The sequence below is a fragment of the Spinacia oleracea genome, chromosome 5 (genome assembly GCF_020520425.1).
Source record: "Spinacia oleracea cultivar Varoflay chromosome 5, BTI_SOV_V1, whole genome shotgun sequence".
Classification (NCBI taxonomy): Eukaryota; Viridiplantae; Streptophyta; class Magnoliopsida; order Caryophyllales; family Amaranthaceae; genus Spinacia; species Spinacia oleracea.
Window position 1 is genome coordinate 51,524,402 of NC_079491.1, and position 72,089 is coordinate 51,596,490.

General features: G+C 40.2%; 1 protein-coding gene across 1 annotated transcript; it reads right to left on the bottom strand.

Moving 5' to 3' along the window:
• Positions 1-29,890: 29,890 nt before the first annotated feature.
• LOC110799009 (DNA-directed RNA polymerases II, IV and V subunit 12) lies at positions 29,891-32,919 on the bottom strand. The gene is made up of 4 exons (XM_022004213.2): positions 32,816-32,919; positions 32,598-32,653; positions 32,292-32,384; positions 29,891-30,140 (listed from the first exon to the last, which is right to left on the bottom strand). The coding sequence occupies exons 2-4, from the start codon at positions 32,635-32,637 to the stop codon at positions 30,118-30,120; spliced, it is 156 nt and encodes a 51-aa protein (XP_021859905.1). The 5' UTR covers positions 32,638-32,653; positions 32,816-32,919; the 3' UTR covers positions 29,891-30,117.
• Positions 32,920-72,089: the final 39,170 nt, after the last annotated feature.

Below are 72,089 nucleotides of genomic sequence, written 5' to 3' on the forward strand. Positions count from 1 at the left end.
TTGGCAAGATCGCGTCACGAACCACGCGAGTTCCCAAATCGAAAAAAAGAATTCAGGGACGTCCATCCTCAGCGGACAGGGCTCGCCCACCCTCAGCGGGCGGGATCTGCGTCACTAGCCGGGCAGGTCCTCAGTTTTCGAAAAAAGAATCTTCAAAAAAAACAAAATGAAACAGGCTCGCCATCTTCAGCCGGCGGGGTCTACGTCACAAACCACGTAGGTCCTTATTTTCAAAAGGCACAAACAAATTTCAAAATAGATTCGTCCACTTCTATCGGACGGGGTGTCCACCCTTAGCGGACAGGTTCGCCATCTTTAGCCGGCGGGGTCTACGTCACAAACCGTGTAGGTCCTTATTTTCAAATTTCAAAAACAGATTTGTCCACTTCTATCGGACGGGGTGTCCACCCTTAGCAGACAGGCTCGCCATCTTTAGCCGGCGGGGTCTGCGTCACTAACCGCGCAGGTCCTTAGTCGCTGCAGCGATAACTTTTTCTGGTTTTCCGTTTTTCCAAAAAAGAACGATGTGAGTAGTTTTCCTTTTTTTAAAAAAAAAAACAGGATTGGTTTTCTGTTTTTCCAAAAAAGAACGATGTGCTGGATTTTCCTTCGTTTTACGTCCCATAAAAACAAGGGGGTTTTCTCGTTTAGCTAACCCTGAAAATGAGAATCTTTAAAAATATTTTTACCTCGTGATTGGGCTTGGCCAGGCCCAATTACACTTTATAGCTTTGATTTCGAAAACATTTGTAGCTACTCCCAATGTCAAAATGAGGGAGTTTCTACGCCTCTTTAGATACTTCCAATGACAAAGTGAGGGAGTTTCTATACTATCCGTTGACAAATCCCAATGACACGTGAAGGATATGTCGACACTTCAAGTGATGACCCTTAAGTCAAATGTTATCACTCGGGGGCTCGTGAGACCCTCGCAAAAATAGGTCACCATGACTTGTGTGACGCACTCCGTCTAGTACTTTGACCATCGTCTTACTCCAAGACTCAGTCAAAGTGGGGGCTAACTGTAGACACCTACTTTTGTCCCCATTCCCGAAAGGGAAGGTTCGATGATGAGAAAATAAATCTCCACTTGGCAACGCATCTCCTATAAAATAACGAATCTTAATCCCCCTTTTCATTTCACCCAAAACCTGCTATTTATAGAAACCTGCTATTTATGGAAACCTGCTAAAAATAGTAACAGCCGTAATGGGTAGTTGTTAAAAGTGGCAAGTCATAAAAAATAGAAACCTGCCGGAATTAGGTGTTGCACTCCAACATAAATCCTAAATGAGATAGAAATTGCGAAAGAATCCTATTCCTAATACGATTCGAAAATAAGAGTTACGTATTAATTAAAATCCTAACGAGCCTAGAGTTCGTAACGGGCCCAGACGCATTCCGTCATAAAATTAATACGCACTAAAAGACTCGATTAAGTCTCATACACTCCGGATTCTAAGAGTCCGAATCTGACAAAGAAACGGCCCAGAACCTATTTTCAACGCCTGGCTCTGGGCGCCGAAATCTTCGGCGCCCAGTCCTGGGCGCTGAAATTACCTGGGACGTGTTCTTTCGTAATTCCTCGTGGATTAGAGTTCTACAATTCTATCTTTCCACGAACTCTTTTCTATAAATATAGCCCCAAGTTCGACGTGAAAGAGACACACACACAATTATTATTCTGAGTATTGACTCCAACCCCTAAGCCTAAGCCTCACACTGCGAAATTGATTACGCGTTCTGTCGCAATTGATCCAAAAATCGAACAGAACGTATCCTGTCCCGTATCTTGAGATTCGTTAAATAAAAGGAGAAATAGAAAAGTCAAAGGGGTTAGTTTTCTGAGACCGTGACGCACCTCTCAAGGGTGCGTCGTAATGTGTCCCTTTTCATGATTTAATTGCTTTCCTCGCCCTTTTATGAACTGTTAAACTAATTAAATCTGATTGTTCTATCACGCCTAATAAAGATAATATTTTGGGAAATTGGATTATCATGCTAGGTCCCTTAAAACAATCTAAATCAGATAATCGCGATCGATCTAGTATTATGTGTTGCATATTGTTAAAATCAACTCAGAATATTTTAATAGTTAACGCATGTCCCTTCAATTATTTATTCTGAGCTAGTAAGGATATCCTGCCTCTGGAGTTATCCACGAGCGAGTACTCCTGTCGGTAGTTACAGTCCCCCGAACCCTCAATCTCTACCTTGCGGGTGTATGTTGAGAGATCCCCACACCAGGGATCACAAGAGAACCTATGGTCGTCGTGGTCAAACATAATTGCACTCCCTTTATGTCACGATAACCGGGTTTTGTCAGTTTTTCTCATTGTCGTAAAAAACTGAATGGCGACTCCTATATTACTAGTCAATTGGGTGTAAACTCATAGGAAATCCAATTACACTTGATTTGACAAAAAGAAGCGTCACACCCACGAGGGACGAGGTCACGCATTAGCCTCGTGCTTTTTCGACCCCCTCACATGAAGCAACACTGGAAAATAGCGAGGCCGGTCCTAATAAAAAAACACGCAAATCTAAAATATCTTTGGTTGCATGTACCAGAGGTGTCATTCGATCTTATCTTATTCACGCGGATTATAATATTTAAAAAATTCTGATAGCAACCTATATTATAATAACAAGACTAGTTGTTTACATTACATTTCATATTTTCTAATAGCCAAACCATCGCCTGGTAAAAATAACAAATCCGCTAGCAACTAATCTGGTAACAACGCAATTTATTCGTGAATTAAAGTGAACCAACACAAGTTTTTGGTAATTATATTCCCGATAATAAACTATATACATTTTAAAAAATAGTTTGATTATCGTTAATTAGAGATGTCTGTTGATCTCATCCTATCCATTTATTCGCTATTTTCCTGATAGTAACCTATATTATAATAACAAGACTAGTTGTTAACATTAAATTTCATATTTGCTAATAGCCAAACCATCGCCTTGTAAGAATAACAACTCCGCTAACAACTAATTTGGTAACAACGCAATTTATCCGTGAACTAAAGTGAACCAACACAAGTTTTTGGTAATTATATTCCCGATAATAAACTATATATATATTCGAAAAAATAGTTTGTTATAATATTTAAACATTTTTAATAAAAAAACTTGTCGTTTACATTGCATTTCGTATGTTGCTAATAGCCAAACCATTATTCAGTAAGATTCACAACTCCGGTCGCAACTAATTTGGCCATAAAGTCTCTTATTTATGCAAGCAGACATAGTTGGGAGCTCGTGTATCAATAAAACCTGGTGGTTGATGCATATAAATTGTCTCCTAAATATCACAATATAACAAAGCATTTTTAACACGAAGTTGGTGAATAGACCAACGTCTTGCCATAGCAAGTCCCAAAATGGTGCGAATAGTCGCCAGTTTGACAACTAGGCTAAAAGTTTCATCACAATCAACTCCCTTTTCCTGTGACCTGCCATCACAAACAAGTCTAGCTTTGTTTCGTAGAAGGTCACCTTTATCATTTTTTTATGAGAAAAAATCCACATGCAATTAACTTAATTCAACCTAGTAGGCTTAGGCACCAAATCTCATGTCCCAGTATTAATTAAAGCACCATATTCATCTTGCATCGCCACATTCCAATGACGGCCAGTCAAGGCTAGTTTATGATTTTAGGAATGGGTAAGTGAGTTAGGGTGGGTCCTACGGGTTGAATGGTGAGGCCGTATTTGATATTTGGTTTAAAAATACCATGTTGGCTACGAGTTATGCAAGGTGAAGGAGGGACGGGTCGGGTTGGTCGAATGGGTTGAATGTCGCGGAGGGGAGGCGGGTTATATCTCAGCTGGGCCGAGGAAGGAGAGTAATGATTAATATTAAAAGGAATTGGGGCAGGGGTATTTTTCCCGGCCAAGTGAGAAGGAGGGGATTGGGTGTGAGCCTGAATTGCAGGTTGGGTGGCAGCAGGACCAAAAATTGGTTGGGGGCAAGTTTGTGTTCCAGAATTTTGAAGAGGTTGCGGCTGATTGGGTCGTTGACTGCTTTGAGAAGTAGTGTTTGGGCCTCCCATATGTACTGGGCCAAAAGGTGCATATGACAGCCGGAAAGAAGAGAAAAGTGGGCTGAGGTCTGTAGACTCAAGAAAGTAATAATCAATCTCCTTAAATTCACCCAAAGTTAATCTTTTTACATTTATAGGAACACACATAATATTAACATAACTAGTTGTATACATTAAATCTGATATGTTGCTAATATTAACAAAACTAGTTGTGTACATTAAATCTGATATATTAACAAAACTAGGGTACCTTTTTAGGGGATTGGCACAGAAGTTATAGTTTATGTTTTTTTTATGTTTGAAAATAATTGGATTCCTTAAAATAAACCCTATATATAAGAGATCGTTTGTCGGCGTGCAACTTAATACGAAGTAACACTGGAAAATAGCGTGGCCGGTCTTGATCAAGAATACGCAAAAAATATCCTTGGTTTCACGTACCGGAGGTGTCATTTAATCTTATCCTATTTACGCGGATTATAATATTTAGATATTCCTAATGAAAACGTATATTATAATAACAAGAGTAGTCGTTTACATTACATTTCATATTTGGTAATTGCCAAACCATCTTCTGGTAAGAATCATAACTCCGCTAGCAACTAATTTGGTAACAACGTAATTTATTTATGAACTACAGTGAACCAACGCTATTTTGGGTAATTGGATTCCTGCAATATACAAGAAATAGTTTGTCAGCGTCCTTCTTAATATATTTAAAAGATTGGAAAATAGTGTAGCCGGTCGAACCTAAAATTCCTTGTGTTAAAGAACACGTAATCTAAAAAACATATTAAGGGAATAACCAAGAAAAGGTATGGTCATACTCTTACTGTTTTATTACCTTCTGGCAATGCTCTGAATTAGTAAGGTGGCTTCTTTACAAAAATAGCTTCTAAAAACATTTAGGTAATAGCGAAACACAAGTTTAGTAATGTATAAGATCATATCCATAATGGTTGTCGAACCTAAAAGTCCTTGTGATCGAGAACACGCGCTCAAATCGAAAATATCCTTGGTTGCGTGTACCGGATATTTCATTTGATCTTCTCCTATTTAGTGTGGACGGTCTAACCTAATAGTCCTTAGTTGTGACCAAGAACACACAAATCTAAAATATCGTTCATTGGAGGTGGAAGTTAATCTTTTACATTTATAGGAACACGCATAATGTTAAGAAAATTAGTTGTGTGAATGAAATCTTATATGTTGCTAACATCCAAACCAACGTTTGGCAAGAACCACAAATCCACTAGTCACTAATTTTTTAACAACGTAATTTTATGAACCAACGCATTTTTGGGTAATAGGGTTCCTAGAAATAAACCGTATATACAAGAAATATTTTTTCGGCGTGCAACTTAATATGAAGTAACACCGAAAATTGTGTGGCCGATCGTGACCGAGAACACGCAAATCTAAAATATCCTTGGTTGCATGTACCGGAGGTATCATTTGATCTTATCCTATTTACGCAGATTATAATATTTAAACAATCATGATAAAAACCTATATTATAATAACAAGACTACTCGTTTACATTACATTTCATATTTTCTAATAGCCAAACCATCGTCTGGTAAGAATCACAACTCCACTAGCAACTAATTTGGTAACAACGCAATTTATTTACGAACTACAGTGAACTAACGCAAGTTTTTTGAAAAAAGTGTAGCCGGCCGAACCTAAAATTCCTGACACGGATCTAGGGAATAACCAAGAAATTTTTTTGTCATACTCTTACTATTTTATTACCTTTTGGTAATGCTCGGAATTTGTAAGCTGGTTTCATAATAAATAGCTTCTAAAAGGATTTTTCTCTCGAGAGGTTTCGAAGAGGTGACTTGTCCTCCCTCCTTCGACGCCATGGCCAGACCTTGGAAGCAGCAAAATCAAGGAAAAGGACAATGGAATAAGATGCAGACGAGTAAGGTGGTTATACGGTTTGCTTCGAAAAACACAATCTCGCCGGAAAAAGAGGCGGTGGTGGCCATTGCTACGCAGGAAACACCAACAAACCCAGATGAAAATTTCGTTTTAGAAGGACATATTCTCACCCCGAAATCATCACTGCGTGATTTACAACATCAATCTCAAGTGCGAACCAGCTTCAATGCGTGGATTAATGGATGGACACAAGGGAAAGATGTTCGAACCCATTTTCAATCAAACCAGAGTATTGGCGAGAATGGGTCATTTTGTTTTCCACCTTTAAATTCTAGTATTCTAGATCACATTTCAATTTCTATAGATGATAATCATGTTGATAATATGATTTCCCCCAATATTAATGTTGGAATTGTACAAATTGATGTTGAGGATATTGAGGATGAAATCGCATTCTGGAATTCTGCTATAATCTGTTATGTGCTAGGAGCTAACCCAACACAAAATGTTTTGGAGGGTTTTGTGGGGAGGGTTTGGGGAAAACATGGAGTTGATAAGGTTACGATGGTGGGGAAAGGGATCTACATGGTTCGATTCAAGACCATGGAAAATTATTCAATTGTCCTTAAGGGGGATGTTCTATTTTCTGATTCCAAACCTGTGATCATCACACCATGGGCCCTTGATGTTAATATTGCCAAAGAACCTGTCAAGAAAATCCCAATTTGGATCAAACTTCCTAGGCTTGATGTCAAGTACTGGGGTGAAAGGAGCGTGCTCAAGATTGCCGGACAGGTTGGTAAAGTATTGAAGGTGGATCAAGACACTTTGCATAGGGACAAACTTATGTTTTCCAAAGTACTGGTTGAGGTTGATTTGATCAACAATTCCCATCCTGCATTCAGTTCATGAATGAGAAGGGTGTACTAATGAAGCAGCAGGTGGAGTATGAATGGATTTCACTCACTTGTTCCATATACAAGGGGTATGGTCATTGTAACATCCTAATAGTTCCTTGCTTTTTATAAAACATTTTCCGACTTAAAACACAGGAATTACCAAGATATTACCGCCACCGTGATAACGGTTAAGGCTATTTACCAGAATTACGCAGCGGAATTAACTAACTTTCAAAGCACATTAAATAAATAGTTAATGGTCATTAAAACAAGTTGGAACCATTGAGGCCCAAATCCAAAGTATTAAACCATTTGAAATCCATTAACTGAAAATAGTAGTCATGACTTTAAATAAAAATATAGAGTTTATAAAGTACGGAAGAATAAACTCTCAACACGAATCCCATGATAACTTCTCCCGCAAGTTATCTCTACAAACCTGCTTTATTAAAAATCTACTCCCCAACAACGCAAATGCAATTGATGGATCATCATAGGGTCATTAAGGCAAAGGCCATGACCAGAAGACATGAAGCACGAAGTCAGCAAAAGCTGAGTATGAACAAGCTAGAATAACATTCTATCCTAACATGCTTCACTCGACGAATTAAATAATCCACATGCAAAAGCCATATAATAAACAATTAAACATGGAGACAAGACTCGACACTTGACACGACTCTTGACTCACAGATTAATAAAAAGTAGCTTTGAACGGGTAAAGTAAAGTATCCTCAAAAGGAAAGACAGGGTGATAGGAGCCAACCATACACCAAAATAAGTCGGGCTACTACCGACAGTTGGGCCATACCGACAGGAATTCCAATGCACAACGGCATAAAAGAGAATGAAACAACATCTTGTATCATTCTAGGAGTACAAGTTTTCCGGCAAGACTTCCCCCATTGTTCATACTCAAGGTATATACGTTCCAAGAGTTTTGAAGCTCTTTGGGTTACACTTTACGTTTATTAGTATATTATGTTCAAGGCGACTCAGGACTCTACTCAAGACACAACATATAAACAATTAAACAATTCAACAATAACTCTTCATTATTTTACTTCTTTAGGACTTGTGATCAAACAAGACTCAAGTGCAATTACTCCCATTGTTCCTTCTCAAAAACACTGTTTGAGATAACCCGACATTGCCTATTAACAAGCGGGGTATGCCCTTAGCACGAATTGTCCTTAATTCAATTCACGATATTCTACCCCTTTGGTAGAATATATATTGCTCACTGGCAATATTCGACTGGCTCAATAATTATGCTAGACATCCTGTACTATAGCATAACAATAATAACAACTTGCATGCGCACTAGTCATACATGCAAACCAACTGAACAACATGCTTGACATAATTCAACGATTATAAAGTCCATAACATGATAGTTCAATAGAATTCATAAAGCATAATTCAATTCATAACGTGCTCGTTCACATAGATTCAACAATAATAATAACATGCTCGTTCTCAATATCAAACATGAATTCACAATAGCATATTCATTCCCAAACATGAAACATGAATTTCCAACATATAAGTTCACATAATTCGCATTCAATACACTTCACAAAGTCCTCAAGGGATGGGTGGTCACCGTAATCTTGTGCGTACCTGGAATACCTAAGTACGGGGGCCACTGTGCGAATCACGACTCACTAGAAATCAACTCCTATAAACAAAACAAGAGAACTAAATTATTATCCATGTTTACTAAATTTCCAGCAACTATTTAAGGTTCTAAAACTCTTAGTTTAATTAGAAATCAATCATTAATTTAATAGTCTCAAATAGTCAACTCAAGTCCTAACATAAAAACATTGACTTTTTAGCTTTAAAACCCTTAAAACCCAACTTTTTAAAGCTTATAAATAATCTGAAAATTTAATTTGATTCCCATAATTTAAATTGTCATTAAATTATGTGAATCAATCGCTTAATCAATTTGAAACCAAAACCCTAACAATAGTTTAATCCGAAAACATGTTTTGACTCCAAAAATCAACACTTTATAACCTTATTAAATCTGAAAATTATAAACTCAATCATCAAAACCAATCTCTTTAATTAAAACACAATAATAACCCAATACGGTGTTCATAACCGTTTTAATTAATTTAAACAATCCAAATATTTAAACTAATCACAATAATTAAATCAATTTAAAACTGAAAAGTAATATTTTTGAAAACAAAATCTGATTATCCCAATCAACAACACACGCACACACAATAATTAATTGTGTTGTGTGTGTGTGCGTCGAACAAACAACGCAACAACAACAACACACGCACCGCAGCACGCAAGCAGCGCGGCAGCGCGCAACAAGGGCATGAGGGACAGGGCGCTGGCGCGGGGCACTCGACACACGAGCAGCAGCGAGCACGAGGCTCAGCGCTGCGGGGAGGGGCGAGGGCACGCGACACACAGCAGCAGCGATGGTGCTGCGCTGCGGGGCGAGGCACGAAGAGAGAGGGGCAGCGAGGGGCTTACGCGCACGGGATGGGCACCACACACACGGCACACTCGTGCCTTGTGCTGCAAGAAAAGTCGGACGATAGGGGAGAGGAGAGGGTGCCGCAAGGAGAGAGAAAAAGAGGAGAGAGAGAGAGTGCTGAAAATTTTGTGAGGGTTTAATGAGAGGGTCTATTTATAGTTTTTCTCTCTCATGTGGGCTAGGTTATGGTAATTTGAGTTGGGCTTATTTCCGGGCTCAATTCATTAAACTTCCTTGCAAGCTTTGTTGGGTTTGATCATGGAAAAATCAACTGGGCTTTAATTAAATTAAGTCCATTTTCGAAATACGACCCAACAAATCCCAATTAAATAAAATCGTTGAATCTACTTAATAAAATCCGATTTTCGTAATAATTAATATTTAAATTAATTAAAAATAAAAAAGCATTTAATTCTCATTAAACGAAATTAATTTATAAAAATACTTTATAAATACGACGAAATACTTTATAAATATAATAAAATATATTTATAATTATAGAAAAAATACGAGGTATTACAGTCATACTCAGGCTAACTGTCACAACAAGAAACAGATCAAAACAAAGAGGGTGTGGGTGAAAAAAACTGGCCCTCCTCCCACAACTGTTACAACTGTCCATAGGGAGGATGGGGGTACTGCCATATTGGAGGCCACAAATGTGGATAGCACTTATGGTTTTACACAAGCTCATGGATTTAGTAAGCATATGTGTCAACAGCTGTAACCTATTGTTACTAGGAATCAGTTTCAAACCCTTCCTATTGAGGATGAGTTGGAGAGTGAACTAGAGGATAATGCCTCACCTGTAGTGGAGATGCAACCATTGGATAGGGGATTGAACTACCCTGCATCCAATGGATAGTGTTTTATGTTGGAATATCAGGGGACTAAATAGGCAAGCAAAACAGACTGAGGTGAGGAGAATGATTCTTACTCATCAGATCAAACTACTTAGTCTCCTAGAAACAAGGGTAAAGGCTGCTAATATGGGGGCCTTGTATCTTAATGTGTGTCCCAACTGGTGTTTTACTACTAATGTTAGCACTCACAGGAATGGAAGGATTGTTGTGGCCTGGGACCCAGTGTGCTTTGATATTGATATTTTGGCTGTTAGCAGTCAAATGATTCATTGTACTATCACTCGCAAGAGTTCTGGGATGGTATTTTGCACGTGCTTCTTTCATCTATGGTTTTAATGAGAAGAAAGAGAGGGTTTCCCCATGGGATCACTTGATGGATATTGCTAATAACATGGCCAACCCATGGCTAATTATGGGAGACTTCAATGCTGTAATACCTCGTATTTTTATAATATTTATAAATATATTTTATTATATTTATAAAGCATTTTACGATTTATTAGCATTTAAATAATAATTAAATGTATTTAATGTATTTTAATTAATTAGAATAGTTATTATTTTAATTAATTACGAAACGAATTTAATTCTTGAGTCGGGAAATTAAATGAGTTGCAAATGATTTTTAAAGCTTCGGGTTTTAAATAAAAAGTCCAATTCGTTTTATTAAACGAGCCCAATCAAAATTATTAAATTCAAGTCCTAAGCTAGCCCAATTCATTTAATTCTAAGCCCAACTCAAATATCCTAAGCCTAGCCCATCAAGGGATTAGGGAGCCTATAAATAGGACTCCCCATCATTAAATAAACCCCTAAAATTTAATAAAGCCCCTTTTTGATTTCTTGCACCTCACTCCTCTCCTCTCTTTGCTCGGCACACCGCACGCACGCACACAGCCCCGTGCCCGTGTTGCTGTGCTCTCGTGCTGCTCAGCCTCACGCCCAGCGCTGCACTCTCTCGCTTGTGCCCTCGCGCGCAGCGCCCACACCTCCCTCACTCTCTCGCTCGTGCCTCGCGCGCAGCGCCCTCACTTCCCTCGCTCTCTCGCTCGTGCCCGCGCGCACAGCGCCCAGCCACACTCTCGCCTACTCTCGCTCTCTCCTCGCGCACAGCGCGCGCCCCTGCTGCGCTCGTCCTCGCGCACAGCGCGCGCCCCGTGCCTCGTCCCTTCGCTGCTGCGCGCACACACACGATTGTGTGTGTGTGTTGTTGTTCGTGTTTGTTTTCCAATCTCTTTTCGCCCAATCACCCTAATTCGTGATTGTTCCGTGCTATAGGCCGGATTGGTATAATTCTCTTCTTCCTTACCTATTCTATTTAAATTCCGTATTTTAAATTATTATATTAATATTGTTTTGAGTAATTAAAATGCTGGGAACCGGTTATGAATACTGTGGTTTGAGGATTTGTGTGTTGTGATTCATTAGGCTTGTTTTAATTATTAAAGGATGAATTTTCAGATTTGTTTATTTAATAAAGCATGGATTTTTATGATATTAAACTAGTGTTATTGGGATTTTCAAGTTAGGGTTTTAACCTAGACCTAATGAGTCAATTGATTAGCATAATTAGGTGATGATTTTAATTATGATAATCAATTATATTTTCAGATTCGAATAAAGGTTTAAAGTGTTGATTTTTATTGATTTTAAAGGCGGAAAAAGTATGTTTTTGTACTAGGGATTGATTTTGCAAATTGAGACGACTTTATTATTGAAAAACGATTGAATTCTAAAGTCTAAAGGAAGTTTTGAATTTTATAAAGTTGCTGGAAATTTAATGAACATGGAAATAATTTAAGTTTCATTATTTTGATGATAGGAGGTGATTTCTAGTTGAGTGCTCGTTATTGCAAAGTGGCCCCTACGCTTAGGTATTCAAGGTACGTACAAGTCTAGGGCGACCACACCTTTTTGTCAATGACATTACATGAGTTTTGATGATGTGAATTACATTATGTGAAATCATGTTTATTTCGGTGAACGAGCATGTGTTTTGTGATGTTGGATTTATTGAATTAATTGTTGAACAAGCATGTTGAAATTATTATGAGTATGGATTTCATTGTCAATCATGTTGTTCAATATTTATGCATGTATGGTTCAATTCACATGCAAGGGATGGATTAATTATTTGTATGCTATTGTACGGGATGGCTATCATACTTTGAGCCATTTATTTGTACCTCGTTGTACTATTTATTTTACCACATGTGAAGGGTTAGCTCACGTAAGCCACCGCACATGTAGGGTTCAGTTGGGAATATTATGTATGAAATGAATTAGGATTTGTCGTGCAAGGGCACAACCCTCATGTTAATATGCATAATGTGGAGTCTCACTTTGGTGAGGAGAAACATGGTAGTAATATCACAATTGTCTCGCTTGGTTGATCACAAGTCTTAAAGCATTAAAATAAGATTGTTTTGGTTGTCGTTTATTAAGTGTATGTATGCATGTTGTCGAGTCTTGAGTTCGCCTTTATTAAAATATTAATAAACGTAAAGTGCAATCGGAACAAGCTTCAAAACTCTTGGAGCGTATATACCTTGAGTATGAACAATGGGGGGAGTCTTGCCGAAAAGCTCGTACTCCTACTAATGATACAAGACGTTGTTTCATTTATATTATGCGCAGGAATTCCGTCGGTATGGCCCGACACTCGGTATGGCCCGATTTTATTATTATTATATTTGGTGTTTGGTTGGCTCCCATCACCTTTTTTCCCTTTGTGGATTATTCTTTTGGCCCGTTCGAAGCTTATTCTAATTAAATTGTGAGTCAAGAGTCGAGTCAAGAGTCGAGTCTTGTATCTCATGATTGTTTGATTGGTTATTATATGGCTTTTGCATGTCGATTAGTATTTAGTGAGTGATGCATGCTTTAGTTTCATTACTCTATGCTCGTAAGTACTCAGCTTTTGTTGACTACGTGCTTTGTGTGTTTCCGGTCATGGCCTTTGCCTTAATGACCCTATGATGATCCATCATTTGCACTTGCATTGTTGGGGAGTAGAATAATATAGCAGGTTGGTAGATCAAGTACGATCGAAATCATGTGGCTTGGGATGATTGAGTGAGTTCTTGATTGGTACTTTTGTGATCGCTGTGAGGGGGTCGAAAAAGCACGAGGCTAATGCATGACCTCGTCCCTCGTGGGCGTGACGTCGTCAGATCAAGTGTAGTTAGATTTCCTGTGAGTTTACACCCAATCGACTAGTAATATAGGATTCGCCATTCAGTTTTTAACGACAATGAGAAAAACTGACAAATCCCGATTATCGTGACATAAAGGGAGTGCAATTATGTTCGACCACGACGGCCATAGGTTCCCTTGTGATCCCTGGTGTGGGGATCGCTCAACGTACACCCGCAGGGAAGAGATTGAGAGTTCGGGGGACTGTAACTACCGAGAGGAGTGCTCATCGATAACTCCAGAGGCAGGTTATCCTTACTAGCTCAGTATAAATAATTGAAGGGACATGCGTTAACTATTAAACTATTCTGAATTGATTTTAGCAATATGCAACACATAATACTAAATCGATCGTGATTATCTTGTTTAGATTGATTTAAGGTACCTAGCATGATAGTTCGTTTGTCCAAGATATTATCTTTATTAGGCGTGATAGATCAATCGGATTAATAGTTTAACAATTTTATAAAGGGTGATGAAAGCGATTAAATCATGCGAAGGGACACATTACAACGCACCCTTGAGAGATGCGTCACGGTTCTCAGAAAACTAACCACTTGGCTTTGCTATTTCTCATTTTATCTAACGAATCTCGGGTTTCTGAGCAGTGTTCCAGTATTTAGGCTTAATTCATCAGCTACAAGGGGCAGGATACGTTCTGTTCGACTTTTGGGTCGATTGCGACAGAACGCGGGATCAATTTCGCAGCGTGAGGCTTAGGCTTAGGGTTGGAGTCAATACTCAGATTATGAATTGTGTGTTGTGTTGTGTTGTTTTCACGTCGGCTTTTGTGGTTGATATATGCGTTTTATATAGAGTTTTTACCCCCGTCCCTTAGTACTTTTTGATCTCAAATGAGCTCTTCGGAGCGATTTTAGTACTAATGTGCTCCTTGTAGTGTGTTTGTAGTTTCAGGTTCATCATTGTAGGAATTAGCATATTTTTGTGCATTTCCTACTCATTTGAATCAATACAAGAGATTATATACTTTCGAGAGCGCAAACATTGAGTTGGAAGAATTTTCATGCAAAGCGAATAGTGAAAGAAGTAGAAAACTGAATGTCGTCCACTCTTTTGATCATAACTCGAGTTATACAACTCCAAATGCAGCGATTCAAATTGGGTTGGATTTTAGACTTCAAGATCTTTCCAACGAGTGGTCACTCGCCTGATTCCGAATTATAACGAAGGAGATATGGTGTTTTTAAGATAGAGGATCGTGCAGTTTCAACACGCGCCCGATCGGGCGGGCATCGCCCGATCCGGATCGGGCGGTCGTTCTGGGCGCTGTTCTGGGCATTTTGCAACCGCCCGATCGGGCGGAATTTCGCCCGATCGGGCCGACTATCGAGCACATAGCCCGATCGGGCGAAGCGTCGCCCGATCGGGCCACGCCAACCTCCAGCGTATTTCGCGAGATTTTATTTCCGATTTTGGGCTCTATTTTGGGCAAACTATAAATACTAGCCCCTTATATTTTTAGTGATATCTTTTTTTCTAGTTTTCTAATTACTTAGTCTATTTTAGTTCTCTCTATTTTCTCCAAACACTTAGTTTTAATTTTAATCAAAGATTCAAGCTTTATTATTCCATTGTTCTTCAAGTCGGTATTATTTCCTACCTTAATTTATTTTGTTGCTTTAATCATGTTTTCCATTATGCTAATTGCTTTGTTATTTATTATCATGAGTGAGTAGTTTAATTTCTAGGGTTTAGGGGATCCATGAATGCATGATTGGGATTATATGTGGGCTTGATTATTGATTGATTGATTATAATTTCTATAGCTTATTATTATTGCTCGTCAATTCTGTTCGGCCGGACTATTTTGATTTGAGTTTGATTAACCTTGGATTATGCGCCGAGAGGTATAAATCTGATGTTTTTGGTCTGTGGCTATTAGATAGGAATTATTTCTAGTACGTAGCGAGAGCCCGCTAGTTGTTCTATCCTAAGGAATTCATAAGATTCGAGAGATGCATGTTTTCCTAGTTATGATTGTTAATTGATTGTCATTGTTCGTTGTCCAATCCCGGTCTGCATTTATGGTGAACTGCTGCCCTAGATTCCTTTAATATTGTTATTTTCCGATTTGATTATTTGCTTTAGTTTAATACACAACCCAATCCAAACTCTTGTTACCAGTAGTCTAGATTAATAATTTAATAGTAGAAAGAACGCCTGTTTCCCTGTGGATACGATCCCTGCTTTCCTTGCTATATTTTTAGTTGGTGAACGTTAGGTTTATCTTTGATAGGAGTACGATTTAGCCTGTCAGTGGTCTATTTATAGGGAAGAGTTCGTGGAAAGATAGAATTGCAGAGTTCTAATCCACAAAGAATTAGGAAAAAACACGTACCCAGGTATTTTCAGCGCCCAGGCCTGGGCGCCGAAGATTTCGGCGCCCAGAGCCAGGCGTTGAATATAGGGTCTGGGCTGTTTTCTTTAGTCAGATTCGGATTCCTGAAATCCGAAGAGTTTGAGATTTAATCGAGTCTTTTAACGCGTATCAATTTTATGACGGAATGCGTCTGGGCCCGTTACGAACTCTAGGCTCGTTAGGATTTTAATTAATACGTAACTCTTATTTCCGAATCATATTAGGAATAGGATTCTCGCAGTTTTCTATCTCATTTAGGATTTATGTTGGAATGCAACACCTAATTCTGACAGGTTTCTATCCTTTATGATTTGCCACTTTTAGAAGCTACCTTTTACGGTAGTTACTATTTTTAGCAGGTTTCCATAAATAGCAGGTTTCTATAAATAGCAGGTTTCGGGTGAAATGAAAAGGGGAATCGAGATTCGTTTATTTTATAGGAGATGCGTTGTCAAGTGGAGATTTATGCTTTCATCATCGAACCTTTCCCTTTCGGGAATGGGGACAAAAGTAGGTGTCTACAGTTAGCCCCCACTTTGACTGAGTCTTGGAGTAAGACGATGGTCAAAGTATTAGACGGAGTGCGTCACACAAGCCATGGTGTATGTGACCTGTTTTGCGAGGGTCTCACGAGCCCCCGAGTGATAACATTTGACTTAAGGGTCATCACTTGAAGTGTCGACATATTCCTCACGTGTCATTGGGATTTGTCAACTGATAGTATAGAAACTTCCTCACTTTGTCATTGGAAGGATCTAAAGGTGCGTAGAAACTCCCTCACTTTGTCATTGGGAGTAGCTACAGATGTTCTCGAAATTAAAGCTATAAAGTGTAATTGGGCCTGGCCAAGCCCAATCACGAGGTAAAATGTTTTTTTTAAAACAAATTCTCATTTTCAAGGCTAGTTAAACGAGAAAACCCCCTTGTTTTTATAGGACGTAAAACGAAGGAAAATCCAGCACCCTGGTTTTTATAGGACGTAAAACGAAGGAAAATCCAGCACCCTTGTTTTTATAGGACATAAAACGAAGGAAAATCCAGCACCCTTGTTTTTATAGGACGTAAAACGAAGGAAAATCCAGCACCCTTGAATTTATAGGACGTAAAACGAAGGAAAATCCAGCACCCTTGTTTTTATAGGACGTAAAACGAAGGAAAATCCAGCACCCTTGTTTTTATAGGACGTAAAACGAAGGAAAATCCAGCAAAAGTTATCGCTGCAGCGCCTAAGGACCTGCGCGGTTTAATGGCGCAGACCCCGCCGGCTAAAGTGGCGAGCCTGTCCGCTAAGGGCGGACACCCCGTCCGATAGAAGTGGACGAATCTGTTTTTTTTTAAAATTTGAAAATAAGGACCTACATAGACCCCGCCGGCTAAAGATGGCGAACCTGCCTGTTGTTTTGAGGAAATTTTTTAAGATTATATTTTTAAAGATTATATTTTTTGAAAACTGAGGACCTGCGCGGCTAGTGACGCAGACCCCGCCCGCTGAAGGTGGGCGAGCCCTGTCCGCTAAGGGTGGACATCCCTGAATTCGTTTTTTCGATTTTGGGAACTCGCGCGGTTTGTGACGCGATCTTGCCAACTGAAGATGGGAAAGTTCCTATTTCTTTGGTTCTTTGTGATTTCTTTCGAGATTTTCTTTTTATTCATTCTTGCAAGAGAGAATTCTTTCGAGGGATGCTCGAATTTAGTTGTAACCTGAACGTGGGCTGACAACGTGCTCAGACGGACCTTTGTCTTGCGACCGTCTGCTTTCGTGATTTTGAGCTAGTCTTTACGGCTCGACTTGGTCTTCGATCAGAGGACTATGCACAAGTGTCAATGACGACCTTTCCCTGAGGTCGAACCTATTTTTTGAGATATCCAAACATGATATGGTGTATGGCGCAGTCGGGGAATGTGATTTTGATCGTGCGCTCCTCGTTGGAGTATATTTTTCGCGAGCCCCCAAGCATTGGGGCTCGTCGGTCGTTTTCCGCATCTTGTAATCATGTTTGGGGTCATGCTCGTATGTGCGAGTGATCTTTTATAGTAGTGTGCTACTTTAGTGAAGCCGTGGAGTGCGACTTTAGTTTTCAGGTGACATCCGGTTTTAACTTGGCCCGGATTAATCCTTTGACAGACAAACATTTTTATTTGGAAAACCAATGACTTGACGACACATATTTTTGGTGCTTCGAAGAATGACCATGATATTTAACTTGTTTTTTTTTTTGAAAAGTGTACATAAGCATTTTCTGAGACGAGTCTAAGTTTCGACCAAGTTTTAATGTTATATTTTTTTCTTGCTTATTTGGGAGCTAAAGGTGCTTTGGGCTTGATCCTACTTGCAATAGGGCCTCGTGTTTAGCAACACGGTCTTAAGTCCTTTCCTGTTCCGTGTTTCGTGAAATCTGGGCCTTGGGCTGCATTTTCAGCGCCCAAGGCCAGGCGTTAAACATTTCGGCGCCTAGCCGTGGGCGCTGAAAGTCTTTTCCTTGTAATATTTGACTTTCGGATTTCCTAACACGTTTCCGAATGGGATAAGGATGTCATTGGGTGCGTTCAGCTATATATAGGGGCTAGACACGTCCCTATTTTCTACTACTCTCAAATTCTTTTTTTTCTTTTTGTTGTGCTTTAATTATTCATTGCTTTTGCCATGTCGATCCCTACTTTCTCACTCCAACGAACTGTTAGGCGTTGGCTACGGTCCCTTTCTCCCACAGAAAAAGCTTTGTTAAAAGATTACCACTTAGAGGCACTTTTAGGCTTACAACAAATTAATATTGATTATAACTTTCTGCATGCTGCCCTAAGCTTTTGGGACTCCGATCATCATGTTTTTGCCTTTCGGGGCAACGAAATATGTCCTTTGCCCGATGAATTTGCTGCGATCCTTGGTTATCCTACTAATGCTACTCCTGTTACCCCTGGCACTATTGAAGAGGGTAAAACAACCATAAGGGCTTTCCTAGGGCTAGATGATAACATGTTTGTTGAAATTGTTGTAGATGATAAGGTTAACTTGGAAAAACTTGTAAAACATCACTTTAGGCCTAGTAAGAATATGACCGAACAGAAATTGAATATTCGAGCCCTTGTATTTTGCTTGTTGAATCATTATCTGCTATCGAATAACAATGGTGAGTTCGGTGACATAAGGTTGATCCCCTTGATTAGCTAGATGGAAAGTTGCTATTCTATCATGCCGTTGGTTGTTGCCGAGACTTTGCTGAGTGCGGACGAGTTGAAGAAGGATGCCAAATCCGAACATTTTAAGGGAAGCCCCCTATTACTGCAGGTGATCGATTTTTTCTTGCGCACGTATACGTCCCTTTTGCATATATATTTTTTCTGCCTGGGGCTGAGTTTCAGCGCCCAGGGCTGGGCGCTGGACTTTTCGGCGCCTGGTCCTGGGCGTTGAAACTGCGCCCCAGGGACCATTTTTTCATTCTTTTGATTCGAGCGTACCTGTTTTTGCAGATTTGGCTTGCGGAACGGCTTAGACTTTTGGAAGCTCCTGCCGATCCTAAACATTATCGCCCTATAGCCTTGGGTAACCGAAAATACTTGCACCAAGGCCAGGACGAGGCCGAATGGACCTCCTTTTTTACTTATGGCATTTTTTCTATTAAGTGGGTGGTACCATGGTGGGGTTTGACTACTATGACAGGTGGTTCTGATGTATCGGTTTATGTTTCTTTGTTGGGGCTATCTCGTCCCATTTATATTTTCCCTTACCGAGTCATGCGTCAATATGGTTTAAGGCAGACTATCCCCTTTTCTGATACGGTACCACCTAAGGTAGCGGCCTTTTCACAAACACGGGTCTTAGCGTGGGCTAAGTATTATGATGGTCTCCCGCGTTGGGCCGTAGCTACAAATGGCTTTGTGGGTCTTTCTGAAAACTACAAGTTGTGGATGAGCTCCGATGATAAAGATGTGAGGACCGAGGCTCGAAATGGGGAGCCGGCTGAGCTTTTGATACCTCGTATTCGTGTTAAATATGAGGGTCCTGATTCTGCCAGACCTCGTACCTATAGTATTAAGACTGTGAAAGCTCGTCCTGATCGAAAGCGAAAGGAAGTTCCTCCCCGTTCCAGTTTCAGGCCTAAAAGGATGCCTAACATGAAGGGGCCTGCTGTTGTTAAAAGAAATGCAAGCTCTCGCGGAGATCGTCGCCGGAACAATGTATGGGTTAGGAAGGCTCAGCCGCCTGTAGAAACAGTGGTTAGTCTAGTTGATGATAATAATCCTTCTCCCACCATTGCCTGTGCCCTCGAGGCTGAGCGGGGTATAACTGAGAGTGTTTCTGAAGCCTTGGCATCTTTGGAAGTTAGTGTCCAGGAGTCGGTTCTTATGGAGATTGACATTGGGGCAGCGCAGAAGACTGTGGGGGTGGATCGTGCGAATATTGCCCTCTACAAGACTTTATTTGATGATCCAGAAGAACTAGAGTAGTGTAGTTCTCGCTAGGGTGTAGGTCCCCTCTATTTATTTCAGTTGTGTTTGTTTTTATTCTTAGCACTTTGTTTTTCCTTCTTATTATTTTTTTTCAATAAAGGCGTATTTTTATTTTTCATTTTCATTTAGTTTTTTGTTTCTCCTCTTTTTTATGTTTTTATATGTCTAACACTTTGCACAAAGAATATGTGTTTTTTTTATTGGACCGAATGCTTGGTAAGGATTGCCTACGTATCTTGTCAGAATCAGGTCGCGCGTAGTTCTAGCTTTAGAATAAGTTCAATTATGCCGGATTTCGGTAGATATGCCCTGAGGTGGCAGCATGTTACTTAACCGGTCAAGTGAGTGAAGTATTACCATTATTTTCATCTGCCGTTTTATTGCCGTAAGTCGCGTAAAAAATGAAATTCGATTGGTAAACCTATTTGGATGCGTACTGTACCCCCCAAGTGTTCTTATTTTTCCGTTGTGTGCGGATAAAATGACGAGCACTTTTGAAAAGAAAATTTTTATTTTGGCGGGCAGAGAGTTTCAACGCCTAGGCGGGGGCGTCAGAAATTTTGGCGCCCAGCCCTGGGAGCTGAAAATGACTTGGGCGGTCAATTTTGGACGCTTTGCTTCACATGTTCTTGCATTTATTTCTTTTTTGTGCCTTGATATTTTGCTCGTATTTAAAGTCAATTTTGAGGCTACTTTGGAGGCCTTTTTTGACCGTTAGCGTGAAATGCGTTTTTGTCCGGATTAATTTTTTCTATTCGTGACTCGAAACAGTTTTGAAATGGGGTTAGGGTGCGGAAGTTATGAAGATCTTTGTGTAGGCTTTTGAGGTGGGTTGAAGTGCGTGTCGTTTTTGAAGGATTGGTGGGGGTTATATTTTAATAATTCCTCTTTTAAGCAACATTTGTATTGTTTGAATTTGATTTCCTTTGATTTCTTTGGGTTGCATGGATTGACTCTTATGATGATACCGGTTGGCTTTTTAGGTTTTGGGGATATGAATGGGATAGTGTGGTTTATTTTGTGGGTTTTCGGGAACTGGTTCCCATGGCACTATTTCAAGACCGAATGGGCCTCGTTTGTTGGGCCTAGAGTGGGCCGCCTCTTTATTTTAGTTATTTTGCAAGTACATTTGGTGCTTATTTAATGTTAGAATAAAATTTTTAGGAGAAATATTACGCCTTTATTGATTCGGAAAGTAAGGAAAACACACTGAAATAAAATTGACCTATATTCTAAGGGGCCTTAGGACCATCTAAAGTCTCTATTATTTTTTTCTATCAATCTAAAGAACTAGTAGGAGCTTTTCACTAATGGTGCTCTATGTGGCTCAAGCCTGGGGTTTAGTCTCATAAAACTTTGGTCCTTCACCGGTACTCATCTTGAATTCCATTCCTTTTGCATTGACCCACTGATATGTCTTCACCCATCCGTTCTCGACCTCTTCTAGTGTTGACGCGGGAGAGATTAACCGGGTTGGATCGAAACCTTCATCTTGTAAAGCTAGGGTAGTCATCACAGTCTCGTTCTCCGTAGGCCTCGATTCGTTGAACAATGTCCATAGAGCCTGGTTGTCCAATATTTCAGCTGTTTTGGTCTTGGTGAGGTGGGGTTCCTCATCCAAAGTATGACAGTCATGGAAAATTCCAGATCTGGGCCAAGTTTCAGTAAAGAGGTCCTGGCCCGATACTTGAGACAGGTAAACATCTTCAGCATCGTCATCCCACACACTGCACACTTCTCTCTCGATTTGATCCATAGGGACCATGGCGAGTGGTGCACCTTGGGGCGTAATATACGCCGTAGGGTCAAAGTTCATATTTTCTGGTTGGTCAAGAGAGATGTGACAAGAACCGAGTGGGCTCTTGTTGTTGTTGGGTTTGCCAACGTTGGGGAGAGGTGTTATTTCATCCTCTATCATATCCTGGATTGTGTTTTTTAGATTCCAGCAGTTTTCAGTATCATGCCCATTCCCTTGATGGAACTTGCAGTAAGTACCTTCGGCCCAATATTTGCTTTTGACAGGAGGGTCACGGGTGGGGCCTATAGGTCTCAACTTTCCTTGATTGGTTAGTCTTTCAAAGGCTTGTACCAAAGTCGACCCGAGTGGGGCAAACTTTCAGTCTCGGACCCATCTTCCAGGGCTTCTTCGGGCGGGAGTCTCTTCTACAACATGGACTTCTTGGGCTTGGGATGTGTTACCCCGATTATAGGTGTTGGTCTTATATGTGGGTTTGCTCTGTATGGTTTTGGCGAGGTCGTCCTCGATCTTTATTCCCACATCATAAATTCTTTTGAAAGTGTCAAGTCCCAAGTATCTAAGATGTGGTTTGTAAATTGGGTCCAGGTTGTCAATGAACTTTTGGACTAATTCGGTTTCAGGAGGCCAAATGACCAGTAATGCAAAATGTTTGGCTTGCGCAGCCGCTAAGTATTCGTTTTCCATTTTCAGTTGGTTCATGAGTAGGGTCATTTGGGCCATTTGGTTCTGTAGCTCTTCTATAGACATGTTTGAGGGCGTGAATCGAGGTTGGGGAAGCGGAGATCCTTGAAATGAGGGATGACGGACGGAACCTGGAGTTACTAAACCTTGCTTCGGTGATGTAGCTTCGAGACGCACTAACCTTTGATTTTCAGATCGGCACCAAGTGGCAGGACCAGCCCTATGCATAAGATAAGCTAAAGTTTAGGCCCCAAAGTTTCAAGCATTACTTAGTCTAGACTTCGACTCTCTAAATTGGTTTTTCACTCTTTCTTTTGTCGGTACACTTTTTGGTTTTTTTTTATTTTGGTCATTCTTTGGATTTTCGAAACACTTGCCCGTGTGACATTCATAGTTATTAGCACATTCGGTTTTGGTGCCGGGTATTGTCATCGTAGGAGGCCTAACAACGACACAAAGAGTTATTAATTTTTTCACGAGTCGCTTTTGAAATGGAGTGCTTTTCTTACGCCCTCGTAGCAATTCTTTTTACGAACATTTTTATGCTACGTATTTTCCTTTCGCGCGGGCACCGAGGCTGCTGCGCCTGACCAGAAGGCCAAGCAGCAACTTCAGGGCCCAGCGAGGGGCGTGAGAAATTGTGGCGCCCAGCCAGGGGCGTTGAAAATGCGTCCCTGGCTGGTTCTCATTTTCTGTCTTCTGTTTATGCGACTTCGATTTGCGGGCTTGCCTAATAACGTCCTTTACGCGTAACAGCGTTTGTGGGATTCGTTACAGGCCATCCCGAGCGTCGCTTATTTTTGTGGCGATCATTCGGGTTTGCGGAACACGTGTTTTGGTATAACTCTTTGGCAAATTAGTCTATGAACATTTGGGCAATTTTTAAGGTCGTTGGTTTTCCGGGATAGTTTGTCACACACAATCACATATTTCGCTGCACATAACTACATTACAAACATGGATTTGAAAATTAAATATGCCACGTAGTTTATGATAGGCTTCTATGGGTAGTTTATTTGCGCCTGGCTTGGTACCGCTTCTATCGTAGATCCAACACATGCCCCGGTCGAGGTAGTGTCTTCAACAGACAAATTTCGCTCAAGAGGCCAACCCGCAAGTGCAAGCCAAGGGGACATGCAGGCGAGAGGGACCTAATGAGCGAGCGATTGGGTTCGGGATAGGTGTACTACCTGCACAAGTACCGAGTGGGCGACGTGCGCGGCGTATGCACCCCCCTATTGGCGAAAAAGAGGTATCCTTAGTCCCAACTCCCGAGGGAGCCGAGATTCGTTATGAGGTTCTGCCCGTTCACATTAATATGCTGATTTTCAGTTCGTCCCAACTTGATGGGGAAATAAACGCGGGGTAGGATCGTTTCACCCTTCGGCTATTTTGATTACCTACAAGCACGAGTATTTCCTTCACTATCCCCAGTGGAGTCGCCACTGTGAGGGGGTCGAAAAAGCACGAGGCTAATGCATGACCTCGTCCCTCGTGGGCGTGACGTCGTCAGATCAAGTGTAGTTAGATTTCCTGTGAGTTTACACCCAATCGACTAGTAATATAGGAGTCGTCATTCAGTTTTTAACGACAATGAGAAAAACTGACAAAACCCGGTTATCGTGACATAAAGGGAGTGCAATTATGTTCGACCACGACGGCCATAGGTTCCCTTGTGATCCCTGGTGTGGGGATCGCTCAATGTACACCCGCAGGGCAGAGATTGAGAGTTCGGGGGACTGTAACTACCGAGAGGAGTGCTCATCGATAACTCCAGAGGCAGGTTATCCTTACTAGCTCAGCATAAATAATTGAAGGGACATGCGTTAACTATTAAACTATTCTGAATTGATTTTAGCAATATGCAACACATAATACTAAATCGATCGTGATTATCTTGTTTAGATTGATTTAAGGTACCTAGCATGATAGATCGTTTGTCCAAGATATTATCTTTATTAGGCGTGATAGATCAATCGGATTAATAGTTTAACAATTTTATAAAGGGTGATGAAAGCGATTAAATCATGCGAAGGGACACATTACGACGCACCCTTGAGAGGTGCGTCACGGTTCTCAGAAAACTAACCACTTGGCTTTGCTATTTCTCATTTTATCTAACAAATCTCGGGTTTCTGAGCAGTGTTCCAGTATTTAGGCTTAATTCATCAGCTACAAGGGACAGGATACGTTCTTTTCGACTTTTGGGTCGATTGCGACAGAACGCGGGATCAATTTCGCAGCGTGAGGCTTAGGCTTAGGGTTGGAGTCAATACTCAGATTATGAATTGTGTGTTGTATTGTGTTGTGTTGTTTTCACGTCGGCTTTTGTGGTCTATTTATAGGGAAGAGTTCGTGGAAAGATAGAATTGCAGAGTTCTAATCCACAAAGAATTAGGAAAAAATACGTACCCAGGTATTTTCAGCGCCCAGAGCCAGGCGTTGAAAATAGGGTCTGGGCTGTTTTCTTTAGTCAGATTCGGATTCCTGAAATCCGAAGAGTTTGAGATTTAATCGAGTCTTTTAGCGCGTATCAATTTTATGACGGAATGCGTCTGGGCCCGTTACGAACTCTAGGCTCGTTAGGATTTTAATTAATACGTAACTCTTATTTCCGAATCATATTAGGAATAGGATTTTCGCAGTTTTCTATCTCATTTAGGATTTATGTTGGAATGCAACACCTAATTCTGACAGGTTTCTATCCTTTATGATTTGCCACTTTTAGAAGCTACCTTTTACGGCAGTTACTATTTTTAGCAGGTTTCCATAAATAGAAGGTTTCTATAAATAGCATGTTTCGGGTGAAATGAAAAGGGGAATCGAGATTCGTTTATTTTATAGGAGATGCGTTGTCAAGTGGAGATTTATGCTTTCATCATCGAACCTTTCCCTTTCGGGAATGGGGACAAAAGTAGGTGTCTACAATCGCTTACTTAATTCCAAGATAAAAATAATTGTGAATACTTGTTGATTACGTGATTTATGTGATTGATGAGTCATAACAAAATATTAATTGGTAAATCATGTAAAGTGAAATTGAATATCAATAGCTTTAGACTGTGCACGTCTGAAGTGACGGACAAACAGGAGTTGGGGTTCATGGTGGTATCCCATGGCCTTTTCTGGGACCGGATTTATCACCGTGTTCTATTTTTATTCAAAAGTTTCTCGATATCGCAGGTCACTGAGGTTACGGAGTCGCGCCCATACCTCGTCTTCCTTAGTGAAGCTTCTAGTTAGACAACTCGGTCCATTGACTATTTCAATTAAAATAATATTATTGTTATAAAAGTTCTAGTCCAGTCTAGCCTAGTCTAGTCAAGTATGGTCTTCAAATTAATATGTTTTGTTTTCCCTTACTTATGTTTTATTAGTATCATGTTAGGATTGTTCGTTTAATAGAATCATGTTAGGATTATTATTGATTTAGTATGTAGTACTCAGATTTGATGATTACGTGCTTTGTTTGCGTGTGTTGATCATGGCTATGCCTTATTGATCCTGTGATGACCCATTTTGGTGAGCAATCTCTAAGGATCAATAAGCGTTGCCCATCTACAGGTTTGAAGATGATGCATCATTGGGTACGGGATTAGAGAGCTTGTATTTATTTTGTTTTGCTAAGTGACTTGGGTTTGTTAAATTGGACTTTAAACTTGCCGTACTATTTACACCTCTTTATTTTCGTTGATTGGTTTTTGGGATTAATTCTGTAATTGTTTATTTATAAACCTAAAGTTAGTTTTATGTTTCCGCTGCAAAATTCTGAATAAGCCGTTACGTTTTCACACGGGCGATAATACTTTGATAATTCTCTATAGTTATATTTATAAAAAGGGTTATTTTAGAAAAAGGAGAATTGCCGGGGTGTTACACTTCCCTATGGTGTTGGAATGCTACCACCTTCCTTCGCAAAAGAGACCTTTTAGGTTCTATAATATGTGGCTAAAATCTGCACAGTTCATGCCTCTAGTTTAGAACACCTGGGGTAAGCATGTCTCTAGTTGCCATTTGTTCAGAGTTACTCAGAAACTAAAAATGATCAAACAAGAACTAAAACTGCTAAACAAAGAAGGGTTCAACTCCATTGAGGTTGAAAGCTTAAGACTACATAAGGATTTACTACAAATTCAGCATGACATGCACAGTTAACCTAGTGATAGTTCATTAGCCACAGCGGAAAACGTGGCAAGTCATGCTTATAAAGTTGCTCATGAATGTTATCTATCTTTCCTACATCAGACATCTAAAGTTAAATAGTTAGAATTGGGTGATGAGAACATCGGGTCTTTCACCAAAGCATTAAACAGAGAAGGAAGACTAACCAGATCCACTCAATTCAGACCAATGCAGGGGTATGGGTGAAGACAACTGATGAGGTTCAACAGCCATTCACTCAGTTTTATAACTCCCTTTTTGGGTCAGTTATGATCAACAAAAGACATGTCCTATCATCTTTGATCAAGGGAGCAGACTGACTGATGCTCACAAGCAAATCCTTCTATGCTCTTTCAATGAGACTAACATCAAGAGAGTTTTGAACTCCATTCCCAATAACAAAGCACCTGGTTTGGATGGTTTCAACAACCAGTTTTTTAAAGCCACCTGGTCCATTGTAAGCAATGACATTTGTGCTGCGATTTCAAATTTTTTCACAGCTGGTAAAATCCTTAAGGAAGTTAATGTAACTTCAATTACTTTGGTACCTAAAGTCATTGTGCCTGCTTCAGTGGGAGACTTCAGGCTAATTGCATGTTGTTCTGTTCTTTACAAATGCATATCTAAGCTTCTATGCAGCAAATTGAGTGATGTTCTTCCTGATATCATCACTCACACACAAGGACCTTTTGTTTCTGGAAGATCAATTCTACACAATGTCTTGATATGCCAAGACATTATTAAGCACTATGGCAGGGGGAGTTCCCAACCATGTTGTATGATGAAGTTGGACCTGAGGAAGGCCTATGACACAGGGGAATGGGCATTTATTGAGGAAGCAATGACTGAGTTAGGTTTCCCTGCTCACTTTATCAGCTTGATCATGACTTGTCTTTCCACCACTCAATACTCTCTCATGATTAATGGGGTGCCCTCTCCCCTTATTCACCCCAAAAGAGGGTTAGGACAGGGTGATCCCCTCTCACCTCTCTTGTTCACTATCTTTATGGAATATTTTCTAGATCAATGAAGCTGGTTGGTCAACATCCTGAGTTCCACTTCCACTCTAGATGTAAGACAATGAGAATGAACCACTTATGATTTGCAGATGACCTACTTATGTTCTGCAGAGGGGATATCTCATACTAATGTTGGAGGGCTTTCAAATCTTCTATGAAGCTACAGGTTTACAGGTTAACCCTGTAAAATCTCCCGTTTATTGTTTTGGGATGGATCCAACAGTTAAGGCTAGTATTCAGCCGATCTCTGGTTCCAAACTTGAGGAGTTACCCTTTAGATACTTGGGGGTTCCTATCAGTTCTAGGAAACTACAGGCTGGAGATTGTGAACTGCTTATTGAAAAATTGGTGTCCATGATTAAGGTATGGAGCACAAGACATCTCTCCTTTACAGGAATGATGAAGTTAGTCAACTCAGTCCTCATGAGCATCTGTGTATAGTGGGGGCAAATCTTTCTTTTTCCTAAAAAATTTACAAATAAAATTTCTGCTATTTGTAGATCTTACCTCTGGTATGGATCATATGATGATAGTAGACCTGGAAGTGTTGGTTGGGATCATCTCTGTAATAAATAAGATCAGGGTGGTTTGGATTTCAGGAACATCTCTCTTTGGAATCAGGCTGCTGTGGGAAAACTGGCTTTGGCAATTAGCCAAAAACATAATAATTTGTGGATCAAGTGAGTGCACACTCTCTATGTGAAAGATCAATGCTGGCAGCAGTATACACCAACTCTTGCTGCTAGTTGGGAAATAAGGTACATTTGCAAGGTTAAAACAGGTATCTCAAATGTTCTTAGCTTTGCTCAATGGCTTCTTGCACCTAAGTACTCCATCAAAGAAACTTATGGGAGTCTGTGTGCTCGAAAACCAAAAGTTCCCTAGCATAGGTTTGTTTGGAATATATATAATGTCCCAAAACACAGGTTCACTCGGTTAGCTCTTCTTGATAGATTGAAAACTAGGGCCATGTAGATTGTTGGAACCTTTGATTAGTTGTTGTAAATGTTTATTTGATGCATATTCTTTTCTTCTGCTAACTTTCTAAGTAGGTCATTCGTTGATAAATGAATGGATGAATGGTACTATTTTGTGGGTTGCGAAAAGTGACTAGTATGGCCCAAATAGAATAGTAAATATAGTCTGCGTACCACTAATTTGAATGTAAAAATGGTCTAATACACCAAAATTTTTATTTAAATATGGTCTGCGTACCATCAATTAGTTGTAATTAGTTAATTATAGCATATCCTATTTGAAGAAAATGGCGCCTCCCATGGTGAAATTCAAGTTGAAGCTTCAAGATGAAGTCGGGCCATAAACGAACATGAATGAGCTGTTCGCGAGCCTAAACGAGCAGAACACCAAGTTGTTCGAGCTAGTACTCCCTCTGTCCCAGAATAGTCGTTACACTTTTCTGGGCACACAGTTTAATGCGATAAGTAATAGTGTTTTTATCAATTATTATATTAAAGAGTAGATGTAATAGAAGTTAGTGGGGTATTTTAATATTAGAGGAAAGAGAATGTATGATATTTTTATATTGAAAGATAGGAGAATTGAAATTAAAATATTTGTGTGCTGGGCCTAAATGAAAAAGTGACCTCTACTAAAATACAATAAAAAAAATCCTAAAATGAATTGGAAAAAAGTGTAATAAGTAATCTAGGACGAATGAAAAAGGAAAGTGTTACGAGTATTTCGGGACGGGAGGAGTATTATTTATTAAACGGGCTTCAAAACTTTGTTCGGACTTGTTTATTTATTAACGAACAAGTATTGACCGAACTCTGACGGAGCTTGTTCACGAGTTGTTGATGGACGTATCAGCTCATTGGCATCCCTAAACACCAGCAACAACCGCAGGCAGGAAAGTGGATATGGAGGGGGGCCGGGGGGTTGGGGGAGAGGAGCAGTGGTGATGCAGTATTAAATAGGGGGCTTTCTCAGCCTCATCGCCGAGCAAAAAATTATCAGAATTATGGCAGAAATGAAAGTTTCAGAAATAACAGCAAACACATCAATCAGAGATCAACTAAACATAACTCGCCCAAGCATGTAAGAAATTAGATTTAAATCCATAAAATGCCCAGATAAGAGCAGTCACTCGGAGATACCAATACAGGACTAATCCACATCATAATCCTACAATCTGTAACCTTTACGCAAAACATACATATATTTAAGCACACTTAAAACGTTGTTGACCTCCTAATGCATATCCAAAATATACATTCGCTTTTGCTTGAACCGTGCATCAACTTTAGCGTGCTTCATATTGGACAACTGCAGCGGAAACCAACAAAGTTAGTTGCATTGACACAATAAAAGAACAACACAGCAAAATCATTCAACATCTCAAAATACATACAAAATTACAGTGTCTAAACCACAATCTGTGAAACCCCCAAACCACAATTACAACTAAACCACCCAAGCCATGAAAGATGAGTTATCACAAATCTCCTTCAAAAGCTCCTGTTGGTGAAGGAAATACGTTATCGTTTTTCTGTTCAAGTAGGAACTGAAGTAAGATATCAGAAAGCTCATGGTAGTAGTTGTCTAGTTCACTTTAATTTTCAATTACCTAGAAACTATGATTTAGCCTACGGGCAAAAATTGGATAGAACTTACATAATTGGTACTTTTGACATTGTGTTCAGAAAGAACTATCCTAAGAATCGGCTTCCACAACTTCTTTGCTTCAACCCTTTAGCAAGTAAAGTTATCAACTTTAAATGGAATATTCATATAATCTTTCATGATCAGATTTAATAGATAACTCAAATAGCGTATTTACCAACTAGTAGATTTACATTACATCTAGGCAGAATAAACAAATCAAAATTTCTCCAATCTGCTGTCTACTGCAGTGTTATGGAGGAATCCATAGATAAGACTATAAGAGAATAACATATGCCTCTGGTTTCCAGCTCGGTTGTCTTCCTTTCAGGTACGACTGTGAGCAGCTTCTTGACAAGATGACTGCTAGATTTAGGATGTGAAGCAGGGAGACTACAATTAGTAAACTCTATCTTAATGAGTTCATGTGTACTGGAGTCAAAGTCTTTCTGTTGCCAAAAGCCAATTTGAAGAAACTAAATGCACTGTGTAGAGCTTATATGTGACAAGGGACGTGTGACTCTAACGCTGGTGGTCTTGGCATTAGGAAAACTGTGCTATCGAGCCAGGCTGGGATTGGAAAATTGGCAACCGCAACACTGTGCTATGGAACCAGGCTGCGTTGGGATATTGGCATTAGGTTCACTGTACTATGGAACACTGTGGTCTTTCCCCCTGTTGTTTTCCCCGAGTAAAATGCTAAAAGGTTTAGATTTAGAAGTATGAACCAAGTTTTGATGTAAAATGGACAAGAAAACCTATATAAACCAACATTCATAGCACAAGAGAACAAAGTAACTAGTACTTACTCACATCAAAGATAAGCTTAGCATCGCAACAAGGCTTCGTTAGGACAATATCCTGAAAATACATGGTGGTGATGCCAATATATTTATTTACTGGACATACTAAACTGCTCAGCTCATGGTTTAATCTAAGTCTTAAAGCTCGCATCAAGAGGCGAAGGGTGGAGGGCAGCTGCATCTCCCAGTGTGGATCGCCACAGAAAAGGGTTGGTATCAACAACTAGTGCGTCAAGGATTGCGAAGAGGCTTTAGAGTGATGGAAATGGTTATATTATAGCAACTAACAATAAATCACAGGAGCAATGCAGAATTTATTCTAACAGCTGACTGCAAAATGTATTGGGAAAGGAAAGGATCGATAAAATTGATATGAAGAGAAATTATCAATTTACAACCCTTGGTAAATGAATCCATCACATCCAGAACATGTTATTTGCCCACTGCTTACAAGAACATTGCACAAGACGAAAGATCTTAAATTCCTGATATGATATGGCAAACTGGTATCACATGTCAAGGAACTCACGGACACGTTCGAAATTGAAAATAATTCATGTTAAGTAATTCACATGCTTGTTCAAACTTCCAAACAATTCATGTTTAAGGAATCCGCATGCTCTTACCAAAGGATCTCAAAATCCAATACGTTATGGTATCCCTACAAGTCAAATAATGATTTTGCCTATCTTTTCAAAAGCAAATCCCTGGGAACGATTCTAGTCTTCACTTCCTACTCCCAATCCAAATCTACAGCATAAGTGAATATACACAATAATAGAAAGGGCCTTCATTGCTCGATATACGAAACTAATTTAGCACCTTCGTTGTATGCATGGAAACCCAACTACAAAATCCCATTTTCAAATGCAAACAAGTGACATCCAAAAAACTTCCCTCAAATTCGTACTATGAAACTAAAGTTGTAAACTTCTGCAAAATAAAATGTTTTACAGAAAATATATGCACCTAAAGAGAAAATATAAAATGCAAACAATCAATATAATCTTACTCCGACGGGTTCTTTTCTTATACAGAATACGATAGCCGCATTCTCTACACTGTATGACATCTCCAGGCTTCAGAGTGTTCTCTTGTCCACAATCTACACATTTATGAACAATTTTAATTTTCAAATAATAAACGTCATGAATAATCAGCAGAAAAAAAAACGATTTAATAAACTGTTTGCATGATACTTCCGCAAACTAGAAATAATCCTTCAATAATCGGCGAATAATAGAAATTTTCAAATACTCCTCAAATTAATAAATAAGAGTGAAAGAAGTGCAATTGCAGGGAAACATAAAGAAATTACCTCCGCAGATGTAGCTCACGGGTTCAGGTTGAGGATCCATTGCACAATAAGAAACCCTAAAAAATCAGGGGAAGCAAATTAGGGTTTACGAGAAAGAAATAATGTAAGCGATTAAATTACATGATAAATTTGCGAGAGAACAAGAATATCTATCAATTTAAAGAGCAGATTATTAGGGTTCTGCAGGAGTTTAGTGAGAGAAAAAGAAAGAAACGGACCTGTGGAAGAGTGAATCGACTGAAAGTAAAGTGAACTCGGTGGAGGAGAGGGAGAATAAAGAAACGAGAACGATTTATATACTTGAGGTTGGCTAGGCATCTGGTCACCGGTCAACGCACGGATGGTGCAGGGCCTGTACGTAGATCTACGTGCACTTGGATCAAAACGCAAAGCATTAAAAGAAAACGCAAAAAAACAAAAAAAAAAAACATAAGAAACTAAACAGAAAGAATATAATAGAGTAAACAAAAAGAACATTAACCAAAACCTGAAAAGAACACTAATGTTAAAAACGTAAAGAAAATATATAAAATGAAAATAACATATTCTCTCTCCTGATAAAGTATAAAAAGAACAACTATTTTTTAAAAAGAACATTATGTGAAAAATGCAACAGAAAAACAAAAAAAAACATATTATTGATAATATTATAAAAAATTAAAAATCAGTAAAAAGTTAAAAAAGTTAAAAAGAACACAAAATAATTAAAAAAAGAACCACAGTTTTTTTACAAAACACAAAGAACAAAATCAAAAGAAAAATAAAATAATTAAAACTCAAAATTAAAACTTTTTAAAAAAAACAACAAGAAAAGAAAAAAGAACAAAACACATGAAAAAGAACAACATTTTCTTTTTCCTTATCAAACAAAAGAACATAATGAAAGGGACGAAAAGAACAACAAATCTATGTTCCTTTATTAGTTGTATTTGTTCTTTTCAAACCACTTATTGTTCTAATTAAAAAGACGAAAACGACGATATTTTGATGCACTTAAAACTAGATCTATATTTTTATTTAAATGTAATTTTGTTCTTATCCCACGCATCAGATCTATGGTTTTTTATTAAGTGTTATTTGTTCTATTCAAACGATTTTATGTTCTAATTAAAAAGACGAAACGACGATTTTTTGATGCACTTAAAACTAAATCTATATATTTTTTTTAAAGTATTTTTGTTCTTTTACCACGAATCAGACTATGTTCTTTTTTAAGTGTTATTTGTTCTTTTCAAACCATTATATGTTCTTTTTTAACAACCTATGTACGTTGATATAAAAGAACAAACTATGTTGATATAAAAGAACAAACTACGTTGGTGACACAGTAAAAGTAAAGTTGTGAAAAGAACATTACAATTTGAAAAGAACATTAGAGGAAAGAACAAGGAAACGTACCTTAAACACTTGACCAACATTTATTAGGAGCATCAATATCTTTTAATAAATCTTCAAAAACAAATCTCAATCCTCGGAAAGTATCACGCTCTCCAGAGATTCTCTTGCTTCGAAAATTAACCAAATTGAACTAGTGTTTTTCTTAATTCACTCATTTTCAACAAACGAGAAACATTCAGAAGGAATTTTTAGAGAGAGAATAAGGAGGAATTATTTTTTTTACTATTTCACTCACCATCTCACTCTTTCTCTCTCAAAAAATCTCTCTTATGTTGAGAGAATATAAATCCCCTCCTCTTTCTCTCTCTAAAATGTATTTCTAAAATGACTAATGGTTATGATTCATAAGTACAATTATTATATATATAGGCTTCCCTAATCCCAGCCTGATGGCGTCCCAAAATGGGGCAAAGCCCGACTGCTCCTACAGAACCCTCGTATCATATGCCTGAAAGACCTCGCAAGCTCTCTCCAAGACCAGAATACTCGAATACCCATAGACTCGGTCTACGAACAAGGACAAGTCAATATAAATAAGCATGATCAAAAGGGGAAAAGACAAATCTAGGCAAAATACAATAATCATACCACGCCCATTGATGGCCAATGAGACAAGTGATGAATTCGGTTGAAGACCAAATCTTCCGGCCTCCAGCCACTATTATCAAAGGTAGACTTCTCTTGTGGGACCAAACCACCAACCTCTACATCCTCCAGCTCCCCAGTTTCTACGTCGGAGGCATCCTCCTCAGCAGCTCGACTGGGCGAGCTCTCGACAATCTTCCTCCGAGTATGACGAAGAGGCATAATAAAATATTCAAGTACAAAGTCAACGATCAATATTGCGGGGACGGGGGGGCTATCTCCTACAAAGTTCCAAAGACCAATATCCCCAATGGCCTTACAAGTATAACAAAGGATCCTCGTGTAAATGTTCAAAGTCTACACCAACGCCTAGGCTATCTGTGCCTAAGCAATTGTTCCAAGTCTACATCAACGCCTAGGCTATCCAAGCCCATCAAGGCTCCTCAAGGTTTATGTCCAAAAAAAAACAACCACCCAGGGCTCACATATAAGATTCCTACAGGACTATATCAAGTGGGGCATCTACAAATTCCCCATGCGAAATTCAAACACAAAGTACGAAATGCTAGGTCATAAGTTCCAAACAGTTCATGTTCAAAGATGGCTACCAAACAATTTCCAATACAAGTACAAAAATCTAGCACCTACTACCATCAATGTGCCGAGGTTTTCTGAGACTCTAACCACTAGAGTCTTTGAAACCTATAACCAGGGCAAATGTGTAATATCAATCCCCTTTTATTCTTTGGCCCACCAATTTAACATTTGCCTTTATTTTTTCACTTCTCTCTCTTAAATTCTGGTTTCACTTTTCAATTTTCAAATTCTTTTTATTTTACTTTTATTTTAATTATTGCAACTGCAATATTGTAATAAAATTGTAAAAATTAACTAAATAACTCATTTTCACTTTCTCTCTCCAGAATTTTACCAAGTTTCTTGAGCTGCATTTCTTCGACATTTTCGTCTTCGGCTTGTTGTTTGAGCTGCTCTCCCTCCAAAATCGCAAACCATAACCGTTCAACCTCCCTCCCTCTCTTCCCAAACAAAAATTTCTTTGTCCTCTAACCTGGCGTTTTCTTTTGTTCTTCACTCCAAACTCTTTGCTTCAAGTTTCTGCTTCAAAATGCGGAGTCAATGAAGAGGGCGAAACATTGGCCGTTTTACATCTAGGTAAGGTTTAAATCTTTATTTCTTGTTAAAAATAGTTTTCCTAAATCCATGGTATAATTATGTTATGACAAAGTACTATACTATACGATGTTGGGGAAAATAACAGTTTATTAGGGTTTGGGTTTTGTAGAATTGAATTGGGTTTTTGATATTATTGAATAGGTATGTTTTGTTTGCAGTTGTTGATGTTGATGATTCTGCAGCTTGTTGTAATTATGGATCTATGCGATTTTACAAAAAACCAAAATTTTGGTTGTTTTTAAATTTAGGGTTTTACTGGTTGATTCAAATTTTCTTGTGGGTTATGTTTGCTATTCGGATTTATTTATTGGCGTAAGGTATAACGCTATAATTGAGGAGAACTATTGACTAATGGTGAAGGATTATTCTTGATAAGCTTAGAGCTCATGGAGATGTGTCTGAATCTCATCGTCCGACTTTTAACTTTAAGAACTTTACTCTTCTTAGACTTGTAAGTACATTGTTCTTGACAAGGAAATTTTTTACTCTGGTTCTGGTGCGGAGATGGTAATGCGGACGGTATTCCTTCAAATGAGAGTTGTTATGAACCTAAGAAAACCAAATCTCTATGTGTTCGGGTAGAAAACTCAGAGGTTTATGATGCTAGTGGTGAAAATGCATTTACCTTCTTTAGGACTTTAGGCTAACCCTGTCCAGCAGCTTGGTTGCGTGTTTGCATGGAGTAGAAGAAGCAAGTATTAAAACTCTTAAGAGAAGAGAGGTAAAACTGGTTGATCATAGGGTAAAGAAAATAAGTTTTGTTACTGGAATATGGGAAATATCCGCTTTCTTATGTTTTGATCTTCATAATCGAATTGACTAATTGATCAGTATAGGTGTGCCTTGTGTATAAGTGTATAACTTGTTAAAATTATCTAATGACAGAGAGTTTGAATTTAGGTATAACATTTAGATTTAAACCGAGCTTAATTGGTTTCCTTACTATGTTCAACTTGTTTAAGTTATTCTTTAGAGACGGCTAAAGTTAAGGAGCCAACAGTTTTTGTGTTTATGTTTACTGTAGTTGGTGCATATGTTTTCTGAAGGTGGTTACTACGCTAGTCCTTTCAGCGATTTGTTATGAGCCGGTACGATGGATTGTGAAAAATTTCCTAATTTATTGAATGAACTATATCATAGTTTAGTAGTTTGTAGGTGACAGTGGGGCCGGGGGCAGGAAACCTTGAACCCAAGTCCTACAATGACTATGGAGTGTTATGGTTGCATAAGTTGTATATTTCCTAGACTTTCATTCTAATATTTAAGGGTTCAAGACACAGGTTTATATGGGGTTAGGTCGATTGGATGTTACGTTATATGATTTCTCATGAAACAGATATTGCTCTTTGATGGAAAACAAAACTAGTGACGAGTGAGGTTTGTGGGAATAATATGGTATTGTACGGGTTGTGTGATTTGTGAGTTGTAAGACCTTCGGTTGGAGTAGAAATGCAATTTTTTCTTATGTTTCTTTTCATTATATTCAGATGTGTGGACACGTGAAAGGATAAAATGGCTGGTAGTTTAGAAACCTAATGGTTGAATGTAGGAAAAAATGTTCCTGGTAGTATCCCATCTCTCATTGTTATAGGCTTTAATACTTAGTATCCTTGTGGATAGAAGTAATGAGTTTATTGTAGGTGTGATGTGACTGTGCTCTCATAAAATAGTTTGTTGAACCTAATTGTTATGGCGATGTATTCTTTGGAAAATGTTTGGTTGACTTTTAAGGTTGACAACCCTTATGAGAGAGATAGAGAGAAAACCTTCATAAAATCGACAACGATGAGAGAAAAAATGCTATTGTTTTATTAGGGCTTTTTCTGTAGCTCTCTCATGAGTGTTGTCAACCTTAAGGGTTAACAAATCATTCCCCACACTTATTTGTTCTCAAGTGACAGTGCACGATAAAATATTAGTTATTTACAACAGTCTCTTAATAGTAGTTTCCTAGTCTCTTCAAGTTTTTATTTGCAGATTGGCCCATTGGCTATGTAAGACCTTTTCTAAAGTATTTGCAGTTTTGTGGCATCTGAAGAGAATAGTCCATATACTGCCCTTTGAGGCATATGAAAATAATTAACGTATGCTTGACTGTTCACATCTCTTCTATGGTGTTTAAATGCTATAGTGCTTCTTTAGTTCTCTATTATTTCCTAGTGCCTAATATTAGTTATCTTTGCATATTTCAACGGTGTTTTGAAGGTTAACAAAGCTACTTTAAACCTGTTGCATCGAGTTGAGCCCTTTGTTTTGAAGGTTAACAAGGCTACTTTAAACCTGTTGCATCGAGTTGAGCCCTTTGTTACCTTTTGGTATATGTCCTCAAGAGCGAGCATCTGTGGAATGATTCTCACTGTTCGGCGTGGCTGGTTTGTGGTGTGGGTGAACCAAGAGCCATGGAATGTGCCAGATGGTGCTGGGGATTGGTACCTCAAAATTACAAATCAAAGCAGCAACAACATCAGAGAGTTTCAGGCTAAGCTCCTACCTGTTAAAGAAAGTGGATACTCCCTTGAGGCTACTGATTATGGAGGCTGAAAATATAGATTCCATATAGTGATATACAGAGTATACATGTAACATTTGTTTATAAGATCAATCATATTTTATTCGATTAATATCATAGTTTTTTTTTTCTTATAAGTAATTAATTTAGATTAGCCCCAACCATCTAGAAAATCATGTTTGCTTCATTATGACTTTTGCTAAGTCATATGAATTCTTTTATGTTTGCTTTACGCAAGATAATTTCCTATCATAAGTCACAAGTTATTTGGTACTCAATGTCAATTTTACAATACCATTTTATAAGATAGTACATAAATTTGGTACTGTGCTACAAATTTCCAATACCGTTTTTACAAGACATTTGCATATCCTAAGTCACGAGTTATTTGGTACTCAACGCCAATACCATTTTCATAAGATAGTACATAAATTTGGTATTGGGATCCAAAATTTCAATACCTTTGTTACAAGATAGTAAATGAATTGGTACTCAAATCCAAATTTCCTCCTCCCCTTTTGTCTCAATTGTTCCTTACAGTCAACAATCCATCTCTCTTGCTCCCCCCATTTTGGCTCAATCGTTACTTACAATGATACATTTCTCGTGTTTGCTTTTTTTTCTCGGATGTCATTGTGGCTCGGGTTTGGTCGGGTTAGGGGCCGACTGTAACACCCTAATAATTCCTTGCTTTTTATAAAAACATTTTCCGACTTAAAACACAGGAATTACCAAGATATTACCGCCACCGTGATAACGGCTAAGGCTATTTACCAAAATTACGTAGCGGAATTAACTAACTTTCAAACACATTAAATAAATAGTTAATGGTTATTAAAACAAGTTGGAACCACTGAGGCATAATCCAAAATAAACCATTTAAAATCCATTAACTGAAAATAGTAGTCATGACTTTAAAATAAAATAAAGAGTTTATAAATTACGGAAGAATAAAACTCTCAACTCGAATCCCATGATAACTTCTCCCGCAAGTTATCTCTACGAACCTGCTTTATTGAAAATCTACTCCCCAACAACGCAAATGCAATTGATGGATCATCATAGGGTCATTAAGGCGAAGGCCATGACCAGAAGACATGAAGCACGAAGTCAGCAAAAGCTGAGTACGAACAAGCTAGAATAACATTCTATCCTAACATGCTTCACTCGACAGTTTAAATAATCAATCATGCAAAAGCCAAAACAATTTAAACATGGAGACAAGACTCGACACATGACACGACTCTTGACTCACAGTTTAATAAAAAGTAGCTTCAAACGGGTAAAGTAAAGTATCCTCAAAAGGAAAGAAAAGGGTGATGGGAGCCCACCATGCACCACATAATAATAAGTCGGACTCCTACCGACAGTCGGATCCTACCGACGGAATTCCAATGCACAACGGCCTAAAAAGAAAGAATGAAACAACGTCTTATATCATTCGAGGAGTACAAGTTTTTCGGCAAGTCTTCTCCCATTGTTCATACTCAAGGTATATACGCTCCAAGAGTTTTGAAGCTCTTTTGGGTTACACTTTACGTTAATTAATATATTATGTTCAAGGCGACTCAAGACACAACATACAAACAATTAAACAATTCAACAATTCAACAATGACTCTTCAATATTTTACTTCTTTAAGACTTGTGATCAAACATAGACTCAAGTGATATTACTCCCATTGTTCCTTCTCAAAAACACTGTTTGAGATAACCCGACATTGCCTATTAACAAGCGGGGTGTGCCCTTAGCACGAATTGTCCTTAATTCAATTCACATAGACTCTTCAACATATTATACTCCTTGGTAGAATATATGTTGCTCACTGGCAACATTCGATTGGCTCAATAATTATGCTAGACATCCTGTACTATAGCATAACAATAATAACAACTTGCATGCGCAATACTCATACATGCAAACCAACTGGAACAACGTGCTTGACATAATTCAATGATTATAAAAGTCCATAACATGATAGTTCAATAGAATCTATAAAGCATAATCCAATTCATAACATGCTCGTTCACATAGATTCAACAATAATAACAACATGCTTGTTCTCAACATTAAACATGAATTCACAATAACATAATCATTTCCAATCATCAACATGAATTCGTAACATCATATAAGTTCACATGATTCGCATTTAAATACACTTCACAAAGTCCTCAAGGGATGGGTGGTCACCCTAGTCTTGCACGTACCTGGAATACCTAAGTACGGGGGCCACTGTGCGAATCACGACTCACTAGAAATCAACTCCTATAAACAAAACAAGAGAACTAAATTATTATCCATGTTTACTAAATTTCCAGCAACTATTTAAGAAACTAAAACTCTTAGTTTAATTAGAAATCATTCATTAATTGGTAATTTAATAGTCTCAAATAGTCAACTCAAGTCCTAACATAAAAACATTGACTTTTTAGCTTTAAAACCCTTAAAAACCAACTTTTTAAAGCTTAAAACATTCTGAAAATTTAAGTTGATTCCCATAATTTAAATTGTCATTAAATTATGTGAATCAATCGCTCAATCAATTTGAAACCAAAACCCTAACAATGGTTTAATCCGAAAACATGTTTTGACTTCAAAAATCAACACTTTATGAACTTATTAAATCTGAAAATTATAAACACAATCATAAAAATCAATTTCTTTAATTAAAACATACTACTAACCCAATACGGTGTTCATAACCATTTTAATTAATCTAATCAATCCAATAATTAAACTTAATCACAATAATTAAATCAATTTAAAAAAACTGAAAATTAATATTTTTGACAACATAATTTTATTAAACAATTGATCAACACACACACACACAACGATTAATTAATCGTGTGTGTGTGTGCCGACCAACACACACACACACACAACGATTAATTAATCGTGTGTGTGTGCCGACCAACACACACGACAACAACAAAGCAACAGCAGCAGCGCAACGCACCACAAGGGCGCGCGCGCGCGAAGGCGCAGGCGAGCAAGGGGCACAGCGCACAGCGGGCACATCGCACAGTGGGGCACTCGACACACGAGCACGAGGCTCAGCGCGCGGGACAGCGGGACTGCGGGGCGGGACACGGCACACGTGACACAGCAGCAACAATGGTGCTGCGCTGCGGGGCGAGGCACGAAGTGAGGGGCAACGAGGCTTGGGCGCACGGGGCTGGGCACACACGCACGACACAACTCATGCCTTGGGCTGCAAGAAAGTCGGACGAGTGAGGGGTGTGGAGGGGGTGCCGCAAGAGAGAGGAGAGAGAGGGAGTGCTGAAATTTTTGTGAGGGTTTAATGAGAGGGTATATTTATAGTTTTTCTCTCCCATGTGGGCTAGGTTATGGTAGTTTGAGTTGGGCTTATTACCGGGCTCAATTCATTAAATCCCTTGCAAGCTTTGTTGGGTTTAATTAAAGCAAAACGACCGGGCTTTAAGTTTATTAAATTCGTTTTTGAAATACGACCGAACAATTCCCGATTAAATAAATTCCTTGAATTTATTTCATAAATTCCGGTTTTCGAAATAATTAATATTTAAATTAATTAAAATAAAAGCGCATTTGATTCTCATTAAATGAAAATAATTTATAAAAATACACGAAATGTTTTATAAATATAATAAAATATATTTATAATTATAGAAAAATACGAGGTATTACACCGACTCCCATTTTTGCAATGGAAACGTTCCCCGGAGTTCAATTTTATTGAATTTTGTAATCACAGACCAAAAACATCAGATTTATACCTCTCGGCGAATAGTCTAAGGTTAATCAAACTCAATCAAAATAGTCCACATTCAAATATGCAAATAAAGATGAAGTTCCTAATTCAGAGTTCCTTCGTCATAAGGAATGAACTCACCATTGTTCCTGAGTTGGAACAATTGAAGCTTCTGGTTGCAAGCCTCAGTAAAGGGAAGACAGAAAAGTCTATGTAGCTTACTGTTCTTAGCTTTTATGTAAAGTATTAATATGGAAAATAATATATATGGAACTCAAGGAACTAAGGATTCTAAACTAGTATATTTATCAATTTATTTGGCGTCAAATTTCATGAAAATTAGTTATATAAATAAATACATGTTTTACGTATTTAATAAAGTCAGATTTTATTTAAAATCATTGTTCAAGTAAAAATGTTTTGGTTTCCTTAAAATTCTCCTTTAATATATTGGTAAATAAATAAAATCGTTTTAAGAAAATCTATTAGACCTTGATTTAGTCTAAACACTAACTGCACTACTAGTTGAACGTGGGAAGTGGTCAGGTATCTTATAATAAAATTGAAAGATAAAACAATCTAAAATTGGAATGAGAATGGTAAATTTATGCGATTTTAATTAAGAAATGTGATTACTCCAAATTTATATTATCAAAAATAGAAAATGACACCAAATTTGTATATTGCAAAATAGCTATCATATGAGATCATATTTATTGGAGTAACATCATAGTTTTTTTGCTTATAAATAATTAACTTGATGTTTAGAACATCATATTTCATTATTTGTGAATTTACAAGAGGTTAAATGAATTTAGTACTCAACTCCAGATTTCCAATTCGTTCCCCCCGTTTGGCTCAATCGTTCTTTACGATAATCGACAATGCATCCCTCTTGATCTTCCATCGTCTTTTTGAATTGGCATACCTCGTACTTAACCATCTACGGAGCGCAAATCTATATGTTTTTCAAACACTTCATTGGTCGAAAAATAGGAAATAACACCAAATTTGTATGTTACAAAATAACTAACATATGAGAATATAGCTTATATTTTGAATAAATATCTTATAAGATCATATTTATTGGATTAACATCATAGTTTGTTTGCTTATAAATAAGTAGCTTAAATGTTTAGAACATCATATTTCATTCGTTAGAACATTCTATTTGCGCGCTTCCAATTATGACTTTTACGAGTCATACGATTATCTTTTATGTTTTTGACTTAATATAATTGACTATTATAAGTCACAAGTTGTTTGATACTCAAGTCCAAATGTACAATACCATTTTACAAGATAGTAAATGAATTTGGTACTTAACTCCAAATTTACAATATCGTCTTACAAAATTGTAAATATATTTGGTAATCTACTCTAAAATTTCAATACCATTTAACAAGATAGTCAATAAATTTGGTACTGAACTTCAAATTTACAATACCATTTTACAAGATTTTAAATAAACTTGGTACAAAACTTTAAATATCCATGCCATTTTACAAGATAGTAAATAAATTTGGTAATCAACTCCAAATTTCCAACATCATCCCCCTTTTGGCTCAATCGTTCTTTAATTACAATGATCGACAATCCACCTCTCTTGCTCTTCCATCGTCTTTTTAAATTGACATACCTCTTACTTAACCATCTACACAAATCCATATGATTCTCATACACTTCATTGGTCGAAAATTAGGAAATAACACCATATTTGTATATTACAAAATTACTAACATATGAGAAATTATCTTGTGTTTTGTATAAACATCTTATAAGATCATATTTATTGGATTTAAATCATAATTTGTTTGCTTCTAAATAATTATCTTAGATGTTAGAACTTAATATTTCATTCGTTATGAATTTTGTGAGTCATATGATTATGATCTTTTATGTTTTGACAAAAAAAAAATTGACTATTATAAGTCCTAAGTTATTTGGTACTCGACTGTAAATTTTCAATACCATTTCCAATACCATTTTACAAGATAGTAAATGAAATAAATCACAAGTTATTTGGTACTCGGCTGTAAATTTTTAGTACCATTTCCAATACCATTTCCAATACCATTTTACAAGATAGTAAATGAAATAAATCACAAGTTATTTGGTACGCTGCTGTAAATTTTCAGTACCATTTCCAATACCATTTTACAAGATACTAAATGAATTTGGTACTCAAATGTAAATTTTTAATACCATTTTACAAAATAGTAAATGAAATAAATCACAAGTTATTTGGTACTCAACTTTAAATATTTCAATACAATTTTACAATTTATTAAACGAATTTGGTACTCTATGACTACTTTTGATTTGAATTTGAGAGCAAATAACGATTGACTGATAGCATTCTTACACCTCAACACCAAGATCTCGTTAGTCGCTTGATGTGATTTTCTCGTTTGCCATTCCTTTCATGCTAGAAGCACACATGGTAGATTGCTTATTAACGGATACTTAAGGTCTATCAAACAAAAAATCTAGAATTATTTCTGGCCGCCCTCTCGGGAAATTAAGACGCACGTCACACTGAATCAGTTTCTCAAAATACATATTTAAAAGACCATTTGGCACCTGAAGGAACCTGAAACATTGCAGTAGCAAAACATAACATTTAGGGTCCTCACTAGTTGGACACAAAATTATAAAAAAGAATCATACAAGATAAGCAAAACAAGTAACACAGATCATTAAATAAAATGCAACATCTGTTTAAAACTTTCATTCATTTGAAAGAGTATTTTTTAAAAGAAAAAAAACATGAAGACCATAGCAATCTGAAAGTCTGTTATTAAAACATGCTACTCCTTATCACACAGCAAGTCTGGATAGAAACGTTAACTGTACACCGGGAAAAGACTTGCTCCTAAGATTTACTATTTGCGAAAAGTACAAAACATAATTTCTAATTGCGGGAACATAATTTCCTTGCGCATAAATATTTCAGGATCACTATGATCGCTACATTGGATACCTAAGGGCAGTATAGGTCTATTGTGTTAATGTCAACAATTATCTGTACAATAATACCCAATTACCATTACAAAGAGGAAAATTTGGTAATATTAATCCAACCTTTGGCCGGTTTTCTTTTATTAATCCCACCTACGACATATTTTTTAATAATCCCACCTTTACTACCCAACGACTTTTATTGGGCTTAAGTGACCGATAACTGGTGAAAAAATCATCGAGATGGTGATGAATTGATGATGATGACTGAATACATCTAGAGAGAGTACTTCCACGTAGGGATATATTACCGCCGACAATAGGTTTATGACGTGTTGGGCCCAATAAAAGACGTTGGGTGGTAAAGGTGGGATTATTAAAAAATATGTCGTAGGTGGGCTTAATAAAAGAAAATCGGCAAAAGGTTGGATTAATATTACCAAATTTTCCTTACAAAGAAGCTAAACAAAAACTCAAGGTCTCATATGTATTAATGTTGTTCAGTTTCTGGAATCCTCTTTATATGTTTAGAAATTTATTTTGCTGTTTTTGTTCCACGAGCTTAATGTTTGTTTAGAGTTTAGACTACAATAAACAAGCTACCTAAAATGTCTTTCTTACCTCTTGTTTTGTTGGTTGTATTTCTTGTATATTCACATCAGTATGCTCAGGTGCAATATGTAGTTGACATGTATACGGAAAGGTTTTGATGCTCTGAATAGGGTTGCAACATAAAAATCAATTTTGATTTTTGATAGCCCTTACTCCTTAGCACTCGACCAACCTATATGGAAGATACTCCAATAAATGGTAAATTATGTCATGTAACTACAACAAATGCATCCCTACTACCAGAAAAAAAACATCAACCAGTGGCAAGTTAATAAATCTAGTTTTTCTTTGAGGGAGGACGTTAATAAATCTAGGTAATAGATGAATATATTAATGAACCATCTTTTACCTTTTCTACAAGCTTAATGTTTGTTTAGAGTTTAGACTACAATAAAGCTCAAACAGTCCAGTAAACAAATTAATAGCTCTTACTGGAGTCATCATATGTACTGAAACAGATGATTGTTGGGGAGAACTCAACAAAGATTATCACAAAACATGAAATCGAAAAGCTAATTAAAGAGAGAAAGAGGGAAACCTTGCCGGAGCGCTTGAGATGAGGAGCATAAGCTTTGACGAAATCGTGAGGAGACAAAGAGTAAGAAAAGTTCTCATAAAACTATGTTTTCTCCGCCTAATCAACCTTCAACCAACCTTCAATGGCACAAGAATTCAATGTTAACAAGAAATGTTAAAAATCCCCGATTTCTTCAACCTCTTTCTCTCTCCTCTCAAACCCAAATTACGGAAATTCAACCTCCAAATTCGATCGATTTCAGCAAATTGATGATCAAATTCTACTCAAATTTCACTTCACTTAGCTATACTTAAATTAAATTTCCATATTAACATCATTCCATCATAAACCATGAAATCAAAAATCTGAAGAGAGAAAGAGGGAAACCTTATCGGGAAATTTTGTCAATTTTTCTTACCCTCCATTGTCGGTGTTGAATCAAAGAAGTTTCTTCTGGTTCTGAATGGAGAACGATGGAGGAGAGAGAAAACGATGGAGGGTTTTGATTTTTGTTGTAATTTTTGGGTTATGGGGGCTCAAATTCACTGATTTGGTTATGGCGCTCAAATTTTGGGAGATTTATTTGATGACGCAAAATGAAAATTTTATTCTCTCTCTAGCTTTCTGTTTGGCGCTCAGAGAATAAGGCTTTCCCAATTTTTCCCCCTGTTTTTACCCCATTTTTGAAGATAATAATTTTTTATTGTGGTTATAGCTTTAAAGGCCTCTTGCAGTTAGAGTCCAAGACTTTCTCCAATGTGCCAACATTCAAAAATAAAAGATACCATCAACCCCCTTTTTAATATACCTATCCCGTAGGTATGGGTGGTCTCCTACCAAAAGTGGTCAAAATTCCAACATTTCCCAATTCTACATACAAATTCAAGAGCCCTTCATCATATATGTCTAAGGGAGCAACATTTCTAGGCCTTATACATGCAAAAAGAAATTCAAAATACAAGAAAACATCATACACATGCACCTAAGGTAATTTCAAAAGCAAAACTTGAAATACTTACATAGGTTGAGGTAGGGGAAGCAAAGAACAAACCTCGGGAAAGAGCAAGAACACGAGCAAAATTTGAGAAGCAAATGAGCAAGAGTGAGCAAGCTAACTCACGGAGGAGGGGGTATATATACACCAGCCCTGCGCCAAGCGTTGGGTTGGCGCCAGGCGCTGGTGTAGGGGTTTTTTTTTTTTTTTTTTGTTGTTGTTGTTGTTTGTAAAGAGGCTTTGAATTGCTCTTTCCCTACAAGGGGCGATTTTTAGAAACCTTTGTATTTTTGGATCTTGAAGGAGTCGCCACCAAACATTGTTTAGGGTCTCGTTTGGAAAGACCGCAAATGACTCTATTAGGATAAGGCTTTGAATCTTCGAAACGGATGGGTGAGATCCGGGCACGGGAACGAGGTGCTTATTTCGCGAGCTTTAGAAATTATTCAAGTACGTGGCACAACATTTTCGAAAAATACCCTAGTTTAGACTATGTGGGTTTGAATTTAGGATAAATAGAATTTCTACTTTGTATGGTGGTCGCTTTGCTTTAAAGTTAATTTAAGGGAACCTAAGATCGGTTTGTCCAAGAAATTACAGCGTGATGTAACCTTGCATTTTGTTGTATTTAACATGTACGGTGATGAAAGCAATAAAGCAAATAAAGCAACATCACAATAGTAAATAAGTGCGGAACTAGTAAATACAAGACCCCCTAGAAATGGACTAGGGAGTAGGTCCACATTGCCTAGAAGGACTAGGAAAGTAAAATTACATAATTAAAAGTGCGGAATTGAAATGCGTTATTGAAAGTGTGGAATTGAAAGGTGCGGAATTGAAAGTGCATAATTGAAATTGCAATATTGAAATTTGTACTTGGACACATGAGATCCAAACGCCAAACGGCTACTTAAAAATAAGTGCGTTCTACACGAATTCAAAGCCAAAAATCTCAACTTGGGAGAAGTTGCTTACCCCAAAGTATCCTAGATTTTGCATATAGAACTTGAACTTGAAAGCTTGAAACTTGAAATATTGAACTTGAAATACTTGAACTTGAACTTGAAATGTTGAACTTGAACTTGAGGTATTGAAATTAAGAGACTTGAATCTCAAATATCGGGCCTTTTACTGTTGAAAAGGTTAGATCTTTGATGTGCTCTTACTTTGAAAGGATCCTAGTTTAGGGAAGTAGTCATGAGCAACCCTAAACATTGTTGGATCTTGAAATTTGAAAACTTGAACTTGTATATTGAAAAATGGAGTCTTGAATCTCAAAGAGTAAACCTTTAAAAGTTAGAAAGGCATCATATTTGATTACTCCATGTTTGAAAATGATTCTAGTTCAAAGAAGTGATTACAAACAACTTTAAACATCCTTGAATCTTGAAAGTTTGCATTTTTGTATTTTGAAAAGTTTGTATTTTAAAAAGATGTATGATTGTTGCAAGTGACATTTTTAAGAGTAAAAATGCCAACTTACTAATCATTTTGAAATAGAAAATCAAGACAACATTGAATAAATTAGGGTTGGGATTCGGAATTACCTAGTTAGGTTTAGGCAAGCTTTCCGATTAGAACTCCCAATTGCTTAAAGGTTGAAGATTGTATGGTGTTTTTTGGAGGATTTTGTATTGAGTTTTGTATTGAATTTTGAGGTGCAATTTTTGTATTACGACGTTATGTGTAGATTTTTCCTCCCTAAACTGCTCAGAATTAGGGGTATTTATAGGGGGATTTGCTGCTAAACGCCAGCCATTGCCAGCGCAACACGCAGCTGGCAGCGCTGGGCGCTGGTGACGTGGCAGGGATGCTGCCAAAACAAGGACGCGGGCTCCGTCCTTGCCTTGTCTTGTATTAATAGTACATTCGTACTATTTGTATGAAGTTTGGCGTATAGTGTTTGCTTGGGGCTTAAGACTTGATTTTACGTCTAAAAACAAGCCGTTTCGGGTTTTTGAATTTCGGTTTTACGGGACGAGGCCCGGCTTGTTCGGTTTTGTGTGTCGGCGCCCGAATTTGACTTTCCTTATATGATTTTGAGTGGAAAAGGCCTTGCAAAACCAATGGGATAGCCCATTGGGTGAGATTGTACTTGGATTTTGAAATTGGTTTTGGAATTTGCATTTTGTACCGAGTTCCGGGATGGGAACGGCCTGGGGGATTGGACTTTGGCTCTTGGATTTTGTATATGCTTTTAGCAATTGAAATTTCCACACGGAGTTACTCCAACTACCTAACAAGGATAATGGTATCGTCATCATCCCAATGGGGAGACACAAATTAAGTGTCTATAGAAGCCTCCACTTTGACTGAGCGTTCGGTTAGGAAAGCGCAAGTCAAAGTTTTCGACTCGGGACGGAGAATGATCAAGATGTTCTACAATCAAGACCATTCTTTGTACGCCGTTATAAAAAAGGATAGAGTCTACCTCCGTTCGGCTGTGACGACTCCGGTTTGTACTTGTACTGCACTTCCGTCTTTGTGGTTAGGACGGAGCTTGGCATCGAAAATTTTGAATTTTGAATTCTTGAATTTTGAATTTTTTGAACACCCGGAGTTAATCCGTTGGGGATGTGCTTCACTGGGGACAAGAGCTTTTTACTGGCCCTTGAGATTTTGAAATTTCGGCTGACTTTCCTGGAGCTTGGGTCCGTTAATCAAGACCATTCTTTGTACGCCGTTATAAAAAAGGATAGAGTCTACCTCCGTTCGGCTGTGACGACTCCGGTTTGTACTTGTACTGCACTTCCGTCTTTGTGGTTAGGACGGAGCTTGGCATCGAAAATTTTGAATTTTGAATTCTTGAATTTTGAATTTTGAATTTTTTGAACACCCGGAGTTAATCCGTTGGGGATGTGCTTCACTGGGGACAAGAGCTTTTTACTGGCCCTTGAGATTTTGAAATTTCGGCTGACTTTCCTGGAGCTTGGGTCTGTTGGGAGTCGAACGCCTAAATTGTTGTATTTTTTGGACTTTGTATCCTTGAAATATTCATCTGTTTGTACTTGGAGACGCAGGTATATACCCGTATTTTCTGAAAGTAGCACGATTTGATGTTTGATGCCTGGTGCAGAAAATCGTAGTAGCAAAGCACGTGCAATCAGCACGGAAGACCGCGCGCGCTGAAGATTCATGCGCATGCAGTACGCAGCGCTGGTGTGAGGGGGTCGAAAAAGCGCGAGGCTAATGCGTGACCTTGTCCCTCGTGGGTGTGACGATTATTTTTATTCAATCCAGTGTAATTGGATTTCCTGTGAGTATACACCCAATTGACTAGTAATATAGGAGTCGCCATTCAGTTTTTAACGACAATGAGAAAAAGTGACAAAACCCGGTTATCGTGACATAAAGGGAGTGCAATTATGTTTGACCACAACGGCCGTAGGTTCCCTTGTGATCCCTGGTGTGGGGATCTCTCAATATACACCCGCAAGGTAGAGATTGAGGGTTCGGGGGACTGTAACTACCGAGAGGAGTAATTCGCTCGTTGATAACTCCAGAGGCAGGATATCCTTACTAGCTCAGCATAAATAATTGAAGGGACATGCGTTAACTATTAAACTAATCTGAGTTGATTTTAGCAATATGCAACATATAATACTAATTCGATCGTGATTATCTGATTTAAATAACATTAAGGGACCTAGCATGATAATCCGATTTCCCAAAAATATTATATTTGTTAGGCGTGATAGAACATTCAAATTAGGTTAGTTTAACAGTTCATAAAAAGGGCGAGGAAAGCGGTTAAATCATCGAAAAGGGACACATTACGACGCACCCTTGAGAGGTGCGTCACGGTTCTCAGAAAACTAACCACTTTGACTTTGCTATTTCTCCTTTTTATTTAACGAATCTCGATTATGGGATAGGATACGTTCTGTTCGATTTATGGATCGATTGCGACAGAACGCGTGAACAGTTTCGCAGCGAGAGGCTTAGGCTAAGGGGTTTAGAGTCAATACTCAGAATATATTATGTGTTGTTGTGTTCTTTCACGTCGAAACTAGGGGCCTATTTATAGGGAAGAGTTCGTGGAAAGATAGAATTGCAGAGTTCTAATCCATAAAGAATTAGGAAAAGAGACGTACCCAGGTATTTTCAGCGCCCAGGCCTGGGCGCCGAAGATTTCGGCGCCCAGAGCCAGGCGTTGAAAATAGGGTCTGGGCAGTTTTGTTTAGTCAGATTCGGATTCCTAAAATCCGTAGAGTTTGAGATTAATTCGAGTCTTTTAGCGCGTATCAATTTTGTGACGGAATGCGTCTGGGCCCGTTACGAACTCTAGGCTCGTTAGGATTTTAATTAATACGTAACTCTTATTTCCGAATCCTATTAGGAATATGATTCTCGCAGTTTTCTATCTCATTTAGGATTTATGTTGGAATGCAACACCTAATTCTGACAGACTTTTATGATTTGCCACTTTTAGAAGCTACCTTTTACGGCAGTTACTATTTTTAGCAGGTTTCCATAAATAGCAGGTTTCGGGTGAAATGAAATGGGGAATCGAGATTCGTTTATTTTATAGGAGATGCGTTGTCAAGTGGAGTTTTTATGCTTTCATCATCGACCCTTTCCCTTGCGGGAACGGGGACAAAGGTAGGTGTCTACAGTTAGCCCCCACTTTGACTGAGTCTTGGAGTAAGACGATGGTCAAAGTATTAGACGGAGTGCGTCATACAAGTCATGGTGTATGTGACCTGTTTTGCGAGGGTCTCACGAGCCCCCGAGTGATAACATTTGACTTAAGGGTCATCACTTGAAGTGTCGACATATCCCTCACGTGTCATTGGGATTTGTCAACTGATAGTATAGAAACTTCCTCACTTTGTCATTGGAAGGATCTAAAGGTGCGTAGAAACTCCCTCACTTTGTCATTGGGAGTAACTACAGATGTTTTCGAAATTAAAGCTGTAAAGTGTAATTGGGCCTGGCCAAGCCCAATCACGAGGTAAAACGTTTTTAAAGAATCTCATTTTCAGGGCTAGCTAAACGAGAAAACCCCCCTTGTAAAACGAAGGAAAATCCAACACATCGCTCTTTTTTGGAAAAACGAAAAACCAATCCTTTAATTTTTGGAAAAAGGGAAAACCAATCCTTTAATTTTTGGAAAAAGGGAAAACCAATCCTTTGATTTTCGGAAAAAGGGAAAACCGATCCTTTGATTTTCGGAAAAAGGGAAAACCGATCCTTTGATTTTCGGAAAAAGGGAAAACCGATCCTTTGATTTTCGGAAAAAGGGAAAACCGATCCTTTGATTTTCGGAAAAAGGGAAAACCGATAAAAGTTATCGCTGCAGCGACTAAGGACCTGCGCTGTTAGTGACGCAGACCCCGCCCGCTGAAGGTGGGCGAGCCTGTCCGCTGAGGGTGGACCCCCCTTCCGATAGAAGTGGACGAATCTGTTTTGATGGTTTTTGAAAATAAGGACCTACGCAGTTTGTGACGTAGACCCCGCCGGCTGAAGATGGCGAGCCTGTCCGCTGAGGGTGGACCCCCCGTCCGATAGAAGTGGACGAATCTGTTTTGAAATTTTATTTTGTTTTTTTTTGAAAATAATTACCTACGTGGTTTGCGCCGTAGACCCCGCCGGCTGAAGATGGCGAGCCTATTTTAAATTTGAAGACTTTATTCTTCGAAAACTGAGGACCTGCGCGGCTAGTGACGCAGACCCCGCCCGCTGAGGGTGGGCGAGCCCATTTTGAATTTCTTATTTTGCCTATGTAGAAGGGCTTTTGTGATTACAACCTGTTGGTGGGCCGTAATATTTCCTGATTAGATGTGTCCTATAAGTGGGTCCACATTGTGTATTTTTTGTTTAACAATATTTTTGTTTATATATTTTTCTTCTTCTTTTTTTTTGGGGATAGAAATATCAAGATAACGGATATTTTACACAAAATAGGGGAGTACGCGTGCCCGACAGCGAACATTCGCTGTCTAGGAAGCATTTTCAGCGCCCAGCAGTGGGCGCCAGAATTTCTAACGCCCAGAGCTGGGCGTTGAAAATGCGAAGGGGGGCTGGTCTTTAAATTCGCGGACCGTCTACTTCCTTTCCCATTTCCACCATTTTCGCTCAAACTTCTTCACTTCTCTCTACTGATTTTTGCTCGTTTTCTTCGCTTTCCTTCACGAATTCTACTCCAAATTACTTCCCAATCTTCCCAATGTAAGTAATTTTCAATAATTTTGAGCTTTTTTTTTTGTCAATTTCAGTATTTTTGTCAAGTATTTTCGTGCATGAAATTGATTTGGGGGTTTTTGATTTTGTGCCCCTTTTCTTCAATTAGATGGTTGGAAATGTTCCACATAACATGTTTAATTAGTTTGTGCATGTTAATTTTTGCAAGTATGTTGATTTTTGTTGAATTTGGGCATTTTCATGCTAGCCCCCAAGTATACCTACGAATCTAGTATTTTCTTATAATGTAGGTGTTCTTGGTATATTGCTTGCGTTCCTCATAATTCATGAATGACAAATTATGGGAGAATTTTGATTTTGCTGGAGTTAATTTTTATTTTTGCTAAGTATGAACTTAGTATCATGTTTTTAGGGAACAAAAATTGTATGACTCCATTTCATGAGTGAAATGTACTCTTTTAGGGATCGGTATGAGTGCCGATTTTGTCAAAGGTATAATGCCTTGTTGTATTGTTGATCAGCATGTCTGACGAGTCGTTACCCCCTCCTGGTGGCCACGAGGTGCGTGGCATGACGCGTCAGTCGACTGGCCCGGGTCCCCTATGGGTGGCCCTGAGCTTTACGATGGTCGTGATCTGCACTACGACCTAGAGCACCATGTGACTTCCCGCCTTCACGCGAGGAGAGAGACTACGGTTCGCGGCTATGGCGCCGCGACGAGTGAGACCGGTTTTAGCTATCTGAGCTCGGACGCCCAGGCCTTGGTGAGGGCGAGCTCACTGTTTCCGGTGGTTGAGACCTTCTGGGAGATACTGCGGCTCAACATCTCCCTGTCCTTTTTGCGGTCGTTCATGAGGTGGTGGTGGGATACCACCAACACCTTCCATTTTCCTTGGGGCGAGATGACGATCACTCCTGAGGACTACACAGCTTTGACGGGTTTGACCTTTACAGGGAACCCCGTTCGTCTGAGGTCGGATGGCCCATCGCCGACTGTTGCTGAGGGTACCAGGCTCCTGGGCTCGTGGATGGGTAGTAGGTTACCTTCGTACCAGCCCCGTGGGATACCTTTCGCTGACCTGATGTGGGCTTTGGAGCACGGGGTAGAGGAGTCGCCTTCGAGACAGGCTCGGCTGTTCTACCTCCATTTTATTACTTCCACTTTTCTATCGGGTCCGACTGACACCTTTGACCCGAGGTGGATAGGCATGGTGGAGGACGTGTCTACACTGGGTGACTATCGCTGGGGCGATTTGGGCTATGCGACGCTTGTCGGCCAGATGAGTTTGTCGGTGCGCGTCTCGGACCCGAGTATACGTCACTTTGTGATTACATTAGCGGGAGTGCCGCGTTTGATCGAGGTATGTGCCTAGACTTTTTTTTGTTTTTCTTGCTTTTACCCGGCCTCTTTTTTTTTTAACGTTTTATTATCCTTTTCTTTTGCAGCTGTGGGCCTTTGAGCACTTACCCTGGCTGGCTCCCCGAAAGGGGCAGAGGCCTTTGGAGTTCCCTGCCGGTCGCCGTTGGGGTTGGAAGAAGAAGCTGACAGTGCGTCCACCGCCCGATACCGTGTGGGATCTTATCCGGGACGGGAACCCTGAGCATGTACAGAATCTTATCCTCTATCTCGTATTTCGTCATTCTTTTCATGTGCGAGATCTGACTGCGTTTTGTACAAAAACAGGTGGTTTGGACCCCATGGCTCTCTTTTAGGGGTACCCATGCTTCGGTCAGGGAGAGTTATGCCCTGAGCCAGATGCGGGTCTTGTTCGTTGGCCGCCGGGACCCTGTCTGGTACCTGGGAGAGCGGGTACGTATGCAGACGGTCGGGGTTTTTTCGGTGCCCAGGCCTCCGCCTGCGACCATGCTGTCTACTCGCTCGATAGGCGAGTCGTGGAGGGTCCACTCGAGGACTGGTGTGCCGGCGACAGAATTGGTGATAGAGGGAGCTAGCTATTACCAGTTTATCCAGGATTCTCTTCGTCTCCCGGAGCCTGACGCTGTAAGTTGCCTCCTCTCTTTGTATTGATTTTAGTGTTTTCATGTTCGCGCCCATGTGTTTATGCCTCCTGTGTTTTGTGCAGGAGGGTCCTGACCCTTTGTTGGGGGGATGGGTTCTTCCCGATGCTTGGATCTCGTATACCGGAGAGAGGGGATCCGAGATTGTGGAGACTTTCCCGGAAGACCGGGTTTTCCATGCTCCGCTCCCTGAGGGAGTAGAGGCGGTATGCACCTTTTATTTGTGTACTCTTCTTTATATTTTTTCTTTCTTTTTTACTGACATTCTTGTTTTAGGTTCCGGCCCGTACGGCCAATGCGATGGTGGGGGTGATCAACCGGTTGAAGTCCGCGTTGGTTCGAGCTCGGTGTGCACTTTCTTGCAGGAGCCCCCACTCTACTCGGGTAATGTGCCCTCTCTGTTTTTCTTTTGATCTGTACCTTTGGTTTGGCTTTCGGTTATTCACTCTCATTTTTGTCCCTTTTAGCAGACGGCTACTGGGCGTGCTGGGGCTGACGACGCGGGTCCCTCGGGCGGGGGACACGGTCATCGCGAGAGAGAGAGAGCACGACACTCACCCCTACGGCATCGCCGTTCTGACGCGGGGGTGAGTTCTTCCGGGGAGAGGTCCGAGCCGGAGCATAGGCGGCGTTCCGTGTCGGTGGCCCGAGAGCCTAGCCCCGAGTTGCAGTCGCAACCTCATTTTTGGGGTGACTCTGGCTGGGGTCCCTCATACCACGGGGAGTGGAGTGGATGGACCGGCGAGGCTTGGAGACGTGGATCCGATGACGAGTCTTAGGCTTACCTCCTGTTTTATACATATTCATTCTTGTGTTCCGCATGTATATATATATTTTTTGCGATTCTTGGTGCAAGAATGTTTTGAGCCTTCCGTGGGCTTTGTTTTAACATATTATAGCAATATTAGCTTCCTATACCAACGACGAATTTCGAAAAGGAAAAGACTTTCGTAAAAATAATGAGTTCATATAAGAGTGCACATATATTTTTAGACTAACCGACTACTTGGGGTATTACATATGCATGTTCACTATTTTTGTTTTTTTTTTTTGCTGACTCGTGTCATACTCCTTTGTTGGGCTTGTTCCTGGAAACTCTTGTGGCTTTTTCATTTTATTTGGTCTTGCCCGTGCATGGGTTAGGGTAGAGTGCCCTTTGCAATATCTTTTCTTCTTGATGCGTTGCATGACTTTATTATTTTTTAATTTTTTATTGGACCGAATCCTTGAGAAGGATTGCCTACGTATCTTGTCAGAATCAGGTCGCGCGTAGTTCTAGCTTTTTTGAAAAAAACTTTTTGAAAGGGTGTTCATTACTCGTCTGCTTCCCCCCCAAGTGTTCGTGGTTCTTTTGAGGGTTAGAAAAAGGAGTACGAACACTTTGTAGAAGCGGGAGGGTAGGTGGCAAGAGAGAACGAAGCCCGATTTAGGGCGAGGGAAATATCGGCGCCCAGTCCTGGGCGTGAGAAATAACAGCGCCCAGTCCTGGGCGTTGAAGTTTTGTCCTTCGCTTTTTCTACTTTATCGAGTTTTATGCCGTTTGTTTAGAGTAATGCGCAGAATGTTGGCTTATGAGTCTTAATATATTTTATTAGATGCCTTAACTCCGGACTGAATTTTATTAAATATAGTACTTTTTCAATTGGTCTAAGTTCGTGAGGTTAGCGAATTCCGCTCCATCTATGTCGGCTAGTTGGACTGCTCCGCCAGGTAGGATGGTCTTTACAAAATATGGTCCTGTCCAGTTAGGTCGGAATTTTCCTCGAGGGTCCGTAGTAGGTGCGCGGACTTCTTTTAAAACAAAATCGCCTTCTTTGATATTTCGTGGTTTGACTCTTTTGTTGAATTGCCTTGCGATGCGCTTTTGATACACTTGCACGTGATGTAGAGCTCTCAACCTCCGTTCATCTAAAAGGACGAATTCGTCGTACCTAGCTTGAACCCAATCAGCTTCGGGTAGCTTGCTTTCTAGGACGATCCGGAGGGAGGGAATCTCCAACTCGACCGGTTGGACTGCTTCCATTCTGTATACCAAGGAGTAGGGTGTTACTCCAATGGAGGTGCGGATTGAGGTTCGATAGCCCCATAATGCGAAGTGTAATTTATTGGGCCAATCCTTATAATTTTCGGCCATTTTTTCGATTATGATTTTAATATTTTTGTTGGCCGCCTCTACCGCGCCGTTCATTTGCGGCCTGCAGGGAGAGGATTTATGGTGTTTGACATGATATTTTTTGAGCAGGTCCTGGACCTCGGCCCTGAAGTGGGAACCTTGGTCACTTATGATTTCATGTGGAACCCCGTATCGACAGAATATGTTCTTTTCTAGGAATCGAGCGACATGTTTGGCTGTTAACTTTGCATAGGAGACTGCCTCTACCCATTTAGTGAAGTAATCAATTGCAACTAAAACGTACTCGTGTCCCCCTACGCCTGTTGGTGTTACCTTGCCGATTATATCTATACCCCAGGTGGAAAAGGGCCATGGAGAAGTGAAGGTGTATAGTTCGGAGGGAGGCAAATGGTTAAGGTTACTGAAGATTTGGCATTTTGGGCAAGTTTTTACAAAGTGATGGCAATCGGTTTCCATAGTGGTCCAATAGTACCCTGAGCGGGATATTTTTCGGGATAGCATTTTTCCGTTCATATGGGGTCCGCACACGCCGTTATGGTATTCTTCCATTAGTCTTTAGGCTTGGTTTTGATGGACACAAAGTAACTTGATTTTATTCGGCGTGTATTTGTACAGTTCTCCCAGAATTATGCTATATTGTGAAGCGAGGAGGCGTAGGGCCTTTTGTGCTCGCGGGGAAGTGTTTGGGGGGGAATTCCCCACTTGTTTTGTAACGAAGGATGTCCATGTACCATGGCTCTTCTTCGGTGTTTTCAGGTTCGGAGTCTATGGCACAACAATAAGCCGGCTCTTTCCTTCGCTCGACCCGAAGGGTCATTCCGTCCCATTCATTCGGGATGTTGAGCATTGAAGCTAGCTTCGCTAGTGCATCCGCGAATTGGTTGTCGTCTCTTGGCAAGTACGTATACTCGATTTTTTCAAATTGCTCGACTATTTGGTCCAAGTGAGCTTGATATTTTGAGAGACTAGTGTTTCGGACCTTCCATCTTTTGGATATATGGTTGATTATTAGGGAAGAATCCCCGAAGACTTGTAGGTATTTGACTCCGAGGCTAACTGCAGCCTCTAGCCCGACTATGCAGGCCTCGTATTCGGCAGCATTGTTTGTGGCCTCGAAGTCAAGTTTGACGGAAATTGGTATATGGGCTCCTTCGGGACTGACTAGGAGAACTCCGACGCCGCATCCTTTTTGGTTGGACGCGCCATCGAAGTATAGTGTCCAATAGTCGTCTTGTATCATCAGAAGTTCCTCGTCGGGGAGGAGATAAGCTTCCGAGGTTTCCTCATTCGTGGCATGCTCGGCCAGGAATTCGGCTACCGCTCTTCCTTTGATTGTTTTTTTCCGCCATGAATTTTAGGTCGAATTCTGAGAGCATGACTAGCCACCTGGACAGGCGACCACTCAGGGCGGGCTTTTCGAACACGTATTTTAAGGGATCTAGTTGTGACACTATATGAACAGTGTGGGCCAATAGGTAATGTTTGAGTTTTTTGGATGCCCAGACGAGGGCGAGACAGGTTTTCTCAAGTTCTGTGTATCTCGTCTCGTACGGTATGAACTTCTTGCTCAAGTAGTAAATGGCTCGCTCGGATCCATGTACACACTGTGAGAGCATAGCTCCTGCTGCAGTATCCGTGACGGTTAGGTATAGGCGTAAAGGGATTCCAGGCAAAGGTGGGGAGAGGACGGGTGGCTTGCTTAGGTATTCTTTGATTTTATCGAAGGTAGTTTGGCATTGTTCATCCCATTCGCCCTTTTCCTCTTTTCTTAATTTTTTGAATATTGGCTCACAAGTCATAGTAAGCTTGGAAATGAACCTACTGATGTATTGCAGCTTTCCTAGGAAGCCCCTTATCTGTTTTTCAGTTTTTGGTGGGGGCATTTCGGTAATGGCTTTGATCTTAGATGGGTCAATCTCGATTCCTCGCGTACTAACAACATATCCTAGCAATTTTCCCGAGGTTACCCCGAACACACATTTTTGTGGATTTAGTCTCATGTTATATTTCAAGATTCCAGTGAAGAATTTTTTAAGTGCCGGGAGGTGACCGCGCCGGTCTTTAGATTTGACGATCATGTCGTCCACATAGACCTCGATTTCTTTATGTATCATGTCATGGAGTAACGTGGTGGCTGTTCTTTGATAGGTGGCCCCCGCGTTTTTCAAACCAAAAGGCATTACAGTGTAACAATATGTTCCCCAAGGGGTAATGAAAGTTGTTTTTTCCATGTCTTCTTCTGCCATTAGTATTTGGTTATATCCGGCGTACCCGTCCATAAAGGAGAGGAGCGCGTGTTCTGCGGTATTGTGTACTAGTATGTCAATGTGAGGTAGGGGAAAGTCATCTTTAGGACTGGCTTTGTTGAGGTCTCGAAAGTCTACGCACATTCGCACTCGTCCATCTTTTTTAGCTACAGGGACAATATTGGCCACCCATTCTGGGTAGTTGGAGACTTTTATAAAGCCGGCGTCTAATTGTTTAGTGACTTCTTCTTTTATTTTCAAGGCTATCTCTGGTTTGAGCCGCCGTAGCTTTTGTTTTACTGGCGTCATTTTGGGATCTAGCGGAATTTTATGCTCAGCGATTTCTCGATCTATTCCTGGCATGTCTTTGTAGGACCAAGCAAAGACACCCTCGAATTCCCGCAAAGTGGAGATTAGATCGGCCTTTTCAGTGGGAGTTAAGGTGAGGCCAACTTTAATAATTTTAGGATTTTCTTCTGTTCCAATATTTACCGATTCTGTGTCCTCAGTTATAGGAGTTTTGAGTTCTTGTTCATTTACAGCTTTTATTAGTTCGGTATATTCCTCTTCTGGCTCTTTTTCGTGCTCATTAGTGGCGAGACATTCTGCATTATTACTCTGATTTTTAAGCGGCACACACTCAAAAGTTTTGTTTATCTTATTAAAGTCATGAAGCATTACATCAAAAAGATCTCCAGGAGTAGAGATTTCCGGGTCTAAACTATTTTTGGGAGGGGTTACAATTTTGCTAGGTTTGGACTCGGAATCAGACTCGGATTCAGACTCTAATTCTTCGTACATCGGACCCTCTCCCGCAGATATCTTGAACTTCATCCCACGAGCATTAGTCCATTTGAAAGTCTTGCGCCACCCTCGTTGGATATGGTCATCTTTTGAGGGTGATGGAGCGATCAATTTAGTAGGATCGAACATTTCATCTTGGAGAGCTAATGCCATAATTTCTCTTTCTTTCTTCGCTCTTTTCTTTTCTAGCCCAAACAATAGCCCGAAAGCATGTGAGTTGGGGAGCATTTTTGGCATAGCATGGTTCTTTGGGGCGAGTGGCCTTTGGGAACGTAAAGGGTCGTGTCCCAGAGCATGGATCTCTTGGGTTTGTGCGACCTCTGGGTACAGATGTTCGGGATATGCTTCTTCCATCGAGTTTCTTGATGGCTATCACGGGCAAGCACTCAGGGGCCCTGCATTATTGTTGTGGAGTAGGAGACACATTAGTTTGTTTCGTGAGTCGGTTTTTTTTAGGCATTCTATGACTACCCTTAAGTCGGACTAGTATATTTGGACTGTTATGTGTGCACTTTGAACTCTTTTACGTTTTTAAAAATCTCTGCCCGTGTGACATTCATGATTTTTTGCATGGTCGACTTTTAGTGTCGAGCATTACCGTCGTAGGAGGCCTAACAACGACGCAAAGAGTTATTAATTTTTCGCGAGTCGCCTTTTGAAATCGAGTGCTTTTCTTACGCCCTCGTAGCAATTCTTTTATGAATATTTTTTGCTACGTATTTTCTTTCGTGTGGGCACCGAAGCTGCTGCGCCTGACCAGAAGGCCAAGCAGCAACTTCAGCGCCCAGCTAGGGGCGTGAGAAATTCTGGCGCCCAGCCAGGGGCGTTGAAAATGCGTCCCTGACTGGTGCTCGATTTCTGTCTTTTGTTTATGCGACTTCGATTTTCGTGCTTGCCTAATAACATCCTTTACGCGTAACAGCGTTTGTGGGATTCGTTACAGGCCATCCCGAGCGTCGCTTATTTTGTGGCGATCATTCGGGTTTGCGGAACACGTGTTTCGGTATAACTCTTTGGCAAATTAGTCTATGAAGGTTCGGGCAGTTTTTAAGGTCGTTGGTTTTCTAGGATAGTTTGTCACACACAATCACATATTTCGCTACACATAACTACATTGCAAACATGGATTTGAAAATTAAATATGCCACGTAGTTTATGATAGGCTTCTATGGGTAGTTTATCTGCGCCTGGCTTGGTACCGCTTCTATCGTAGATCCAACACATGCCCCGGTCGAGGTAGTGTCTTCAACAGACGAATTTCGCTCAAGAGGCCAACCCGCAAGTGCAAGCCAAGGGGGCATGCAGGCGAGAGGGACCTAATGAGCGAGCGATTGGGTTCGGGATAGGTGTACTACCTGCGCAAGTACCGAGTGGGAAACATGCGCGGCGTATGCACCCCCCTATTGGCGAAAAAAGGTATCCTTAGTCCCAACTCCCGAGGGAGCCGGGATTCGTTATGATGTTCTGCCCGTTCACATTAATATGCTGATTTTCAGGTCGTCCCAACTTGATGGGGAAATAAACGCGGGGTAGGATCGTTTCACCCTTCGGCTATTTTGATTACCTACAAGCACGAGTATTTCCTTCACTATCCCCAGCAGAGTCGCCACTGTGAGGGGGTCGAAAAAGCGCGAGGCTAATGCGTGACCTTGTCCCTCGTGGGTGTGACGATTATTTTTATTCAATCAAGTGTAATTGGATTTCCTGTGAGTATACACCTAATTGACTAGTAATATAGGAGTCGCCATTCAGTTTTTAACGACAATGAGAAAATCTGACAAAACCCGGTTATCGTGACATAAAGGGAGTGCAATTATGTTTGACCACGACGACCGTAGGTTCCCTTGTGATCCCTGGTCTGGGGATCTCTCAATATACACCCGCAAGGTAGAGATTGAGGGTTCGGGGGAATGTAACTACCGAGAGGAGTAATTCGCTCGTCGATAACTCCAGAGGCAGGATATCCTTACTAGCTCAGCATAAATAATTGAAGGGACATGCGTTAACTATTAAACTAATCTGAGTTGATTTTAGCAATATGCAACATATAATACTAATTCGATCGTGATTATCTGATTTAAATAGCATTAAGGGACCTAGCATGATAATCCGATTTCCCAAAAATATTATATTTGTTAGGCGTGATAGAACATTCAAATTAGGTTAGTTTAACAGTTCATAAAAAGGGCGAGGAAAGCGGTTAAATCATCGAAAAGGGACACATTACGACGCACCCTTGAGAGGTGCGTCACGGTTCTCAGAAAACTAACCACTTTGACTTTGCTATTTCTCATTTTTATTTAACGAATCTCGATTATGGGACAGGATACGTTATGTTCGATTTATGGATCGATTGCGACAGAACGCGTGAATAGTTTCGCAGCGAGAGGCTTAGGCTAAGGGGTTTAGAGTCAATACTCAGAATATATTATGTGTTGTTGTGTTCTTTCACGTCGAAACTAGGGGCCTATTTATAGGGAAGAGTTCGTGGAAAGATAGAATTGCAGAGTTCTAATCCATAAAGAATTAGGAAAAGAGACGTACCCAAGTATTTTCAGCGCCTAGGCCTGGGCGCCGAGGATTTCGGCGCCCAGAGCCAGGCGTTGAAAATAGGGTCTGGGCAGTTTTGTTTAGTCAGATTCGGATTCCTAAAATCCGTAGAGTTTGAGATTAATTCGAGTCTTTTAGCGCGTATCAATTTTGTGATGGAATGCGTCTGGGCCCGTTACGAACTCTAGGCTCGTTAGGATTTTAATTAATACGTAACTCTTATTTCCGAATCCTATTAGGAATAGGATTCTCGCAGTTTTCTATCTCATTTAGGATTTATGTTGGAATGCAACACCTAATTCTGACATACTTTTATGATTTGCCACTTTTAGAAGCTACCTTTTACGACAGTTACTATTTTTAGAAGGTTTCCATAAATAGCAGGTTTCGGGTGAAATGAAATGGGGAATCGAGATTCGTTTATTTTATAGGAGATGCGTTGTCAAGTGGAGTTTTTATGCTTTCATCATCGAACCTTTCCCTTGCGGGAACGGGGACAAAAGTAGGTGTCTACAGCTGGGCACTGAGCTCGGCGTTCGACGCGGGGCTGCGCTATATAAGCTCCCCTTGCCGTGCCATTTGAGGAGAAATCTTCATTCTTTCTTGCTCTCTTTCTCTCTCAAAGGTCCAATTGTCTTCCCTTGGTCTTGTTCTTGCCTTGTCCATGTAAGTATTTCATGTTTTGCTTATGAAATAAACTCTAGGATTGCATGTAGCTTTGGTTTTTTTGATTTTTGCTTTGAAATGATGATTGCATGATAGTAGGCTTCTTGAATCTTGTAGAAAATTGTTTGATAGCCATTCCAACTTGAACTGTTTGGAACTTGTAGTCTCGAATTTTTGAATTTTTGAATTTTTTTTCTTGAACTTGTATCTGCTTCAGCACGGGTAGCCTAGGCGTTGAGGTAGAACTTGTATACCTGCTTTGGCATGGATAGTCTAGGCGTTGGTGTAGAACTTTGCATACCTGCTTCGGCATGGATAGCCTAGGCGTTGGTGTAGAATTTGCATACCTGCTTTGGCGTGGATAGCCTAGGCGTTGGTGTAGAATTTGCATACCTGCTTTGGCGTGGATACCCTAGGAGTTGGTGTAGAGGTCCCTGGTCGGGTCTGTACCGCCGCTGGGATTTTTTGAATTTGACTTTTGTACGGGATAGTATAGGATAACCCCCAGTTTAGAATCTTGATGTTTTGTATTGTGCATGACTTAGTATGCCTCGTCACACTCGAAGAAAGCTCGTCGAACGCTCGGTGGTTCGAGCTGCTATGGAGGACGCTTCGGATGATGAAGCGGCTGCCACAAATGTGCCGGAGGGGGCCATGATTTCTTGAAGAGGCATTGTGCCAAGCTGACCTAGAAGCTTTCTGGCCGGGACAGAGAGGTGCTATTCTCGATTTTGAAATTTGTATTCTGGAAATTCAAACTTGGATGTCTGATTCTTGAAATTTATAATTTGTATTGGAACGCCATCGAGGTCGCAGAGGTTCCGTTGACAGGGAGCCCCAGGCGGAGACTTCGTTGAGGCAGGAAGGACCGAGTTTGGATCTGGGACATGGGTCCAGTGCTGGTACTTTTCAGAGGCATTCTGATGCCGAGAGGGGAGCTGCCCCTTTTGTATATGCTGATCCTACCAGGCATTCTTTTGGGGGTGCGAGAAGTTCGAGGCCTTTTGTTCCTCCTCCTGGTTGCTACTTTGGAGGGAGCGGTCCTCAGCCTTGGGGTGCGGATGCTTGGGCTTACTGGTCGGAGATGGAGAGGATGCGTCAGGCTTAAATGTTTGGGGCGCCGTACCAGTTCATGGCGATGTCGCCGCCTTATCAGTACCCTTCCTCTCAGCATGGAGTTTATCCCTCCCCTGGCACTCTTTGTATCTCGGAGCAGGATCCTGGTACCCCTGGGACGGAGCTAGATTGAGATCTGGAGCGCTTTAGGAGCCGAAATAGGGACAAGGAGCATGTGGTTGACATCACGACTGATGATGACTCAGACTGACCCTGCATGGTAGCGAGTTCCAGCTTGCCTTGGTTTGATTTTGTATGGATTGGTTTGTATTTGTATGGATTTGTACGGTTTGTGATTTGAATTGGTTTAAAATTTTTGAAGTTTGGTTTTTTGTATGCTTGAAAATTTGAACTTGTTTGTGTTGTGTGTGCCTTTGAAATTTGTAGCTATATGCATGCATGAGGAATTTGTAAAAAATTTGAAAAAATTTACCCATTTTTTCGGGTGTATATACCCACTATAAGCCCCCACTTTGACTGAGGTTTTTTGGTTAGGAAAAACGCAAGTCAAAGTATATTCAACTTTTGCTATGCATATGCAGACTCGACTTAGGACGCCGATCTAGGACTAGAATGCTTGAAATTTGAATAAATTGACCCGAAATCTGCCCGAAGCGTTGACTCGGACTGCTTGAAACTGCGCGGCTTGCGGCTTTGGAATCTTGAATAATGGAGGTTGTATTCTGCTATCCGAAACACTAAAGGGTGTGTACTCGGAGTCATAAAAGAGGACGGTGGCCTCGTCCTTTGCTGCAGGCCCTTGCGTTTGGCGCAGGGCTCGGTGCCTGGCGCCGGCGTGCTGTCGTACAAGCCGACTCTTGTATAAATAGAGAGCTTGTCGGATCATTCTCGTGTAACAATCCTTCCCTGCTATTCTTTGCATACTACTTCCTCACAAAAAATAAGAGAGAATATGGCTATGTCTTTTGAAAATGTCTTGAACTCATGGCTTGGTTCTCTAGGCAAATTGGAGAAGAGGGAGCTTGATGCCCTGCATCTTGGGGTGCTTGCTTCTTTCCAGTTTGTAAAGCTTGATGTGCACTTCCTTCTTGCTGCTCTGGAGGCTTGGGATCCAAATCATCATGTCTCCCGCTTTGGAAATAATGAGGTATGTCCCCTCCCTGATGAATTTTATTGCCATATTGGGGTGGCCCATTATGCCGGAGCCGTGCATGCCTTGTGTTGAAGTACACTTTTTCTTGGGCTTTGAAAGATAGTGGGGCTTGAATCCCCCACTTTTGAGTGCTGTTGTATATGGTAGAGGGGTGGATTTGTCCCTTCTTGTCACCTACTTTGTTGGGCTTGATGTTCCCAAGGTTTTTCGCTTGTGGGCCTTGAGTTTTTGTATCTTTGCTCGCTTCCTCTTTTCGAAGCAGGGGTTTGGCAATGGTGATGCCTCCCTAATAGAGATCGTAGAGCAATTTGCTAATGGTCGGGACCCAATGCCGCTCGTGATTGGCGAAACATTGATGGGCCTTGACATGCTGAAGTCGGACCCCTCTTCTTTGCCATCGGGAAGTCCGGTATTACTCCAAGTAAGGATCTGGAGCTTTCTTGTATTTTGAATTTGTACTTGTATTTTGAAAGTTGAATATTGAATTGCTTTTCTTGTATACTCCCCAAGGTCTGGCTTATGGAGAGGCTCATGCTGGTGGCACCACCAGAGATCATGGAAAGCTATAATAGAAAGGGGTTCACTGTGCGGCCCATGGTGTATGGCCGGCTTTCTTTGGATGAGTGGCGAAGCGCACTTTCTCGAATTGGATCTTGCATAAGGTGGGTAGTTCCTTGGTGGGGAATTGCTGCCATGAGGCATGCCCCTGGTTCTACTGCTTTGAGGGTGCCAAGCCTCACAATGCTGGTCTTCTACTCGCCTGCTCGAGTGATGAGACAATATGGCTTGAGACAGGAGATCCCGGACTGTACTGAGGAGAACCCGAAACCTGTTGCGCTGAATGCAAATCGACTTGAAGTTTGGAGGCGGTATTGGGTCGCCAAACCATTCTTGAGTGTTCAATACCCCCCCGAGCCTGATACTCTGTCTGCAGGGTACATTGTATGGATGAGAGGCCTAAGCCAGAGGGACATTTCTCTCTCCGGACCAACTAGAGTCCGAGGTTCTAGAGCTAGACGTCTTGCATCAGCTAACCATGGGGAAGGTGACGGGAGTGTGGCCCGTCCGGTGCTTGACCGTTCGGAGTCCAAAGGAGGTTCGTCATCCTCCCGTCTTGGAAGGCTAGCAAGTTCCTTCTCCCGCCGCCTGGGCAAGGGGAATATTGATGATTGATTGCGGGAGGAGCCAGGGGATAGTACTCAAGGTGCCAAGGCTCAAGAGCATAGTCGCCCAACCCTAGATCTTTGTATGCTGAATTTGTTTGAATTGTACTAGAAGGAATTGTGTTTTGGAATGTGTTTGGAAGATGTTTTTAGAAAATGTGTTTTAAAAACGTGTTTAGGAAGTAAAAAGGCTTTGAACTTTGCTTCACTTGATCCTGACCTTGTATTTGAATTAGAATTGAAGGCTTTAGAGCCAAATAAATGGTTATTGTGTTTAATTCCGCTTGAACATGCTTTGCTTTGAATTGGCATGTTTGGAATAAAGACAACAACAATTGAATTTTGAATTTGATTTGATTTTTAGGATGCCCTTAATTGAGGAAATTTTGAATTTTTTGTATTAAAGTGGTCGGGCCTCGGAATGAGGTTGCCTACGTGTCCCGTTAAGGAATCAGGCCGGACGTAGTTCTAACGACCTTACAGGACTTTGAATTGAATTCTTGAGTTTGAACATGGAACTTAGACATAGAACTTCTTGAGTTGATCGAGGTTTGTTAGAGATCTGAATTCAATCGATGTCTGTTAGTTCGACTACTCCCCCGGAGAGGATTTTCTTGACAATGTATGGGCCTGCCCAGTTGGGTTTGAATTTTCCCCTTGGGTCCATGATGCTTTTGCGAAGGGCTTTCAGGACAAGCTCGCCTTCCTTGATGTTTCGGGTTCTGTGAGGGGGTCGAAAAAGCGCGAGGCTAATGCGTGACCTCGTCCCTCGTGGGTGTGACGATTCTTTTTATTCAATCAAGTGTAATTGAATTTCCTGTGAGTATACACCCAATTGACTAGTAATATAGGAGTCGCCATTCAGTTTTTAACGACAATGAGAAAAACTGACAAAACCCGGTTATCGTGACATAAAGGGAGTGCAATTATGTTTGACCACGACGGCCGTAGGTTCCCTTGTGATCCCTGGTGTGGGGATCTCTCAATATACACCCGCAAGGTAGAGATTGAGGGTTCGGGGGACTGTAACTACCGAGAGGAGTACTTCGCTCCTCGATAACTCCAGAGGCAGGATATCCTTACTAGCTCAGCATAAATAATTGAAGGGACATGCGTTAACTATTATACTAATCTGAGTTGATTTTAGCAATATGCAACATATAATACTAATTCGATCGTGATTATCTGATTTAAATAGCATTAAGGGACCTAGCATGATAATCATATTTCCCAAAAATATTATATTTGTTAGGCATGATAGAACAATCAGATTAGGTTAGTTTAACAGTTCATAAAAAGGGCGAGGAAAGCAGTTAAATCATCGAAAAGGGACACATTACGACGCACCCTTGAGAGGTGCGTCACGGTTCTCAGAAAACTAACCACTTTGACTTTGCTATTTCTCCTTTTTATTTAAGAAATCTCAATTATGGGACAGGATACGTTCTGTTCGATTTATAGATCGATTGCGACAGAACGCGTGAACAATTTCGCAGCGAGAGGCTTAGGCTAAGGGTTGGAGTCAATACTCAGAATATAATTATGTGTTGTTGTGTGTCTTTTCACGTCGAATTTAGGGGCCTATTTATAGGGAAGAGTTCGTGGAAAGGTAGAATTGCAAAGTTCTAATCCACAAAGAATTAGGAAAAAACACATACCCAGGTATTTTCAGCGCCCAGGCCCGGGCGCCGAAGATTTCGGCGCCCAGAGCCAGACGTTGAAAATAGGGTCTGGGCTGTTTTCTTTAGTCAGATTCGGATTCCTGAAATCCGTAGAGTTTGAGATTAATTCGAGTCTTTCAGCGCGTATCAATTTTATGACGGAATGCGTCTGGGCCCGTTACGAACTCTAGGCTCGTTAGGATTTTAATTAATACGTAACTCTTATTTCTGAATCATATTAGGAATAGGATTCTCGCAGTTTTCTATCTCATTTAGGATTTATGTTGGAATGCAACACCTAATTCTGACAGGTTTCTATCTTTCATGATTTGCCACTTTTAGAAGCTACCTATTACGGCAGTTACTATTTTTAGAAGGTTTCCATAAATAGCAGGTTTCGGGTGAAATAAAATGGGGAATCGAGATTCGTTTATTTTATAGGAGATGCGTTGTCAAGTGGAGTTTTTATGCTTTCATCATCGAACCTTTCCCTTGCGGGAACGAGGACAAAAGTAGGTGTCTACAGTTAGCCCCCACTTTGACTGAGTCTTGGAGTAAGACGATGGTCAAAGTATTAGACGGAGTGCGTCACACAAGCCATGGTGTATGTGACCTGTTTTGCGAGGGTCTCACGAGCCCCCGAGTGATAACATTTGACTTAAGGGTCATCACTTGAAGTGTCGACATATCCCTCACGTATCATTGGGATTTGTCAACTGATAGTATAGAAACTTCCTCACTTTGTCATTGGAAGGATCTAAAGGTGCGTAGAAACTCCCTCACTTTGTCATTGGGAGTAGCTACAGATGTTTTCAAAATCAAAACTGTAAAGTGTAATTGGGCCTGGCCAAGCCCAATCACGAGGTAAAAAATGTTTTTAAAGATTCTCATTTTCAGGGCTAGCTAAACGAGAAAACCCCCTTGTTTTTATAGGACGTAAAACGAAGGAAAATCCAGCACCCTTGTTTTTATAGGACGTAAAACGAAGGAAAATCCAGCAAAAGTTATCGCTGCAGCGACTAAGGACCTGCGCGGTTAGTGACGCAGACCCCGCCAGCTGAAGATGGCGAGCCTGTCCGCTGAGGGTGGACGCCCCGTCCGATAGAAGTGGACGAATCTGTTTTGATGTTTTGAAAATAAGGACCTACGCGGTTTGTGACGTAAACCCCGACGGCTGAAGATGGCGAACCTGTCCGCTAAGGGTGGACACCCCGTCCGATAGAAGTGGACGAATCTATTTTGAAATTTATTTTGCTTTTTTGAAAATAAGGACCTACGTGGTTTGCGCCGTAGACCCCGCCGGCTGAAGATGGCAAGCCTATTTTAAATTTGAAGACTTTATTTTTGTCGAAAACTGAGGACCTGCGCGGCTAGTGACGTAGACCCCGCCCACTGAAGGTGGGCGAGCCTTGTCCGCTAAGGGTGGACGCCCCTGAATTCGTCTTTTCGATTTGGAACTTGCGTGGTTCGTGGCGCGATCTTGCCCGTTTGAGATGGGCAAGTCGTGATTTCTTTTGAGAATTTCTTTTATTCATTCTTGCAAGAGCGAATTCTTTCGAGGGATGCTCGGATTTAGTTGGAACCTCAATGTGGGTCGACAACGTGTTTAGATGGACCATAGTCTCGTGGTCATCACCTTTTCATGGTTTTGAGCTAGTCTTTTCGGCTCAATTTTGCCACTACCTGGGTCCTTGATTAGGGGACTATGTATAAGTGTCAATGGAGACCTTTGTCTTGAGGTCGTAAACCAGTTTTATTTTTTGAGACATCCAAACACGGGACTTCGTACAGCGTAGTCTGGGAATATTGTTTTAACTTTGCATAATATATATTTTCTTTCGAGCCCCCCAAGCATTCGTGCTTGACGGTCATTTCTTGTCAAAGAGGTTCCTTGGGGATACGCATCCTGTAATGTCCTTGATCGTGTCTGGGATTGTGCTCGTAAGTGCGAGCGATCTTTGTAGTGGTGTGCTACTCTTGACAAAGTCGTGAGGTGCAACTTTCAGCAAGGAAATTGGCAATTTTCGAGTCAAATGGATGCGGCAGGGCCCAATAGAAATTAGGGTCTTTTTTTTGAGCCTGGGTTCATTTTCGGCGCCCAGGCCTGGGCGTCGAAATAATTCACACCCAGGTGGGGCGTTGAAAGTGTTGTTTGGGCTGGTCTTTTGATGACACAGTTGGCCTCTTGTTCATTCGTTTATTTCACTTGGAAGTTCTATGTGTTCTCTTTTCTTTTGTTTTTTTCTTTATTTTTAGAACGTGATGATTTTCTTAAGAAGCCGTAGCCGATTGGTGGACTACGGTGCTTGTCGTTTTGGGGCGATTATTTTAAGGAACTGTTTGCTCTTAAGGCGTACGGTTATTGCGATAGTTGGGCGAGTCTATATGGCCCGAGGAACATACCTTGAGGCGTAAGACTTTGACCGCTCTTGTTGTTGTATATTTTTCCTTTCGAACGCGTTCGTGAATGTTCGATACTTAGAATGATGATATATATGTGCGAACGAGCGTTCATTGAATGGCCGTTGTGTGCGGTCCATTAATCAGTTTGCTTGAATAATTTTTTGAGCAATGACTGATTTTGAATAGTTTACTTAGAAGTTTGATAGGGTTCAAGCCCATTTATGAAGTGGGCTCAAGCATCGTGCCCTTCTTGATCGTTCAAATATTTGCTTCGAGTTTTTTTATTTTGCTATGGTCGTTTCGTAGCTTGGAGCCCCCAAGTATGCATGTTGGGACGCTTCCTTTTGGCGTACGATTTTGTAGGTTCTTTCGAGAAAGATGCCTTGGGGTTCCGCTCGTGTAGGTGCGAGCTATCCCTTCCGTGGTAGGCAATGTTTTGCTACCTTTAATCCTTAATGTAGAAGTCGTGTGGCTTGCATTTTGAATTTGGGCGATAAGTAGTCTTTGCCTCTTTTACACGTGCTCTTGGTCGTGCCTACATTAGTGCAACATGCCTTACTCTTCTTTTAGACTTGTACCGTGGGACGGTTGAACTTATGGTGCGACGTAGGCTTGTGTGGCCTAACGGCGTGTCTTAGAACATTCTTCTAGGTGTTGGGATATCATTTGCATTGGAGTATTTCATCATGCCTTGTTCAGGTACTCGAATAAGTGTAGCACCTTCTGCGTGGGTTTGCATGGCTTATTACTTCGTTCGATGCGAGGATTCATAGGTGTTTCTTTCTTATTTTTATATCTGGGCAAAACATGGCTAGCAGAAACATTCAGCGCCCAGGCTGGGGCGTGAAAGATATCGGCGCCCAGCTCTGGGCGTTGAAATTGAATTCTGGGTATATTTTGATGATTTTTTTTCTTTCGCTTTTGCTTTGGAACGAGGTAGACTGTGTAACGGGCGCTTGTAGGGCG

What these genes read in the sequence shown, in the direction of transcription:
- LOC110799009 (XM_022004213.2), bottom strand. Translation starts at nt 32,637, where the DNA reads ATGGATCCTCAACCTGAACCCGTGAGCTACATCTGCGGAG. An exon ending in CGTGAGCTACATCTGCGGAG is followed by an intron (nt 32,385 to 32,597) that starts GTAATTTCTTTA and finishes ATAAATGTGTAG; the next exon opens with ATTGTGGACAAGAGAACACT. An exon ending in TAAGAAAAGAACCCGTCGGA is followed by an intron (nt 30,141 to 32,291) that starts GTAAGATTATAT and finishes TTTCCGCTGCAG; the next exon opens with TTGTCCAATATGAAGCACGC.